This window comes from Anolis sagrei, chromosome 12 (genome assembly GCF_037176765.1).
Source record: "Anolis sagrei isolate rAnoSag1 chromosome 12, rAnoSag1.mat, whole genome shotgun sequence".
NCBI classification, from domain to species: Eukaryota; Metazoa; Chordata; class Lepidosauria; order Squamata; family Dactyloidae; genus Anolis; species Anolis sagrei.
In genome coordinates, this window is record NC_090032.1 from 4,513,211 (window position 1) to 4,579,011 (window position 65,801).

Genomic DNA, 65,801 nt, shown 5'->3' on the forward strand with positions numbered 1-65,801 from the left:
AGACCATCAGAAAACATAGTATTTTCTGTTGGTCCTGGGGGTCCTGTGTGAAAAATCTGGTCCAATTCTATCGTTGGTGGGGTTCAGAATGCTCTTGGATTTTAAGTGAACTATAAATCCCAACAACTACAACTCCCAAATAGCAAGGTCTATTTTCTCCAAACTCTACCAGTGTTCACATTTGGGCATATTGAGTATTTGTGCCAAGTTTGATCCAGATCCATCATTGCTTGAGTCCACAGTGTTCTCTGGATGTAGGTGAACTACAACTCCAAAAACTCAAGGTCAATGTCCACCAGACCTTCCCAGTATTTTCTCTTGGTCATGGGAATTCTGTGTGCCATGTTTGATTCAATTTCATCATTGATGGAGTTCAGAAGGCTCTTTGATTTAAGGTGAACTATAAATCCCAGCAACTCCAGCAAATGACAAAATCAATCACCCCCAATGAAGTCAATACGGACTTTAGGAGGGTCTCCCCAGTAAGAGAGGCCCCTAGGTCCGCACCAAAGAGGGTCCATGACCTTGGCGAGCCGTCAGAGAAGCCTGATTCCAGCAATTTTATTAATATTAATAATTGAAATTAGACTCTTGCCAAGGCGAAGAAGTGGCACTGAGGTTTATTGAGCGATTCAGCTGAAGCGGATGCAATTGCAGTGATCATTCACATGTAAGCATGCCAATACAAAGTTTGGAAGCATTTTTATAGCAAAACAAGTGCAGAGATTTCAAATTTCCCCTTCCCCGCGCAGCTTGAAAGTGATTGGCTGGTGGCTTGAACAGCTGGGAGGAGGCTTGGCGGCCCGCCCCTAGCCTGGGCCAATCACAAGGCTTCCCCGCTTCTGGGGAGCCTATCAGGACGCTTTCCCCACTTCTGGGGATTGACGAATCAGGGAAGAGGAGGCGGGACGATCAGGGACAATGGAAGGTAATGGGATTATGACATATTGAAACCTACATGTCCCTGCATCCGGGGGGAATCAGCCAGCTGAGGCACTGAGTTATTGTTTTGTTAATGAAGAGTTGATTGATTTAAGAAGAGTTTTCCTGTCCCTGGTCTGATAAGAGAAGTTTGCTTTGTGTACTGGGTAAAGGAAGACGGAGCTGGGCAGAAGACTCCCTGCTGAGAAGTCTGGCCCGCATTGTTTGTAAAAATCGAAACTAGTCCGTGGGAAGCGTCTATTGATCAGACCAACTCAGAAAACCAATGGAAAACTTCCTTTGCTATTGTCCATGCAAACGTCTGTGGAATGTTAGTTTTGTGGGGACAACAGCCCCCCTCGGGCACTGATTTGTTTTCCTGGTCACCTTTCTAAGGTTGGGCAAGGGGTCAAGGGTAAAGCAAAAGGACAAAAGATATTTCATAGGAAGATACATACATTCAAATCATAAGTTTTTCATAGCAACAAAAACCCCATCCTGGTCTCACATCCCAAGTATATTTAATAAAAGAATTAATTTCATTTGGAGACTTTGAGTCCAATGTTTCTGAGAAAAGTTCATGAGAAATAGTGTTTCCTGAAGTTCCGAACAGGCAACAGAAAGTCCTTGATCTTTGCAAAGACTGGAAGATGGGACTCCGGCCGTACTGCAATGGATCCACATTTTGGTCCTTGGAAAACTAGAATCTCTTCCCAAGGTCCAGGGCCCCCTGGCCAGGCTCCTCTCTGAAGTCCCACGAGGGAACCACATCAAGTCCCCGTGTCCAGAGCTTGGCAGGGGCGAGCAGCAGTGGGGAGCAATGGAATGGCTGCTATGGAACCAGCATCTTTATTAGAAACAATCAGCTGTTTCTAATAAAATATATTCTCAAAAATCGAGAGGTTATTTCCCGGGCGTAGGGATCCAAAATAAGAAAAGTGAGATAGCAGATAGGTCTAGAATTTAGTACAGAAAAATATGACACTAAAATGGAGCCGATTCGCCATTTTATGATTTTGTGGATACCGAGATCCGAAAGGAGAAACTCCATATCCGCGGTTTCAAATAACGCAGATACGGCATCCCTGGAACGCCACGGAAGCATTCCGGGCAGGCTCGCGGTTCCCCGGACCCTGGAAAAGGTTATTTTCATGCAAGTTGATAGTTCAGGCAGGGAGAGACACAAACTATCAAGCGGAAAAGTTAAAAAGTTGCAATCTCAAGTATCTTTATTTGGGGAATAGTTACAATGTTAGGGCTTGGGGAAAAGTGATAGAAAGCTATAGAGGCTGAGTGCAGTCCCTGTTTTGAGCTGTCTGTTGGGGCACATTTCATCAGTTTGTTCCAATTGTGGCTTCTAGGAACTGCGGAACTCTCCGCTGCACGTCAGACCAACTTGGAGGCGGGGGCCTCTGCTGCCCTCGATGACACCAACCCCACCGATATTCAAATTTTGGGCGTATCGGGTATTTGTGCCAAATTTGGTCCAGTGACTGAAAATGCATCCTGCATATTAGATATTTACATTACAATTCATAAAAGTAGCAAAATTACAGTTATGAAGTAGCAACGAAAATAACGTTATGGTTGGGGGTCATCACAACATGAGGACCTGTACTAAGGGGTCGCGGCATTAGGAAGGTTGAGAACCACTGCTCTAATGCTACCCAAATCCAAGGCTTCCAAAACCTTGAGCTCTAGAGATTAAAGTGGGGTCAAACTAGAGTGTGGATGCACACATAGAAGGGCACTGTAATAGTTTGCTTTTGCCTGAGCTAACTGGGAAGGGAAAGGTCTCAAATGGGGTGGAAGGGAAGGAAAGAGGAAGGAAAAAGACAAGGCAGGACCAAAGGGTGGAAGGGAAGGAAAGAGAAGGAAGGAAGGGTAGGATGGTGAGAGAGAGGAGGGCCTGGGACAAGAGCCCAAGGGGCCACATCGGGCCCCCGGGCTTGGGTTTACTCATACCTGCATTAAAGGCACACATCTATTTAAAGTGCATGGAACATGATAGTGACGCCAACATGTTCATTCTTTGCACGTATTTTGGGTACGTATTTTTGTCCAAAAAGAGTCGCTTCCGATAACATCTTAATGGTAAAAGTATTATCTCAGATTCAGCACAATTACATCCATTTAATAATGATGCAAAACTGCAGACTTAACCATGGGAGTAAACAAGCTAATGGTTAGAGATAGTCAAGCGTGCCCATAAAATATAATTGCTTTATTATTTAATAAACAAAAAAGTAGACACAGCATTTATCAGTTTTAATTACCAGCAGGCCTAAATATGACCATTCATTTTCCCAACTGAATATTGTGTCGTGTTGAATCAAGTTGTAATACTGTATTACTTGGGAAGGAATCCCACTGGAGAATTGCAGCACACTCAAATACCTGGGACTCACTCTGGACCGTGCTCCGACTTATAAGAAGCACTGTTTGAATATCAAGAAAAATGTGGGCACTAGAAATAATATCATATGAAAGCTGACTGGCACAACCTGGGGATCACAACCAGACACAGTGAAGACATCTGCCCTTGTGCTTTGCTACTCTGCTGCTGAGTACATATGCAGAGCGTAGAATACATCTCACCACCTTAAAACAGTGGATGTGGCTCTTAATGAGACATGCCACATTATCACAGGATGTCTATGCCCAACACCACTGGGGAAATTATACTGTTTAGCTGGTATTGCACCACCATTCATCTGCCGGGAAGTGGCAGCCAGCAATGAAAGGACCAAAGGAGGGACATCTCCGGGACATCCTCTGTTCGGATATCAGCCAACATGCCAACCCCTTAAATCAAGAAAGAGCTTTCTAAGATCTACAGCAGTGTTTCTCAACCTTGGGGTGGCTAGGGCGCTTAGGAGGGATCACCAAAGACCATCGAAAACATATATTTCTTACAGTCTTAGGAACCCCTTTGGCAGAGAAAACTGAAGATCTCTCCACCTGACCTTCTCTTCCTTTTTGGAAACAGACGTGAATCCTCTCTCCAAAAGCCTTCATCCATTGTGATTGGCTGGCCTTTCAGTGAGCCTCTCAGCCAAGGGGAGGGTCCAAGTGGGGAGGGGAGAGAAGGCATGCTTGGCACATAGCAGCGTGGAGTGCATTTATGGGCAAGGGAGACCGTGTGAGGCTAGAGGGTCATGCCAGCATGTGTCTTCAAGGCATGGTGTGTGTGGGAAATTTGGCCCAATTCTATTGTTGGTGGGGTTCAGAATGCTCTTGGATTTTAAGTGAGCTATAAATCCCAGGAACTACAATGCCCAAATGTCAAGGTCTATTTTCCCCAAACTCCACCAGTGTTCACATTTGGGCATATTGAGGATTCGTGTTATAGGGACCAAGAAACCAGAAGTAGAGTTACCCCTCCCTCATCCTAGGGAGGCGAAGCACAGAAGAGATTATTGCTAGGCTACCGCATTCATGCTAGATGAGCGAATATACTCATAGACAGTAAGCATAGGTGAATTGTAACCAATCAGAAGTTGCTTGAGTGTTGTTTTTTTAATTGTTGGAGTATAAAGGCTTTGTTTGAAACGAGATCTGGGCGGGCAGTCTTTGTTCTTCGGCCTAAAATGGCCAAGGGCTGTTCCGTCTCATGCTGATCAGCTTGAAATAAAAGACTTGTTGAAAACCTCATCGGATCTTATCTCCTCTTTGCCTTCTGGGTCTGTCACCCTAAACTCCCAGTCTCTAACAGTGTCAAGTTTGATCCAGATCAACCATTGTTTGAGTCCACAGTAAACATCTTCCCTGAATCTATAATTTGCTGATGGATCTGTGCATTGTATGTTTTTACCCTGTTTCCCCTTCTGCTCCCTCACCCATATTGTGCTTCAGTAGTTATATTTATATTTCAAAGGTACTAAACGTACCAAGTTTGTATGAAAATGTGACTTCTATTTCTTGTGCTGGTCTATGACCGAAATAAATAATTTGATTTTGTCAGCCCAACTAACAAAAGTCCTTTGTCTCACCCTGGTCATTCCACAGATATATAAACCCTTTTTCCCAGTTCCAACAGACCTCACCTCTGAGGATGCTTGCCATAGATGCAGGCGAAACGTCAGGAGAAATGCCTCTAGAACATGGCCATATAGCCCGAAAAACCCCACAAGAACTTAGAGATTCTAGCCATTAAAGCCTTCGACAACATAAGGGACAGTACTGAACCCTGCGGGACTCCGCAGTACAATGGCCGAGGAGTCGAGCAGGAGTCCCCTAGTGACACCTTCTGGGAGCGGCCCTCGAGGAAGGTCCGGAGCCACTGCAGAGCAGTACCCCCAAGGCCCATACCTGCGAGGCGTCCCAGAAGGATACCGTGGTCAACGGTATCGAAGGCCGATGAGAGGTCCAGCAGAACCAACAGGGACACACTCCCCCTGTCTAGTTCCCGGCGAAGATCATCCACTAAGGCGACCAAGGCTGTCTAAGTACCATGTCCCGGCCTAAAACCAGACTGTGCCGGATCTAGATAATCCGTGTCAACCAGGAATTCCTGGAGTTGTGAGGCCACCACACGTTCCAGGACTTTGCCCTAATAGGGGAGATTGGAAACTGGCCGAAAGTTGACGAATTGAGTGGGGTCCAGTGATGGTTTTTCAACAGCGGTTTTATAACAGCTTGCTTTAAGCTGGCTGGAATATTGCCTTCCCGAAGGGAGGCATTAACCACCACCTTCACCCACTCTGCCAAACCCCCTCTGGCTTCCTTTACCAGCCAGGATGGGCAGGGGTCTAGGATGCATGTGGTAGGCCTCGCCTCTCCAAGAACCCTGATGACCTCATTGAGTTGAACAGATTGAAACGAATCCATCAAAACTGGACAAGCAGGTGCTCTTTGATTATAGGTGAACTATAAATCCCAGCAACTACAACTTCCGAATGCTAAGGTCTATTTTCCGCAACCTCCACCAGTGTTCACATTTGGGCATATTGAGTATTCGTACCAAGGGCAACATGGGACCATTTCTCCACCTCAGATTGATAACACGCAAGATTTGTTTAAAACATCCCTAATAATCATTCTTGGAAGAAGCAATGGAAGGAAAACTCAAGGAGCCTGTCGGAAGTGGAAGTTGACATTTCTGCTCCCCAAAATTAACTCAATGAAGCAGACTGGGCCATGATGAAAAACGCCCCATCCGAAATTAATTTTCATTGTTTTCTCGAGTCAGCTCTTTCCTTAATTTGTTTATTTATGAGCACGCCTTCCTCATAAAACACTCCAAATTAGTTATATAGGGAGATGGAGAGAATCCTCTTGCTGTCACATACATCGAGGTTCCAAAGGAGATGTCTACGCTCCAGAGCAAAGTGTTGGGTGAAGAAAACCTTGACCAGAAAACCCCACACAAAGGTAAGATTTCCCATCGTCTTCATTTGGAACATTTATTCTGATTTGGTGATTCAATCCTGACTTTACTTCAGTGATTCTCAACCTGGGGGTCGGGACTCCTGTGGGGGTCATGAGAGGGTTTCAGAGTGGTCATCAAAGACCATCAGAAAACATATTTCTAATGGTCTTTGGGACCCCTTTGGCAGAGAAGGCTGAAGATCTCTCCACCTGTCCTTCTCTTCCTTTTTAGAAACAGACGGAAAATCCTCCCACCAAAAGCCCTCCTCCGCTGTGATTGGCCGGTCCCTCAACCAAGGGGAGGGCTGTTTCTGAGACTTCAAGTGGGGAGGGGAGAGCAGGTGTGCTCAGCGTACATTTGTGGGAGAGGGAGAGCATATGAGGTGGGAGGGAGGCTCATGCCAGCGGTCCCTTCAAGGAACGGGGGTTCTGTGTGGGAAGTTTGGCCCAGTTCTACACTAGTGGTGTTCAGAATGCTCTTTGATTGTAGGTGAACTATAAATCCCAGCACCTACAACTCCCAAATGTCAAGATCTTTTTTCCCCAAACTCCACCATTGTTTCCATTTGGGCATATTGAGTATTCGTATCAAGTTTGGTCCAGATCCATCATTGTTTGAGTCCATAGTGCTCTCTGGATGTAGGTGAACTACAACTCCCAAAATCAAGTTCAATGCCCACCAAAGCCTTCCAGTATTTTCTGTTGGTCATGGGAGTTCTGTGTGCCAAGCTTGGTTCAATTCCGTCGTTGGTGGAGTTCAGAAAGCTCTTTGATTGTAGGTCAACTATAAACCCCTGCACCTACAACTCCCAAATGTCAAGGTCTATTTTCCCCAAACTCTACCAGTGTTCACATTTGGGACATATTTGGTACTGGTGACAAGTTTGATCCAGATCCATCATTGTTTGAGTCCACAATGCTCTCTGGATGTAGGTGAACTACAACTCCCAAACTCAAGATCAATGCCCACCAAAGCCTTCCAGTATTTTCTGTTGGTCATGGAAATTCCGTGTGCCATGTTTTGCTCAATTCTATTGTTGGTGGAATTCGGAATGCTCTTTGATTGTGGGTGAACTATAAATCCCAGCAACTACAACTCCCAAATGACAAAATCAATCCGCCACAATTCCACCAGTATTCATTATTGGGCGGATCAGATATTTGTGCCAAATTTAGTCCAGTGAATGAAAATCCATTCTGTATATCAGATGTTTACATTACGATTCACACTTACAGTTATGAAGTCGCAATGAAAATAATGTTATGGTTGGGGGTCACCACAACAGGAGGTTTAGGGGGTCGCGACATTCAGAAGGTTGAGAAACACTGTCCTAGATCCTCCATCATTACTCTTGTAATCCAAGTCCTCCTTTGATCCAAGCCTTTCCTTTTGAATAAGCCAGATCTTGCTCTTTTGTTTCCCCCCAAATGTATAGGGAGGTATGGCTCACACCATGGACCTGGATACGCTTCACCACTGGATGCCATGAGAGGTACGTTGGGCTGATATTTTCTACCCAGAATCAGGTTCCAACTCCATATATCCAACAAAATCCATCCTCTGCTTTAAGATCCTGATACTAGACTTTGTTTCCGCAGGCCCCAAAGAAAAGCTGATGTACGTACTGTGTGTTTTAACCGGGACTCGTCAACCTGACTATTTGGCCACGGTGGACGTGGATCCGGAATCACCAAGTTATTCCCAGGTAAATCCTATTTTATAGTTTTCCTTTCTCTCCCCTCGGCCACATAATTTTCCAATGCCACGTCCTCTTCGTCCCCCCAACAGGTCATCCACCGCCTGCGCCTGCCTTACCTGGATGATGAACTCTATCACTCAGGGTGGAACACCAGCAGCAGCTCTTTTGGGGATGCCAGCAAGGAGCGCAACCAACTCATCCTGCCATGTGGGAGTGGACGTGTTTATGTGGTGGACACAGGCTCTGACCAGCGAGCTCCCAGCTTGTACAAAGTAGGTCAAGATATCACATGGGGAAACAATCAGGGGGCATCTACACTGTTCCATGAAGACAGTTCAACACCAGTTTAGCACAGAGCTTAGCACAGCAGGCTAAACCGTGGTGCTGCAAAAAAATCCTGCCGACTGGAAGGTCGGTAGTTTGCATCGGGGTTGAGCACGTTATCCCCAGCTCACCTGCCCACCTAGCAGGTCAAAAGCAGAAATGCGAGTAGATAAAATGGGTACCGCTTTTAGCGGGAATGTAATAAAGGCACCCTTAAGGATATCAATCAGAAGCAAAGTTCCTCAGCATGGAAGCTGAAGCGACATGGCCGGAGTTGAGCACAGCCTGCAAGATGCCGGAAATAAGATGGGGAAAACTGCCTTTACCTCTGATTATGTTGCCTGTCCTTGTTAATTGTATAATCGGCACTGAATATTTGGCGTACTTGTGTTCTGTAGGCCGCTCTAAGTTCCCTTTGGGGCGAGAAAAGTGGGATATAATACTGTAAATCTATCTAAATAAAAATGTAATGTTCGTTTGTGGGATGAACATAACTCAAAAACCACTGGACAAATTGACACGAAATTTGGACACTATACCCCTAACAGTCTAACAAGTGACCATCACTCATAAAACCCCCCACAAAACAGTGGAAAGGACTTAAAAACCCAAAAAATCTGAATGACGATACAGAAAAAAAGGGAAGGAAGTAGAAGGAAAGGAAGGGGAGAAAGAAAGAAAGAAAGAGCAAGAGGGAGAGAGGGAAAGAAAGAAGGAAAGAGAGAAAGAAGCATGGAAGCAAAGAGCAAAGAAAGGAAGGAAAGAGGTAGAGAAGGAAGAAAGGAGAGAAAGGGAAGGAAAAGAAAAAGGGAGGAAGAAAGGAAAGAGATAGAGAAAGAAGGAAAAAGGAAAGGAAAGAGGGAGTGAAGGAAGGAAGGAAGGAAGGAAGGAAGGAGAGAAAGAGGGACCGAAGGAAAGAGCGAAGGAAGGATGGAAGCAAAAAGCAAAGGAAGGAAAGAGGTAGAGAAGGAAGAAAGAGAGAAGGAAAGAAAAAAGGAAGGAAAGAGGTAGAGAAGGAAGGAGGGAAATGAGAGAAAGAGGGAGGGAAGGTTGGCCACAGCAACGTGTGGCGGGTATAGCTAGTCATAAATGAATAAATAAAATTTCTATGCCAGGATTGCTATGCCTAATTGATGGAGTTGTAGTTTGCTGAGGCACAAGCCATAGTTTTGCATTGTAATAAACAATGCAAAACTATGGCAATCAAAATGGTATCAAACTGCATAATGCTATAATATCGAAGATGCATCTTAGATCTTAAGGAAAAGGGCCTTACATAGGATGGAATGCAGAAATGATCTGTTTTCTGTCGTCCATCGGCAGGTCATCGAACCCCGAGAAATCGTCAAGAAAACCAACCTGAGTTTCTTGACCACCTCCCGTAACATGGGCAACGGAGATGTTCTAATCAGTGGATTTGGAGATCCATTCGGCAACGCAAAAGGTACTGCAGGCATAGATCCCATTTGGGAATACAAGTAGCCCTCCACAATAGGGGAAAATCCCACAACGCTGCCAGTAGGTAGCCTGCCTTGAATCCTAATCACTGGAGTGAAAGCAGGATAGAAATAATAAATATTGCTCTTTGCCAACGCATTGCCTTTTGACCCCAGTGGTTCCTATTTTTTTTTGGTCCCAGGTGGCCTTCTTGTTCTGGACTCAGAAACCTTTGAAGTGAAAGGGAACTGGGAGTGTCCAGAAGATGGACCCATCGGGATGTTTGACTTCTGGTTCCAGCCACGGCACAATGTCCTGATCAGCACCGATTTCGGGGAGCCCAAGTTCTTAATTCAGGGGTTCAACCCAGACAATCTGAGAAAAGGTAGGAGCGCTCACACAAAAGAGAGAAGAGTCTTAGCAGACCAAAAGCTGAAGATGAGCCAGAGGAAAAAGCCATTGTGATTCTAGACTCCGTTAGCAGGAGTGTCAAAATCGAGGAAGGCCATCGTCCTTCTTGATCCTGTTTTTGTCAGGCCTCCCTTGGAATAACCCTGGTTCCTGTTCGTCCACAGAACGCTACGGCCGATACCTCAACATCTGGGATTGGACCACCCACCGCCTCCTCCACTCGATTGACATGGGCGAAGATTCGGCTCCGATGCAGATCCGCTTCTTGCACAATCCCAACTCGGTCCACGGTTACGTGGCCTGCCCCCTAGAGGGCTCCATCCACCATATCTTCAAGACAGAGGTGAAAAAAGAAAGGGTGGCTGTGAAGGAAGCCGATTGACTGTGGGGATCCAGGGTGATTTCATGGTTTGGTGCCCTACTCCGCTATGGAAACCCACTCTCTCTCAGCCTCGGGGGAAGGCAACAGCAAACTCCCTCCAAGGAAAACCATAGGCAGGAAGTCCATTTTTCTATCGCACCAGTCACTTTTGGTTTCTCTGTAGGATGGATGCTGGAGGGCTGAGAAAGTGATCCAAATCCCGAACAAGAAAGTATCGGGATGGATCTATCCCGAAATGCCAGGTTAGTTGCCTTCTCCAGAGGTTTTGAAGCAGAGGCTGGATGGCCATCTGTTGGGAGATCTTGGACCGTGTCTTCAGAAGGGGTCTGAACTGGCTTGCCCTCAGGGTCTCCTGTGACTTGATGATCCTGCTCCTCCTCCAGGGTTCATTTTTGATATGCTCATCTCCCTGAATGACCAGTTCCTCTACTGCAGCAACTGGGTGCATGGCGACATCCGGCAATACGATATCACAGACCCATACTGTCCCAAACTGGTCGGGCAGGTAAGTTTGCAACCTTCCATAACCATAAGTTTCCAGAAGTTGGATTCCATCACTCCAGGCTACTGGCTGGGGACGATGGGACCAGGGACTCCCATTTCTTTGCCGCTGTTGTTTTTACTGTCCAACTGACCTTGTCTCTTTGGGATCTTTAGGTGTTTGTGGGGGGCAGCCTTGAAAAAGGGGGTCCTGTAACTGTCCTTGAGGATCTGGAGCTGGACTGCCAACCCGATCCCTTTGTGATCCAGGTAAGGTCAATGATGGACCAGACAGATTTGGATATAGATCTAAACAGCCCGCATAGAACTCTGGCCTTCCAAATAGGAGACCTTGGATTTGACCATGTTGGAGTTCAGGCTGTGATTGTGTTTCAAGATCAAGGTGCTTTGGGATGTGGGGAATGATGTCAATGAGGATCAAGATGGCAATGGTTTGGTCAATGACATTAATGCAGAGAATGACATAGAGACACCGGTTCAAAGTGGAGTTTCCCATGAGAATGTTCCTACGGGTTATAGGGATGAGAGTTTACTCCCTGAATTGCTCCCAGAGAGTTCACAGGATTTGGGGCTTGAAAACAACTTGGCACCTGCAGGAACTAATGAGCATATAGACAGGTGGGTAAAAATTAGCCAAAAAAGACAGCTCGACCAAGGCCTTTGGCGTTCTGCCAGACTTCGACAGATAAGGATGAGAGGCATTCAGGGAAAGCGAAACCAATTTCTGAGTGCTTGGAATGGCTTAATGTGAGGATATAAAGTTCCACGCATGGGAAATATAGTCAGATGAAGCATTGTTTCAGATTCCTACTAAATTCTTGCTCTTGTCTCATGGAAGTCTTGCTTGGAAGATTCATGTTTACGGATTTCTTGCTGTATGGTTTGGCTCTTTGTCTCTTGTGACTCATGCCTTAGATGAACGTTTCCCTGCTTCATTGGATTTTATTAGAGAAGTCTGGACTTTGTTAGTGAACTTTGCTAAGCCATACCTTGGACTAATTTGTTTCTGCTTATCTTCTTTCTAATTGGATTTGCCTATTCCCTTAAAGTGCTTTTTCTACTTTGCTGCTTTTACTTATCTTCCATGAAAAGGATTGTTTCCCTACTCAACGTGTGGTGTTTTAAAATCAGAGGGTTATTCCTGTTCTGGAGTGCAACAGCGCCATTACATTCCTGACTTGATTTTGAGAAGGCCAGCAGAGAAATCTGGCCTTTCCGTGTTTCATAGTTCTTTTTAGATGTTCCCTAATCCTGGGGCTTTTTCTTCTCTGCTGTCTTTAGGGCAAGAAAGTCCAAGGAGGGCCTCAAATGTTGCAGCTGAGCTTAGACGGCACCCGTCTCTTCGTCACCTACTCCATTTTTACGGCCTGGGACAAGCAGTTTTACCCCAAGCAGTTCAAGTAAGAGTGGCCTTAGATGAGTCACACTCTGGCTATCTCAAAGAAAGGCCTCTTCTGTCCACATCCAGCTCGGAAATCCTCATGATAAGGTGTCCATGGGTTGGAAACAACTTGACGGCACACAACTTTGACTTTTGTCTTGCATTATGTCTTTTCCAGGGAAGGTTCGATCATGATCCAGCTGGACGTGAACACTGTGCATGGTGGCCTAAAAGTGAGACCGGAATTCCTGGTGGATTTTGGACACGAGCCGTTCGGTCCGGCTAGGGCAAGAGAGATGCGCTACCCTGGCGGAGATTCCACTTCCGACATCTGGGAATAGCGTGCATCCTTTCCTATTCAACTTCATATCGGGAAGATAAATGTTCCATAAATTGGGGTCTATCCACTATTTCTTTGTTCAATGCTTGCTGTCATGTCTTCTTGGAAACCATAAAGATCAACATGGGACTTTTATTGTACTTATGCTACTAGCAAATATACTCTTTGGCTGTCTTTGGGGCTGCTGTCTGCCTGCTTTCTCCCTTCTTCAGCTCTCAGGGGGCCTACCTCACAATGCCGCCATGGCAATGCCCTGGCATTGATGGGTAGGCTCTCCTTGTGGCCCTTTCTTTCATTTCTCCTTTTCCCTCATACGTCTTCTCCCTCTCTCTTTTCATTCCTTTCTTCCCTTGCTATTCCTCATAACCTTTCTCCCTCTTCTTTCTTTCCTTTCTCTTCCCTTGTTTTTTTCTTTCTTACTTGACTTCCTTCTCGAGTCTAAATCAGTCCTGGACAAGGTCTGGCCAGACTGACTCCATAAGCAGAATCCTTGGGTCAATCGTCTTCATTGACATGGAAGTACTAATGCTCCTTGATATCAAAAATTGATGCAAATAATAATAATGATAGAGATAAGCATGTCCACTGTCAACAGTTAATGTAACCACTTTTATACATATCGATTTATATCTATGGCTGGATGGCTCTTTGTCAGGAGGGCTTTCATTAAGTTTTCTTGCCCTGGTGAAGGGAGTTGGACTGGATGGCCTTAAGTATTTTCTGTTGGTCATGGGGGTTCTGTGTGGGAAGTTTGCCCCAATTCCGTCGTTGGTGGGGTTCAGAATGCTCTTTCATTGTAGGTGAACTATAAATCCCAGCAACTACAACTCCAATGTCAAGGTCTATTTCCCCCAAACTCCATTTGTTTGCCTATTTGGGCATATAGAATATTCGTGCCAAGTTTATTATTATTATTATTATTATTATTATTATTAAACTTTATTTGTACCCCGCTAGCATCTCCCGAAGGACTCGATGCGGCTTACAAAGGTCAAGGCCTCGACACAACAACAGCATGACAATACAACTCAAAGCAAAATCAAAACATAAAGCAATAACAATAAAACATTACATCATAACACAGTAAAAACTAGGTCCAGATCCATCATTGTTTGAGTCCAAAGTGCTCTCTGGATGTTGGTGAACGACAACTTCCAAACTCAAGGTAAATGCCCACGAAACTGTTCTAGTGTTTTCTGTTGATCATGGGAGTTCTGTGTCCCAAGATTGGTTCAATTCCATCATTGGTGGAGTTCAGAATGCTCTTTGATTGTGGGTGTACTATAAATCCCAGCAAATACAACTCCCAAATTACAAAATCAATTTTTTGAGTGAAGGACGTACATTGGGTTGTTAGGTGTCTTGTGTCCAAATTTGGTGTCAATTTGTCCAGTGGCTTTTGAGTTATGTTAATCCCACAAACGAACATTACATTTTTATTTATATAGATGTTAGTTTGTGGGACGCACATAACTCAAAAACCAATGGACGAATTAACATGAAAGTTGGACACAATGCAACTATTAAACCAATGAGTGACCACCACTCATAAAAACACACACAGAGAGAAAAAACAAAGTGGAAAGGACTTAAAAATCCAAAAAAGCTAAAAGACAACAGCATATGTGCAAGAACAACTCCCGTGGCCAGGCCCGTAGCCAGGATTTCGTTTCGGGGGGGGCTAAAAAATTTTCAGGGGGGGTTTCGGGGGGGGCTGAGTTTCGGGGGGGGGCTGAGTCTGAGTGAAAGAGGGTCTAGCCTAGCAAAACTTTTGTATCATTACCCCAATACCCCCATGCATATGGGATATATTGAGAATGGTGACCAAATCATGATATTAATAAACATAACAGTTTAAATAATGCACCAGTAAGGCCTTTTCGCGAACCACCATGAGAATTTCGGGGGGGGCTGAAGCCCCCCGAGCCCCCCCCCTGGCTACATGCCTGCCCGTGGCCCTACCTCTCTCGTGTGCGAGGGGGAAAAAACAGCTGCAGGGAGTGTGGAAGGCTCCAGTGGACTGGGCAAGCAGATCCTCAGCTTCCCCAGGCCTCTGATTTGGGGGTCTCCCTGCTATCTCCCACCCAGCACCCCCAAGAGGCTCCTTCCTTCCTTCTCTTTGGACCTACCCTCCTCCCTTTCTTTCCTTCCCTCCTTCCTCCCTTTCTTGCCTGTAGACACCCACACACACACACACACTCACAAACACAGCTATACATACCAGCATACATTGTACAAAGATGTACTGTCCATTTGTGGAGACCTCATATCTTCCAAACCTTGAAAAACTACAAGTCGCTTTCGGAGTGAGAGAATAGGTCATCTCCAAGAATGTTCCACAAAGGAACGCCCAGATGATTTACCATTCTGTGAGAGGCTTCTCTTTAAAGATATGTGAAAGGTTCAGGGTGGGAAAAAAGAACTCCTTTCTATACCTTGTTTTACTGAACAGAATTGGACTGTTTGGATTGCTTTCCCCCCATCACCAGTTTGATTTGGACTATTACTTTTTGAATGCTTTCTTCCTCTACCTGATGGATATTGCATTTCTTATTTCCTGTGGTGATTTGCCTCTCTTAATATTTGCTTTTCTCAATAAACTCTTTTGCTACTACTCTTGGATTCCTGGTTGGTGTTGAGTGCAAAGTGAATTCTGGCTGAGGTGCAACTCTCACCCAGTGGCATCACAAAGGGCCACTTCACCTAGCAAGAGACTTCTGTGGTACAAAAAGATAGACAAACAAACATAGACAGTGTTCCCTTGCTGCCTCTCGGTTCGCTTTTAGCAGACTCGCTGTTTCGTGGTTTTTCAATAAATATTAATTTAAAATATATTTATTTATGTATTTATTTACGACATTTATATGCCACCCTTCTCACTCCGAAGGGGACTCAGAGTGGCTTACAAGATATATATATATATATATATATATACACACACACACACACACACATTATATATTATATATTATTAGCATAGTACAATATCAGTATTAATTATTACTATATTATATTACACCATTATATTGTAATATTATTAGTAATATTACATGTAATATAAATATATAATAATATCATATTATTAGTAGTATATTGCATTACATTATAACATTATAAATATTATATGTATATACAATATATTATATTACATTATTAGATTATTAACATAGCACAGGAAACAAGATGGAACTGTCCCCTGCCCCCCCCTCTTCACTCTGTTTTAAATAAATAAAAAAATAAATAAAATAATGTATAAATATTAAAATAATATTAAAATAAATATAGCGTCCCTATTTTATGAATTTTCACTTATTGTGGGTGGTCCTGGATCGTAACACCTATGATAAGTGAGGAAACACTGTATACTTTTGACACACACACACACATATATATAGAGATAGATATAGATACAAGATAAATAAGCGCAAAACATCACAAATACCAGAAAAGGACAGCTGCATGGACCAAAGCTGCTTTAGTGCTCTTTTCTTCCCTGTTGAATCAGTCGAGCGTAAACTATTTTTATAGTTTTGAAATTTTGTTTGCACCAACTGATATAAACTGAGTACAAAGACGGGAGAAAGTGAGAAAGACTGGGACATTTTAAACACAGGTGGAAAAGTGGGTCTGCAAAGGATTAACTTGCCAGATTTGGGGCACCGAAAGATATGAAAATAAGCTGGATTTTACAAAAATATGGCTTTTTCTGTTCTGTGTCTGTTAACATTCCATCTCGCTATTTTCCACTTTCCTCTCTTAAACAAGCACTGCACAGCAGTAAAAACATGACTGCATTTTAAAAGCTACAGAGTATAAACAGGAACACAGAATTAAACATAGGATTGTTAAAATGGGACTTAGAGGCTTTATTAACTGATTTACGAGGCCATAAAAGTCTCCAAGAAGTATGCAAAGAATGAGGAAGTACTTCATCAGTGACACAAACAGACGGTGAAGCGACAGCTCATCTGGTGGCCGGAAGCTGGAATGTTAAATAGCCTCTGAGTGTCTGTCTATATATGTTGTGTGTCTATGGCATTGAATGTTTGCCATGTATATGTACATTGTAATCCACCCTGAGTCCCCAGCGGGGTGAGAAGGGCGGAATATAAATACTGTAAATAAATAATAATAAATTTATGGCAACTCTGGGAGCTCACTGGCCATGGGCTGATAGAATGCAGATGAGAAATCCCTAATAATCCTTTTTAAAACCTATTTTATCTTTTGGTAGAAGTAATGAGAGAAAAGCACAAGGCGTATGTCAGCAGGGGAAGGTGATGTTTATGCTCCCTGAAATTAATTGAAGTACGTTGACGCCATGATGAAACAGACCACATATAATATAAAGATGGAGAGATATCTTCTGCACGTATATAGGTTCCTTTGAGGAGTGGAGAGACACTTCTTGTTGTCAGATACATTGAGGTTGCAAAGGAGATGTCTAAGATCAAGAAGAAAACGTTGGATGTAAAAACTCCAGACCAGAGGAACCTGAATAAAGGTAAGACAGTCAACCGTCTCCATTTGGGATGTTAACTCTGGGATGTCTATGTTTGGACCCAAAGATTCTCCAATCCTGGGTCCTGCTTCACCTTTTATCTTCATTGTGAGATGAATGCTTTTCATACACGGTTCGTTTACTTATTGCTTAATACAGGGTTTGCTTCCAGGATCTTCAGAACATTATTATCTAATTATTACTTAATTCAGCAGATCGCTGGCATTGGTTGGAGTTTGGACTCCCTCCAAGAGCATTGGGATAGATTCCCAGATTATGAAGCATAAGAGAAATTCAGCCAAGATTTCATATGGTTTCATTTATCCAAGTTTGACAAAACATGTCCTCTCTAGGCACGTTCTATGTCCTCCACGACGACTCTTACAATCCAGGTTCCTCTTTCATCCATGTGACTAAACCAGATCTCAATCTTTCATTTTTCTTTCCCCCAAAATGTATAGGGAGACGTGGTTCATACCATGGACCCGCCTACGCTTCTCCATTGGATGCCATGAGAGGTAAGTCAAGCTGATATTTTCTACCCAGGATCAGGTTCCACCTCCTCATATCCAACAAAATACATCCTTACTTTTAAGATTCTGATACTAGACTTTGTTTCCACAGCCCCCAAAGAAAAGCTCATGTACGTACAGTGTGTTTTAACCGGAACTGAGTCCCGGCAACCTGACTATTTGGCCACGGTGGACGTGGATCCAGAATCGCCATGTTATTGTAAGGTAAATTCTATTTTATAGCCAACTAGCCTATAGACCTGACATGGCCTTCTCCCTTCTCCAGCTCTGGGAAGGGCTATCTCACAATATTTCCATGGTCAAAATCTTGCAACTTTCTTTGGGCAGGTTGTTTTTGTGATTCTTTCCTCTCTTTTCGTTCTTTCTTTCCTTGCTTTTCCTGATATGCCTTTCCTCTCTCTTTTTCCCCTTTCTTTCTTTCTTTCTTTCTTTCTTTCTTTTTCTCTTCCTTTCTTTTTTCCTTCCTTCCCTCCCTTCATCCCATTTTTCCTCACTTCCTTTCTCTTCCCCTTCCTTCCTTCCTTCCTTCCTTCGTTCGTTCTTTCCTTCCTTTCTTTCCCTCCCCTCAAAACCTTCCCCCTTTCCTTTCACTTCTCTGCTTTTTCTTCCTTCTCTCTTTTTCCTCCTTCTTTTTCTTTTCCTTTCTTCCTTATTTCTTTCTCTCCCCTTCCTTCCTTCCTTCCTTCCTTCTCTGTTTTTTCCTTTTCTTTATGTTTCTCTTTCTTTCCTTCCTTCTCTCTTGTTTCCCCCCTTTCTTTTCTCTTCCTTTCATCCTTCATTTTTCTTTCTCTCCCCTTCCTTCCTTTTCCTTCTTCCTTCCTTCTCTGTTCTTTCCTTTCCCTTATGTTTCTCTTTCTTTCCTTCCTTCTCTCTTCTTTTCCTTCTTTTTTCTCTACCCTTCCTTCCTTTCTTCCTTTTCCTTCTTCCTTCCATCTCTGTTCTTTCCTTTATGTTTCCCTTTCTTTTCTTTCTCTCTTCGCCTCAGACACATGTCATCTAGCAGCAGCCAATCTGCTTCTCTCCCTGGCTTTCCCAGAGACCCCACAGAGGGCCACTTCACCTTGCAATAAACAATCTGTTTTGTTCGTCTTCTTTCTATTTGCTCTGGGCCCACAAAGGGTGCTTTTAAAGTTCAAACCCTCCATTTCAATTGGATCCAGATAGGTTTGTTTGACAGGTTTAGCCCAGATCCATGAGTCTTTGTTGTACAGTCTCACAAATTCAAAAAGTAGTCAGTCGATTAACTTGACATTTTGACACAACGCTGCATTCCATTAATAAAGATAAAGGTTTTCCCTTGACACTAAGTCCAGTCGTGTCTGACTCTGGGGTGTGGTGCTCATCTCCATTTCTAAGCCGAAGAGCTGGCGTTGTCCGTAGACACCTCTAAGGTCATGTGGCCGGCATGACTGCATGGAGCGCCCTTACCTTCCCGCCAGAGTGGTACCTATTGATCTACTCACATTTTCATGTTTTCGAACTGCTAGGTTGGCAGAAGCTGGGGCTGTCAACTGAAGCTCACCCTACTCCCTGGATTCCAACCTGCGATCTTTCGGTCAACAAGCTAAGCAGCTCCGCGCTTTAACCCACTGCGCCACCAGGGGCTCCAATTCCAATACACGGGCATTTTTATAGTAAAATGAAACTTAAACACAGCGTTGCATTCGAATACACTGACTTTCCAACACCATGTTCTCCACATCTTCCCAACAGGTCATCCACCGCTTGTGCATGCCTTATCTGGATGACGAACTTCATCACTCGGGCTGGAATGCCTCCAGCAAATCCTTTGGGGACACTAGCACTGAGCGCAACTGTCTCATCCTACCGTGCCTACGTTCTGGACGCATTTATGTGGTGGACACAGGCTCCGACCTATGCGCTCCCAGCTTGTGCAAAGTAGGTCAAGGAATCACATGGCGATAAAGTCAGGGGGTGTTTGTGATGTGGAATGTATGCAGATTGACACCACTGGAAGTGTCATGGCTCAATGCTATGGGGTTCTGGGAGTTGCAGTTTGCTGAGGCACCAGCACACTTGGGCAAAGAAGGCTATAATATTTGCAAAACTGGATTCCATATTATTGACCCAAGGCAATCAAAACTGTATCAAATTGCATTAATGTAATATAGAAAATGAACACAAGACCTTAACGAAAAGCACGGAATGATTATTTCTTTTAGTGTCAGGAGCGACTTGAGAAACTGCAAGTCGCTTCTGGTGTGAGAGAATTGGCCGTCTGCAAGGACGTCTGCAAGGATGTTGCTCGGGGACGCCCAGAGATTTTTTACCATTCTGTGGGAGGCTTCTCTCATTTCCCCGCATGGGAAGTTAGAGCTGACAGATGGGAGATCACCCCACTCACCGGATTCAAACTGACCTTTTGGTCCACAATTCTCCCAGCACAAAGATTTATCCCATTGCGCCACCAGGAGCTCCGATCCAATGATGTAATGACCTTTCCCTATCTTTCCAACACCTCATCAGATCATCGAACCCCGAGAAATCATCAAGAAATGCAACTTGGGTTTCTTGCACTCCTCACATTGCTTGAGCAGCGGGGAAATTATGATCTGCGGCATTGGAGATGCATTTGGCAACGGAAGAGGTACTGGAGGCGTAGATGCCAATTTGGGAATATAATTAGTCCTCCAAAATAGGGGGAAATTACACACACACATCTATGAGTATTCTAATAAGTCACCTGCCTTGAATCCTAAACATTGGGATGAAATCAGGATATCAATAGTAATATTGCTCTTGGCAAGCACATTGCCTTCTGATCCCAGCAATTCCTGTTTTTTGGTCCCAGGAGGATTTCTCCTTCTGGATCCGGAAACCTGGGAAGTGAAAGGGACCTGGAATTGTCCAGAGGATGGACCCGTCCAGATGTGTGACTTCTGGTTCCAGCCGCGACACAACGTCCTGATCAGCAGTGATACTGGGATGCCCAAGTTCTTTATCAATGGGTTCAACCTGGACATTCTGGGAAAAGGTGAGAACGTCCATGTGAAAGGGATCTAGGAATTCTAGTAAACCACAAGGTGAACACAAACCAACAGTGTGATGTGGCACCTACAAAAGCCAATGTGATTCTAGGCTGCATCAAAACGAGTATAGCGCCCAGATTGAGGGAAGCCATAGTCCCACTGTGCTTTGGTCAGACATCACTTGGAATAATCCTGGATTTTGTTTGTCCACAGGGTGCTATGGCCACCACCTCAATGTTTGGGACTGGACCACCCACCGCCTCCTTCAGTCGATCGATTTGGGTGAAGATTCAGACCCGTCGGAGGTCCGCTTCTTGCACAACCCCACCTCACCCCACGGTTATGTAGCCTGTTTTCTGCAGAGTTCCATCCACCATTTCTTTAAGACAGAGGTGAAAAAGGGAAAAGGGTGGCTATGAAGGAAGTTGATTGGTTGTGGGGAGCCAGAGTAGTTTAACGGTTTGGTGTCTGAAGAACCTAGGTTTGGATTCCTTCTCTGCTTTGGAAGCCCACCATCTCTCTCAGCCTCAGGGGAAGGCAAAGGCAAACTCCCTCCAAGAAAAACCATGGGGAGAACGCCCATTTTCCTGATCAATTTGGATTTTTCCTGTAGGATGGATACTGGATGGCTGAGAAAGTGATCCAAGTCCCGAACAAGAAAGTATCGGGATGGATCTACCCCGAAATGCCAGGTTAGTAACACAAGAAAGCAGCCATTTGGCACTGTAGTTTTATAAAGGTGAGTAATAGGCATGGGCAATCCATGGTTTAAATGGTTCTAAAGTACTTACGAAACTAGAGGGCGCTGGTGTTTTGCTTCTAAAGTGTTGCTAAAGTTCTGGTGGTGAAAATTTCAGAACTATAACAAAACTTTCAAAATGTCAATACTATTTCATTATTGGTGATTTTTATGACAGAACCAATTAGGAGCTGCCATTTATAACAACATTTTGAAAGTTTTGTTAGAGTTATGAAATTTTCATTACCAGAACTTTAGGAACACTTTAGAAAAGTGGTTCTCAACCTTTCTAATGCCACGACCCCTTAGTATAGTTCCTCATGTTGTGATGACCCCCAACCATAACATTATTTTGATTGCTATTTCATAACTGTAATTTTACTACTGTTGTGAATTGCAATGTAAATATCTGATATTCAGGATGTTATTTTCATTCACTGGACAAAATTTGGCACAAATAACCATTATGCCCATCCCCATCAGTATCCAAATTTGGGCATATTGGGTATTTGTGCCAAATTTGGATACCGATGGGGATGCGGGATTGATTTTGTCCTTCGGGAGTTGTAGTTGCTGGGGTTTATAGTTAACCTACAATCAAAGAGCATTTTAGACTCCACCAACAATGGAATTGAACCAAACTTGGCACACAGCATTCCCATGACCAACAGAAAATACTCAAAGGGTTGGTGGGCATTGACCTTGAGTTTGGGAGTTGTAGTTCACCTACATCCAGAGAGCACTGTGGACTCAAACCATAATGGATTGTTTGCGTCCACAAACTTGGCGCAAATCCTCAACATGCCCAAATGTGAACACTGGTGGAGTTTGGGGGAAATAGACCTTGATATTTATGAGTTGTAGTTGCTGGGATTTATAGTTCACCTACATTCAAAGAGCATTCTGAACCTCACCAACAATAGAATGGGGCCAAACTTCCCACACAGAACCCACCATGACTAATGGAAAACACTTTCTGATGGTTTTTGGTGACCCCTCTGACAACCCCTCACGACCCCCCCAGGGGTCCCAACCCCCAGGTTGAGAAACACTGCTTTAGAAGCAAAACACCAGCGCCCCCTATTTATTTATTTATTTAGAGTTTTTGTATACCGGTCTTCTCCACCTCCTAAGAGGGACTCAGGCCGGTTTGTAAGTACTTTACTAGTACTAGTTTTGTAAGTACTTTAGAACCATTCAGAATCATGGATTGCCCATGCCTAGTGAGTGAATATGGAACAATGAATTGGAACTGCAAGAAGAGATTCCACCTAAACATTAGGAAGGACATCCTAACTGCAACAGCTCTTCTACACGGGAATTTGCTTCCTGGAAATCTGGTGGAGTCTCGCTTTCTGGAGGTTTTGAAGGAGAGATTGGATGGCCATCTGTTGGGAGGGCTTGGACTATGTCTTCTAGCCTGTCAGAAGAGGTTTGAACCCTTGGGTTCTCCTATGACTCAATGATCCTGCTCCTTTTCCAGGGTTCACTTTCGATATTGTCATCTCTCTGGATGACCGGTTCCCCTACTGTAGCAACTAGGTTCATGGCGATGTCCGGCAATATGATATCACCGACCCACATTGTCCCAAACTAGTCGGGCAGGTAAGCTTGCAACCTTCCCTAATTACACGTTTCCGGATGATGGATCCCATCACTACTGGCTGCTGGTGTTGGGAATCAGCCTGTGTTTGTGTTTCAGGATCCTGATGTGAGAAATGATGAGGGAAAAGATGGTGCTGAAGCTGAGGTACAATATGAAGATGGTTTGGTCAATGATTTTCAGGCAGACAATGACAGAGAGGCCCCAGTGCAAAGGGCAGTTTCTCATGAGAATATTCCTGCTGGGCCTAGCAATGATAGTTCACTCCCTCTCTCTGTGAGCTCTCAAGATTTGGGTTTGAAAAACAATCCGACACCGGGGAATTTTAATGAGTAGCCAGATAGGGAGCTGAAGAATAGGCGGCTGGAGATTAGCCAGGATCAACAGCAAACTCAGTGTTTACATCGCTCTGAAAGGCTTCGTCTGACAAGGGGTAAATGTGGGGGAAAGCGAAACCAATTTCTGAGTTTTGGGATATAAGGTTTGCCTCAAGGGGAAACCTGTTAGATCAGGCATCGTTTGGAAATCAAGTTCATGTGCCATGGAAATCCTGTTCAAGGGGTCTTTTTCCTGTGGAGTTTTTTAGCCTTTTGGATTTGCATCCTGTTGATTCCTGGCTGGATAAATGTTGTCTTGGATTGCTTTTATATCTGTGTGGACATTGCTTTGTGTTACTACCTTTTATGGACTTATTACTTTTTGGAACTTTCTTATTTTCTTACAAGGATTTATTTCTTCTGGATATTCACCAAGCTTCAATAAAATAAATTTGTTTCTTCACTGTTCGTGTGGTGTGTTTTAAAGTCAGAGGGCTTTTTCCTGACCTGGAGTGCAACAACTAGCTGGCGATAATGAGGACATGGGACTCCCAATTCCTTCACTCCTGTTGTTTTTAGTTCTCAGCTGACCTTGTCTCTTTGGGATTTTTAGGTGTTTGTGGGGGGCAGCCTTCAGAAAGGGGGTCCTGTAACTGTCCTTGAAGATCCAGAGCTGGATTGTCAACCCGATCCCTTTGTGATCCAGGTAAGGTCTATGTTGGGTCAGACAGTTTTGGGATTTGGAAACAGATCAAAATGGGAAGAGGCTGTACAGAAATCCAGCCTTCCGAATCCAAACTTGCCTTGGATTTGCTCCGTTACTTGAATTTTCAGAGGGTTTGCAGAGAAAACTGGGAATTCTGTGTTTAATATTACTTTTTACATTTTTCCATCCTGGGGCTATTTATTCTTTTCTGTCTTTAGGGCAAGAAGGTCCAAGGGGGGCCTCAAATGCTGCAGCTGAGCTTGGATGGCACCCGTCTTTTTGTCACCACCTCTCTTTTGACTGCGTGGGACAAGCAATTTTACCCGAAGTTGGTCAGGTAAGAGTGGCCTTGGGCGAGTCGCACTCCTTCCGCCTCAAAGGAAGGTATTTTCTGTGTACATCCAGCCTGGGGAGTCTCATTATAAGGTGTCCATAGCTCGGTCACAACTTTGACTTCTGCCCCACATTATGTCTTTTCCAGGGAAGGTTCAGTCATGCTCCAGCTGAACGTGGACACCGAGCGTGGCGGCCTTTGCGTGAACCCAAACTTTCTGGTAGATTTCGGGCATGAGCCGTTTGGTCCAGCTCGGGCACACGACATGCGCTATCCTGGTGGGGATTGCACCTCCGACATCTGGGAGTAATGTGTATCCTTTTCAAGTCAACTCCATATCATCGGGGGAACACTCAATAAATTGGAGTCTATTCCCATCATTTTCCAGATGTCCTTGGGGCTGCCTTCTTTCCATTCCCTCAAACTTCTCCTTCTCTTCATATTGGCAAGAGGATCACTCAAGAATTGGGATATCTCCAATTTTTGTTGTTGTTGTTCAATGCTCGTTGTCATGTCTCCTTGCTGTAAAGGTCAACATGAGACATACAATTGTTCTACTAGCATATATTCCTACCATTCCCTCAGAGTCCAACACGAAAAGCACTGCAGACTACTTCAACCAGAGAAGTCAGCCATAGCAGAGCACCTCATGAACCAACCTGGACACAGCATATTATTTGAGAACACAGAAATGCTGGACTAATCTGACCAACAGGAAGGGTGAAACCATGAAAGTGAACAAAATCTGGATACTGGGATTTAAAAAAAACACTAAAGTCAGGACAGTAAATAAAGAACAACACTGAGAAAACAGGGGAATTCCAGACAGAAAACAATCAGGGCCAGCGAACACCTTCCAACAAAGAATTTGCCAGGCAGGAAGCAGCCTTTGAAGCTGCAAGACCATTCAATGCTAATCAAGGTGGCCAATTGCATCTTTCACACTTGCTTCAAACAGACAAGAGTTCTTTCTCCTATCCTGGACATTATTCTAGATATATAAAGCTCACTTGCCTAGTTTCCAACAGACCTCACAACCTTTAAGGATGCCTGCCATAGATGTGGGTGAAACGTCAGGAGAGAATGCTTCTGGAACATGGCTATTTCTGAACTTGGGATCTGCATAAGCTTTGGATTACTGTTTGGATTATCATAGAGTGCTAAACAATTTTGGAGTATACATTTGCTTTCTTTATTCCTGATTTTTGCCTATATTTGTAATGTGTTTCTACAATAAACGGTTTGCTTACATTCTGGACTCTTGTGTGGTGTCTACTCGAGCCTTGAGCCAGGGTGGTGGAGCAGCAGGAGGCTCCTGTCTCCATTGTCACACTGCTGGTGCCTGCCTCACCCAGGCACAGTCACTGTGATAGCGCCAGCAGAGAGACCTCCTCCTGCTCCTCCTATAGGAACATGATTAAGAAAAATAAATTTCCAATTATTACAAGTCCCAGAATCCCTGTCTATAGAGAAAACCTTGCTTGCCAAGGGCTGCTGCTGATAGGGAAAGAATAATTATTATCTGTGTTCCTTGTTCAGTCAGACACAAGCAGATACACTCCCACACTCCCACAAATTCTTTTGCCATGGATAATCAACTTGCAGATAGGCAAGCCACAGCTCAGGGTCAGACATTCAACAGGATCATTAATAGGCTTTGATGTTAGAATCTCATCGGAATCTCATCTCCTCGCTGCCTTCTGGGCCTGTCACCCTAAATTCCCAGTCTCTAACACTCCGCCCTGGCTCAAGGCTCGGAGGTGTCATGAGGAGGCCTTGGGGCTGCTCCAGTGGGCCTTGAGCTAGGGAGTTCCACCACCATATTGAGGGCATGTTGACAATTCATTTCCATTTTAGTCCATCTGTCAGGAGAGCTTTTGTCATGAATGACTTTTAAACATAGGTTCTTTTTATTGCAATTTCCAGTATGAGAAGGTATATTAGATTACAGAAAACATTTAGTCAAAGAATGACATTAGACATACAGCAACTACATTGGATTTACAATTACACTGGTTAACAAACAAAGGGGAGTTACGTTTTCACTCAACATTCACACACATGTACACGCATTCATCCACATGCATCCAAATGTTACCATATCATTTCTCCCTCCTTGAAGAAACACCTGTTAGGCCAGGCCCTGATTTCCTGCAGCCTGCCAACGCATAGTTCCATAACTTCCATAACGCCAAAACTTCAAAACGCTGAGATGCCAAAACTTCTTTCCCTAAGCACAATGCCAAGGACCAGATCTCTGTTTTCCATACAGCAGAACCTGACTCCCTGCACAAAATCCAAGACTCCAAAAGCGCACTTCTTCCTCTTCCCTTGAGAAAGAAGCCCCAAAGTGTCCAGAATCATGCTTTCCCATAGCATATCTGACACTCTCCGAATGCACCACCTCTGTCCTTCCCATGGAGCAGGGCATGGCGGGTGGAACAGACTCCTCAGGTCTGCCACAATCTGAGCATTATTAGGCTAAGTCTTTTATAGGAATATGCTGTTGATATAGTCCCAAAGTTGTAAATTAATGATAGACGTCTTCTATCCTGGATCCATCTCAGTGTTGATCTTCTTGATTGGTGTTAACAAACACAAGGCTTGTGTTGACTTCCTTCTTAACGTAAGGAAGGTTGCAAACATTTCCTATATCACTGTCCCAGTTCTTATCAGAGTTTACTCTTCAGACCTCCTTAACAGGTTTTAATCACAAAGCAGCAAGCAAGTAGTTTAGTCATTGCAGGCCTTAATATTATACTGGTGTTTCCAAAATTATTAACTCCATACATCCACCTTCTATTCTTCCATTCATTCCCACATATATTATTAAATTCATATTTATCAAATCTGGGAGCATTGGTGGGGTTCTGGAACGTGCGATTATATGTTGCATGTTCCAGAGTAGGCAAACTAAACAATCTCCACATCAACACTGAGAAAGAAACAGCAAGAAATACTGTTTACCTTCAAGCATAAAGAAATTACATATATTAGAAATCAACACTTCCGCATTACTTTATTTTCCAGATCACCAAACTGGGCCACAGCAATGAGTGGCAGGGGACGGTTACTGTGTGTATGTATGTATGTATGTATGTATGTATGTATATGTATGTGTGTGTGTGTGTGTGTGTGTGTGTGTATATATATATATATATATATATATATATGGCATCTAATTGTTGCCCGTCTGTACGCCGCCCCGAGTCACCTCCGGGCTGAAATGGGCGGGATCAAAATGACGTAAATAAATAATAATAAATAAATAAATAGTCTATTCGAGATGTAACGAGAGTGTGGACCACTGTGGCCAACTCTGGCTTCCCAAGGTATGGGTGCAGCTGGTGCACAAGTTTGAATGGTGCAAAAACCGCCGAGGCCTGGGGTTCCAGCCACAACAATGAATCTAGGATCACTCCCATGCTGCGAACCTGTGTCTTCAGGGGTTGTCTTTTCTTTGTTGTCTTATTTTGTCTTTTCGGAAGAAGCAATGGGAGAAAAACATCAAAGGTTGTTGGAAGGTGAAGGTGATAGTTATGCTCCCCGAAATTAATTAAATGAAGCAGGTTAGGGCCACAATGGAGAAAAAACACATTGAAATTGCTACTGTTTTTTCCCCGAGTCAGACGTTTCCTTAATGAGTTTTTCCAGCAAAGACAACTTCCTCCTCACTGTTTAGTTGCATTATTATATATAAAGATGGAGAGATATCCTCTGCATGTATATAGGTTCCTTTAGGGAGCAGAGAGGCACTTCTCGCTGTCAGACAAATTGAGGTTGCAGAGGAGATGTCTAAGATCCAGACCAAAGTGTTGGATGAAAAAACTCCAGACAAGAGAAACCCAAATAAAGGTAAGACATTCAACCGTCTCCATTTGGGAAATTTATTCTGATTTAGGGCTTCGTCCCTGACTATTTCATCCTTGAACTTGAGGCACTGTCTATGTTTGGACCCAAAGAGTCACCATTGTGAGATGTCTGCTTTTTATATATGGTTGATTGACCTATTGCTTAATACAGGATCTTCAAAACATAATCATCTACTTATTACTTAATACAATGGATTGTTGGTGTCAGCTCTCTCTCTCTCTTGGCTGCCCCGCAGAGAAGGGTGTGGACCTTGGAAAAATATACCTCCCAGGACTGCGTAGTATGGAGCTATGGTATTCAAAGTGGGGTCCAAGAGCATTCGTTTCATAGTGTAAATGCATCAAGAGAAGGGTATGGACCTTGGGGAACTATAACTCCCAGGAGGACTCCGTCACATGGAGCCATGGCATTTAAAGTGGAGTGCAAGGGCAGTCATTCAATTCTCCTGGTGGTGCAATGGGTTAAACCCCTGTTCTGGCAGAACTGAAGACCAACAGGTTGCAGGTTTGAATCTGGGGAGAGGCGGATGAGCTCCCTCTATCAGCTCCAGCTCCTCATATGGGGACATGAGAGAAGCCTCCCACAAGGATGATAAAAACATCAAATTATCCGGGCGTCACCTGGGCAATGTCCTTGCAGACGGCCAATTCTCTCACACCAGAAGCAACTTGCAGTTTCTCAAGTTGCTCCTGACACGACAAAAAAAAGTCATTCCATACTGTAAATGCACCAAGAGAAGGGTATGGGCCTTTGGAAACAATGACTCCCAGGACTGCACAGCATGGAGACATGGCATCAGAACAACAACAACAACAACAACAACAACAACATTTGTTCTGCAATGCAGATCCAACCAGAGAAGGGTATGGACCTTGGGAAACTATAACTCCCAGGACCACATAGTATGGAGCCATGGTATTTAAAGTAGGTTCCAAGAGTATTCATTCTGTAGTGTAAAAGCAACAAGAGAAGGATATGGACCTTGGGGAACTATAACTCCCAGGAGGACGCCATCACATGGAGCCATGGCATTTAAAGTGGGGTGCAAGGGCATTCATTCCATACTGTCAATGCACCAAGAGTATGGGCCTTGGAAAACTATGACTCCCAGGACTGCACAGCATGGAGACATCACAATAATAATAATAATAATAATAATGGGTCCTGACTGCATTTATTCTGCAGTACAGATGTAACCAGAGAAGGGTATGAACCTTGGGAAACTAACTCCTAGGACTGCACAACATGGAGACATGGCATATAATAATAATAATAATAATAATAATAATAATAATAATAATAATAATCTTTCTCTCCTGGCTTTCCCATGCAACACAAGGCACAGGCATATCATGGAAGGAAGGGAAGGGAAGAAAAGGAAAGGAAAGGTCCCGGAAAGGCTATTATTTAAAAAAAAAATTGTTCTGGCAAAGTAAAAACTTGGCGAGCAAAAGGTAATGATTTCCCTAACAAGGGTACTTTTGGTTCCTCCAACATGTTCCCCCTCCACGTTTCATTGTAAACCTGGGAGCAACTAATGTTATCACATTACAGAAATGGCCAAACACCCAGATGATTTCGAAAAATCCAGTTCCCCACATTTTAAAAGAATGCTGGCCCTCTTACATGAGGGTTGAATGAAAAGTAATGCCTCCACCTTCGTAACTTCTCAACAGATGGCAATACTGGTATGTGGCGGCAGGTACTGACTTGTTCAGTAGACTCTCCTCTACAGTTGTATTTTGGCAGGAAGCCTTAGCATTGAACGGTTGTGTTGGTAAAGTGTGAAGTATGGAACCATGCGCAGACGGTTAGTCAATGCGACTTAAGCAACGTGCAGTCATTGAATTCTTGACAGCAGAAGGTGTCACCCCAAAGGAGATTAGTCAGAGAATGCAAGCTATTTATGGTGATTGTGTTGATGTGAGTACTGTGCGTTGTTTGGCGAGGAAGTTTAAAGATGTTGAGGTGGGAACATCTGACTTGCAAGACAAACAAAGAGTTGGACGTCCTGTGACAGCAGCCACCAAGTTTCACAAGCAAAAGGTTGACGGATTGATTCAGGATAATTGTTGTGTCACTCAGAGATAAATTTCAAACATAATCGGCATTTCAAAGAACATGTGGGCCACATTATTGAGGTGGGAACATCTGACTTGCATGACAAACAAAGAGTTGGACGTCCTGTGACAGCAACCACCAAGTTTCACAAGCAAAAGGTTGACAGATTGATTCAGGACAATCATCATATCACTCAGAAATAAATTTCAAGCATAATCGACATTTCTGTTCCTGATAATGAAAGAAGATTTGTGGAAACATCATTATGCTTCTGATGAAGACGTTGAGAGAACCGTGAGATGCTGATTGCGGAAACAGAGTGTCGACTTCTTCTGTGACAGCTTCAGAAAACTTGTTCATCGTTGGCAGAAATGTATCCAATTGTCTGGTAATTATGTGGAAAAGTGAATAGTGGGAGTTAAAGAGCACATTCTAAGAATTATTTTGGGGTTTGATTTATTAAAATATTCCCATCCAAACGCAAGTAACGAAGGTGGAGGCATTACTTTTCATTCAACCCTCGTAATCCAGGTTCCCCTTTCATCTATGTGAATAAACCAGATCTTGATCTTTCATTTTTTTTCCCCCCAAATGTATAGGGAGACGTCATTCATACGATGGACCTGGCTATGATTCACCATTGGATGCCATGAGAGGTAAGTCGGGCCGATATTTTCTACCCAGGATCAGTTTCCAACTCCTCATATCCAACAAAATACATCCTTGCCTTTAAGTGCCTGATGCTAGACTTTGTTTCCGCAGGCCCCAGAGAAAAGCTGATGTACGTACTGTGTGTTTTAACCGAATCTGAGACCCGGCAACCGGATTATTTGGCCACAGTGGACGTGGATCCAGAATCGCCATATTATAGCCAGGTAAATCCTATTTTATAGCAAACTAGCCAGTCTGGTGATTTGGAAAATAAAGTAACAAGAAAGTGTTGGTTTCTAATATATGTAATTTCTTTATGCTTGTGGGTAAACAGTATTTGATAACCTTTTCTTGCCCTAGTGAAAGGACTTGGACTGGGTGGCCTTAAGGATTTTCTATTGGTCATAGGGGTTGTGTGAGATGTTTGCCCCATTTCTATCATTCGGGGGGTTCAGAATGCTCTTTGATTGTAGGTGAACTATAAATCCCAGCAACTACAACTCCCGAATGCCAAGGTCTATTTCCTCCCCAAGCTCCATCTGTGTTCCTAGTTCGGCATGTGGAATATTTGTGCCAAGTTTGGTCCAGATCCATTATTGTTTGAGTCCACAGTGCTCTCTGGATGTGGGTGAACTACAACTCCCAAACTCAACGTCAATGCCCACCAAACCCTTCTAGTATTTTCTGTTGGTCATGGGAGTCCTGTGTACCACGTTTGGTTGAATTCCATCATTGCTGGAGTTCGGAATGCTCTTTGACTGTAGGTTAACTATAACTCCCAGCGACTACAACTCTCAAATGACAAACTCATTAGTGATGGGCACTCCTTGGGTTAGCAGGTTTCATGTGGCCAAATTTGGCGGCAATTCGTCCAGTGGTTTTTGAGTTATGCTAATCCCACAAACGAACATTACATTTTTATTTATATAGACTAGCCTACAGACCTGACACGGCATTCTCCCTTCTCCAGCTCTGGGAAGGGATATCTCACAAGATTGCCAGAATCTCACAACTCTCTTTGGGCAGGCTGTTTCTGTGATTCTTTCCTCTCTTTCTTTCCTTGCTTTTCCTAATATACCTTTTCCCCTCTCTTTTCCTTCTTTCTCCCTCTTCCTTTCTTCTTTTTCTTCCCTCCCTTCATCCCATCTTTTCTTCCTTCCTTCCTTCCTTCCTTCCTTCCATCCATCCATCCATCCATCCTTTCTTCCCCATGCCCCTTCAAAATTGTATTTATTTATTTACAGTATTTATATTCCACCCTTCTCACCCCGCAGAGGACTCAGGGCAGATTACAATGTACATATACATGGCAAACATTCAATGCCATAGACACACAACATATATAGGCAGATACACAGAGGCTATTTAACATTCCAGCTTTTTCATGAGGGTATTCTAGCCACTAGGGGAGCTGTCGCTTCACCGTCCATTTGTGACACTGATGAAGTGCTTCCTCATTCTTTGCATGCTTACTGGAAATTTTTATGGCATCATAAATTAACCTCCCTGCATAAGCAGTACCTAAATTTCCTACTTGACAGATGCAACTGTCTTTCGGGCTGCAATGGTCAACAGCAAGCTACACAAATTGGGTGGAAGCTCACTCCGACCCAGGCTGGCTTCGAACTCATGACCTTTTGGTCAGTAGTGATCTTAATGCAGCTGACTCCCAGCCAGCTGCACCAGAGTCCCACATTTGCTTTTAAACTGCTAGTTAGGCAGAAGCTGGACTAAAGGCCAGGAGCTTACCCTTGTCAACCTTTCGACTGGCAAGATTTACTGCAGCTGATGGTTAACATACTGTGCTAAAGCCTGGTCCTCACTTTTATCTCTTGATTAAGAAACAAAGGTAGACTGCACGTGAACATGAAGGCTCTGTTTAGCTATCCCAACCCACAGCCGACTAAAGCAAAATACTCCATTTATTTGTATTTACTGAGTATGAGATCTTTTTTAAACACAAGGAAGAGAAGTGCGGTCACGTTATCACACCAGGACTTTAAAGCATTTCAGTAGAATTCTCGGAAATGTAATTTAGGAAGGCGATGGTCTCTTTATCTGAGAATTCAAAAGGTTCTGCCCTAAACTACATTTCCCAGAATTCTGCAGGCAACATAAATGCAGGGCTGCTCATTTTAAAGCCTTAGAGTGATAATGTCACAAGAGAAGGCAAGAATGTCAAGATGCAGATCTCAGAAAAAGATTAAGCACAAATTAACTCATGAGACAATGAGCAAAGTTCAAAGAGTTATAACACTGGTTTGGGTGGGAAAGGGTTTCTTTCATAGGACTGGCATTGCCACGGGCCACCTGGGCATCCTCCCAAAAAACGAAGCCTAAATAATCCCTGTCTGTATATTTAGCGGGCTAGATTTCCCAGTCTGTCTTCAGTATTCTGATCCTTCCCCACCTGATTTTCCAACATCATGTGTTCCCCGTCTTCCCGACAGGTCATCCACCGCTTGCGCATGCCTTATCTGGATGATGAACTTCATCACTCGGGATGGAATGCCTCCAGCAGATTCTTTGGGGACACTAGCATTGAGCGCAACCGCCTCATCCTACCATGTCTAGGCTCTGGACGCATTTACGTGGTGGACACGGGCTCTGACCTGTATGCTCCCAGCTTGTGCAAAGTAGGTCAAGGAATCACATGGGGAAAAGGTCAGGATGCAACTGGGATGTGGAATGTATGCAGTTTGACACCACTGGAATGGTCATGGATCAATGCTATGGAGTTCTGGGAGTTGCAGCGTGTGGAGGCACCAACACACATGAGCAAAGAAGGCTTTGCGAAACAGGATTCCATAGCAACCAAAATTGTATCAAAATGCATTAATGTAATATAGAAGATGAACACAAGATCTTAACGAAAAGGGCGGAATGATTCTTTCTTTTCATGTCAGGAGCAACTTGAGAACTGCAAGTCGCTTCTGTTGTGAGAGAATTGGCCATCTGCAAGGACATTGCCCAGGGGATGCCCGGATGTTTGTTTGTTTGTTTACAGTATTTATATTCCGCCCTTCTCACTTCTGAAACTTTGCTCTATATGTGTGAATGTGTTTGTACATTGGCATATCTTTGGTCCTGATAGTTCAAAGAGTTACCTAGGTATATCAGTTTAACAGCTGAGAAACCTAATTGCCTTGCATGAATACTTGATTGACAAGCAATATACCTGTATGCTGAATACATGAAGGTTGTTGAGTAAACCTATTATTTATTTATTTATTTATTTATTTACAGTATTTATATTCCGCCGTTCTCACCCCGCAGGGGACTCAGGGTGGATTACAATGTACATATACATGGCAAACATTCAATGCCATAGACGCACAACATATATAGACAGACACAGAGGCAGTTTAACATTCCAGCTTTTGTCTTGAGGGTATTTTGGTCACCAGGGGAGCTGTCTCTTCAGCGACCATTTGTGTCACTGATTAAGTACTTCCTCATTCTTTGCATGCTTGCTGGAGATTTTTATGGCCTCATAAATTAGTTAAATTTGCCTCCCTGCATAAGTGGTACCAAATTTCCTACTTGACAGATGCAACTGTCTTTCGGACTGCAAAGGCGGCCAGCAAGCTACACAAAATTGGTCAGACGCTCACTCCGACCTGGGCTGGCTTTGAATTCATGACCTTTTGGTCAGTAGTGATCTTAATGCAACTGACTTTCAGCCAACTGCACCACAGTCCCGGTGGCACATCCTTTGGGAGGCTTCTCTCATGTCCTGCACAAGAATCTAGAGCTGACAGACAGGAGCTCACCCTGCTCCACGGATTCAAACTACTAACCTTTCAGTCCAAAGTCCTGCCAGCACAAGGATTTATCCCATTGTGCCACCAGGAGCTCTGACGCAATGATGAAATGACCTTTTCCCTCTCTTTCTAACTCCTCATTAGATCATCGAACCCCGAGAAATCATCAAGAAATGCAACTTGAGTTTCTTGCACTCCTCACATTGCTTGAGCAGCGGGGAAATTATGATCTGCGGCATTGGAGATGCATTTGGCAATGGAAGAGGTACTGTAGGCGTAGATGCCAATTTGGGAATACAATCAGTCCTCCAAAATAGGGGGAAATCAGACACACACATCTACAAGTATTCTAATAGGTCACCTGCCTTGAATCCCAAACATTGGGATGAAATCAGGATATCAATAGTAATATTGCTCTTTGCAAGCACATTGCCTTCTGATCCCAGCAGTTCCTGTTTTTTGGTCCCAGGTGGATTTCTCCTTCTGGATCCGGAAACCTTGGAAGTGAAAGGGACCTGGAATTGTCCAGAGGATGGACCTGTCCAGATGTGTGACTTCTGGTTCCAGCCGCGACACAACGTTCTGATCAGCACTGAAGTGGGGGAGCCCAAGTTCTTTATCAATGGGTTCAACCTGGACAATCTGGGAGAAGGTGAGAAGGAATCTAGGAGTTCAAGTACACTACAAGGTGAACACAACCCAAAAGTGTGATGTGGCACCTACAAAAGCCAATGCGATTCTAGACTGCATCAAAAGGAGTATGGTGTCCAGATTGAGGGAGGCCATAGTTCCATTTTGCTTTGGTCAGACCTCACTTGGAATAATCCTTGATCCTGTTTGTCCGCAGGGCGCAATGGCCGCTACCTCAATGTCTGGGACTTGACAACCCACCGCCTCCTCCAGTCAATTGATGTGGGTGAAGATTCAGACCCGGTGGAGATCCGCTTCTTGCACAACCCCAACGCAGCCCATGGTTATGTGGCCTGCTTTCTGCAGAGTTCCATCCACCATTTCTTTAAGACAGAGGTGAAAAGGGGAAAGGGTGGCTATGAGGGAAATTGATTGGTTGTGGGGGGTCAGCTTGGTTTAATGGTTTGGCGTCTGAAGAACCTAGGTTTGGATTCCTTCTCTGCTATGGAAACTCTCTCACTCTCTCAGCCTCGGGGGAAGGCAAAGGCAAACTCTCCTAGAAAAACCATAGGGAGGAAGTCAATTTTTCTGATCAATTTGGTTTTCCCTGTAGGATGGATGCTGGACGGCTGAGAAAGTGATCCAAGTCCCGAACAAGAAAGTATCGGGTTGGATCTACCCCGAAATGCCAGGTTAGTAACAAGAAAGCAGCCATTTGGCAGTGTAGTTTTATAAAAGTGAGTTAATACAGAACAATGAATTGGAATTGCAACAAAGAGATTCCACCTAAACATTAGGAAGAACATCATGGCTGCAAGAGCTATTCTACAAGGGAAATTGCTTCCTAGAAGTCCGGTGTAGTCTCCTTTTCTGGAGGTTTTGAAGGAGAGGTTGAAGGACATCTGTTTGGAGGGCTTGGACTGTGTCTTCTAATGTGGCCGAAAGGGTTTGAACCAGCAGGCCCTTGTGGTCTCCTGTGACTCAATGATCCTGCTCCTCCTCCAGGATTCCCTTTTGATATCGTCATCTCTATGGACGACCAGTTCCTCTACTTCAGCAACTGGGTGCATGGTGATGTCCGGCAATATGATATCACCGACCCACATTGCCCCAAGCTAGTCGGGCAGGTAAGCTTGCAACCTTCCCTAATTACACATTTCCAGATGATGGATCCCATCACTTCTGGCTGATGGGTGGCAATGATGAGGACATGGGACTCTCTTATTTTCTTACAAGCATTTATTTCTTCTGGATATTTACTAAGCTTCAATAAAAGAAGATTTATTTCTTCACTCTGCGTGTGGTGTGCTTTTAAGCCAGAGGGCTTTTTCCTGACTTGGAGTGCAACAGCTGGCTGGCGATGATGAGGACAAGGGACTCCCAATTCCTTCACCTCTGTTGTTTTTAATTCTCGACTGACCGTGTCTCTTTGGGATCTTTAGGTGTTTGTGGGGGGCAGCCTTCAGAAAGGGGGTCCTGTAACTGTCCTTGAAGATCCAGAGCTGGACTGTCAACCCGATCCCTTTGTGATCCAGGTAAGGTCTATGTTGGGTCAGACAGTTTTGGGATTTGGAAACAGACCAAAATGGGAAGAGGCTGCATAGAAATCCAGCCTTCCGAATCCAAACTTGCCTTGGATTTACTCAGTTACTTAAATTTTCAGAGGGCCTGCAGAGAAAACGGGGAATTCTGTGTTTAATACTCCTTTTTACATGTTGAATTATCCTATTTACATGTTTCCTAATCCTGGGGCTATTTATTCCTCACTGTGTTTAGGGCAAGAAGGTCCAAGGAGGACCTCATATGCTGCAGCTGAGCTTGGACGGCCGCCGTCTCTATGTCACCACCTCTCTTTTGACTTCTTGGGACAAGCAATTTTACCCCAAGATGATCAGGTAAGAGTTGCCTTGGGCAAGTCGCACTCCTTCCGCCTCAAAGGAAGGTCTTTTCTTTGCACATCCAGCCTGGAAAACTTCGTGATAAGGTCCATGGCTTGGACACAACTTTGACTTCTACCCCGCATTATGTCTTTTCCAGGGAAGGTTCAGTCATGCTCCAGCTGAATGTGGACACTGTGAAGGGCGGCCTTTGCGTGAACCCGAACTTTCTGGTGGATTTCGGGCATGAGCCATTCGGTCCAGCTCGGGCACACGACATGCGCTACCCTGGTGGGGATTGCACCTCCGACATCTGGGAGTAATGTGTATCCTTTCCAAGTCAACTCCATATCGTCAAGGGAATGCTCAACAAATTGGGGTCTATCCCCATCATTTTCTGGATGTCCTTGGGGATGCTTTCTGCCGCTTCCTCTGTTCTTCACCTCACAATGTCTCCATGGCAATTCTGACCTTTTCTTTCCTTTCTTCCTGTTCCTCAAATGTCTTCTCTTCATATCGGCGAGAGGATCACTCAAGAATTGGGATCTACCCATTTTTTTTTGTTCAATGCTCGTTGTCAAGTCAATCAGAGAAGTCAGCCATAGCACAGCACTTTGTGAACCAACCTGCACACAGCATATTATTTGAGAAGAGGGAAATGCTGGACCACTCTAACAACCACCATGTCAGACGACACAGAGAAGCCATTAAAATCCACAAGCATGGGGACAATTTCAACAGAAAGGAGGAAACCATGAAAATGAACAAAATCTGGCAACCGGTATTAAAAACTTCTAAAATTATAACAGTAAATAAAGAATAAAACTTAATCACAGGGGAGAATTCCAGACAGAAAACAATCAGGGCCAGCTAACACCTTCCAACAAAGAATTCCCCTGAGCAGGAAGCAGCCAAGCTTTGAAGCTCTAAGACCATTAAATGCTAATCAAGCTGGCCAATTGAAACTTTCACATTTGCCTCAAACAAACAAGAGTTCTTTCTCCCAGCCTGGACATCATTCCACAGATATATAAACCTCAGTTGCCTAGTTTCCAACATCAGAGCATGCCTACCATAGATATGGGCGAAACATCAGGAGAAAATGCTTCTGGAACATGGCCATACAGTTCAGAAAACTCACAGAAACCCATTCGATAAGGAGTTGGGTGAAGAGATAAGTGATACAGAAGGCTCTCAGGAGGAAACACCTGGAGTTATGAAGATCAACAAAGGTCTTTGTTTACAGATCAGAGCAGAACATAGACATCGTAGGTCTGAGTCCTTATGCGGGAAAGTTGAGAAGAGATTTCGTGGGGCAAAAATGACTTAATGGGTGCTTATTAATTAGCAAGTTGTTTACCTAAGAGTTAGTTCAGGCAACGTAGCATTCAAGCCAGAAGCTAGGCTTGAGTTCTCGGGCTCTTTTTTCAATTCAAGCCTTTGGTTTTGGATTTTAGTTTCCTGGAAGTATTCTATGTTCTTGTTTTGATATTCCTGCTGAAGTTTATTAAGTATGCCTTTTGCTTTTGGACTTACGCTGTACTTGTGACTTTTTGGCTATTCCTGGATTGTGTCACCTTGGGATCTGCATGAGACATTTGGATTACTGTTTGGATTATCATCAATTGCTCTACCTTTTTGGATTATACATTTACTTCGTTTATTCCTGCTTTTTGCCTACACTTGTAATGTGCTTCTACAATAAACGGTTTGCTTACATTCTGGACTCTTGTGTGGTGCTGTGGTCATTGGGGTTCCCAGGTCTGGAGTGCAACACTTTCTTTCCTTGCTATTCATCATAACCTTCCTCCCGCTTCTTTCTTTCCTTTCTCTTCTTTCTTGCCTTCCTCTTCCCTTGATTTTCTTTCTTACTTCTCTTACTTCTTGAGTCTAAATCAGTTTTGGACAAGATCTGACCAGAATGACTCTATAAGTTGTTCCCAACCTGTGGTCCGTGGACCACAAGTGGTCCGCAAGAACTAAAATAAGGTCCTCACCATTACTACATCATTGCAATTAAAGCAACTGGTCTCGCAAATCCCTCTTATAGTGCCAAGGCTTATTAAACATGGTTTTCTGTGGCCGAGCAGATGGCTACTACTGGGTGGCGTATGTCCTGTATCAGAAACTAGAGTTGATGTGGTCTATCCAATACAATTTTCTGAATCAGCACCCCAGATTACCAAACCAAATCTAAAGTTGACCAAAAACTGATTCATATGCCTTTTGGTACTAATGTTGGAGAGTGGTCCCTGGTCAAAGCAGTCCGTGGGCAAAGTGGTCCCTGGTCAAAGTGGTCTATGGTCAAGGTGGTCAAGTGGTCTGTGGTCAAAGTAGTCCCTGGTTGAAGTGGTCTGGTCAAAGTAGTCCATGGTCGAAGTGGTCCATGGTCAAAGTGGTCAAGTGGTCCGAGGTCAAAGTGGTCCCTGGTCAAGTGGTCAAGTGGTCTGTGGTCAAAGTGGTCCCTGGTCAAAGTGGTCAAGTGGTCCGAGGTCAAAGTGGTCCCTGGTCAAAGTGGTCCCTGGTCAAGTGGTCAAGTGGTCTGTGGTCAAAGTGGTCCCTGGTCAAAGTGGTCCCTGGTCAAGTACTGCCTGCTCAAAATGGTGCCTGCTCAAAGTGGTCCAAGTCAAAGTTGCCCCTGGTCAAAGTGGTGGCTGGTCAAAGTGGCCCCTGGTCAAAGTGGTGGCTGGTCAAAGTGGCCCCTGGTCAAAGTGGTCTCTGGTCAAAGTGGTGCTTGGTCAAATGGGTCCCTGGTCAAGTGGTGCCTGGTCAAAAAAAGGTTGGGAACCACTGTTCTATAAGCAGAAACCTTGGGTCAATAGTCTTTACTAACATGGAAGTATTAATGCTCATTATTATATTGACTCTCCTTGGTATCTAAAATTGATGCAAGAAATATTGGCTGAGATAAGGATGTCCATTGTCAACAGTTAATGTAAACACTTTGATACTAAGCAGGGAAACAAAAGTCTTTCATGTATAATCGAGAGCTTTGTTTGGTGATGAAGGGAATACCTGATGTTATAAATAAACATGCAATTTTCAACTGAAAAACTTCTTTCTGAATAATGTTGAATAAATGCCAACCTACTATAATGCAATGGATCTGCCTGTTTCTTGCAGCAACAAAAGTTCACACTAAAACACAAAACGGTAACTGTTCTTAATTAGACAGAAAATTCAGAATTGATGAGAAAGAAGGCTTCAGCTTATGTATTTCCCATTATTATTTCACATTTCATTCAATTCTTCTCACATCTTCTTTCCATAAGTCCCTTTTGGGAAGGATTGCAGAAGACAAGAGGGGTCATAAAGGGACTCTCCGATGCTCGTGGGGTGTTTTCTCATGTGTTCAAGTATGGGGCAGCTATGCCATTGTTTTGGGAAGGAACTGCCTGAAAATCATGCAATTTCTTTGTTTGGGGAGAGGCATCGAGGGCCACAAACCAAGAGTTCAGGGCCCCCATTTTACGACCCAACAAGATACTGGATCCAGGGATTTCTTGAAGGCAGAATTGCTCGTTTGAGGCCTTTTGTTTCAGGCACTGCAACTTCCCTGTTAGTGAATTTCACTCGTCAATGGCTTGGAGTAATAATTAGCGGTTGAGGTTTCCGCTTATGAAATAGGTTGAGGATTAAAATTTTGATCTCATGCCCTTTAAGCGTATAGTCTTCCCTCAAATGTATTCCTCCAAGCAAGGAAAGAACCGATGACTTAACATTTTTTAAAATAACAAAAACCACACACACATTCATCTCCATGTGTCTGAACAAATAGGGAAACCTGAGTCTCCAAAAAACCATTTCTCAGCAATAATATAAAATATAATACTAGCCGTCCCCTGTCACGCATTGCTGTGGCCCTCAGAAAATAGGAATTCCAGGCATGAAACAATAGACAGAAGAGACAGATGGAAGGGACGTTGATAGGTGGATCGGAAAGTAGATGGACAATACATAGATAGATAGATGGATGGATGGTCAGACAGATAGACAGATAGACATCTTTAAGGCCAAAGGGCTGGATGGCCTTTGGGGCTCCCTTCCAACTGGTTGGCCATCTGTCAGGTAAGCTTTGATAGTGTCAAATGAGGTTGGACTGGATGACCTTTGGGGCTCCTTTTCAGTTGGGTGGCCATCTGTCGGGAGGGCTTTGATGGTGTCTTCCTTAACTGCAAAAAGTGGTTGGACTAGATGGCCTATGGGGTCCCTTTAACTACCATGGCTCAATGCTGTGGAATAATTCCACGGTGTAGACCAGGTAGGAACAAACTTGGGCCTCCAAGTTTTGGACTCCAACTCCCACAATTCCTAAGAGTCTTTTGGGGTTGGAGTTGTTTTGTCGTTGTGATTTGTGGTGTTTTTATCAGTGATGGTCACTTGTTGTCCTGATAGGTGTATTGTGTCCAAATTTGGTGTCGATTCACCCAGTGGTTTTTTAGTTATGTGAATCCCACAAACGAACATGACATTTTTATTTATATAGATAATAAAACTTTATTTATTTCCTGCCCTACCGCCCCATAGGAACTCAGCAACGCATTTGGCCTCTTTAGAAAAGTGCAGCGTCGGGTGTTTTGTTATCAAAAATAAAAGAGGTTGAGCTATCGCTGAAGAGGCAGGAACCGAGCCCGTGGATGGTCTAGGTCTGCCAAGTCAGGCTGATTCCTCTTTTTGTTGAGGTTTTGTGGCCACTGATGGTGGCGCCTGGCCACCTAGAGAAGCTGGGTGATGCTTTACTTCCATCTATGGTTGATCTTTGGTTTGTTTTTGATTGTTTGTTTTTAACATTTGCAAGCTCACCTGTTTTTTGGAAAAAAGTTGAGATTTGATCTATTTACTGAGTCAGAAGTGAATTGAGAATATAGTTATAATGTATTTTTAAAAATCCACAAAGTTAAAATCTTGTTATTATACTAAATTTCCTTTGACCAGAAACTGGCCACTTGGAGTGCCTCTGTTGTCGCTGTGAGAAAGTCTTCCATTATGCATGGGGTGGGGCACAGACTAAATTGTAACAGGTGGTCTGTGGTTTGCTTTTCTCCGCATTCGCATTTCCTGGATTCCACTTAATAGTCCCATTTCTTAAGGTTGGCTCTGCATCTCATGGTGCCACAATGCAGTCTGTTCAGAGCCTTCCAACTTGCCCAGTCTTCTGTGTGCCCAGGAGAACATTTCTCATCCAGTCTCAGCCACTGGTTGAGGTTGCGGGTTTTAGCCTGCCAGTTTTGGACTCTCTCTTGCTGATCTCTGTAGATCTTAGGAAGCTATTTCTTGATTTAAGATGTTGGTGTGCTGGCTGAAATCCGAACAGAGGATGGGCTGGAGATGTCAATGCCTTGGTCCTTTCATTGCTGGCTGCTACTTCCCGATGGATATCAGGTGGTGCAATACCAGCTAAACAGTATAATTTCTCCAGCGGTGTTGGACTTAGACATCCTGTAATAATGCGGCATGTCTCATTAAGAGTCACATCCACTGTTTTAAACGTGGTGAGATGTATTGCACACTGGGCATGCGTATTCTGTAGTAGAGAAGCAAAGAGCAAGGGCAGATATCTTCATCGTGCCTGGTTGTGATCCCCAGCTTGTGCCAGTCAGCTTTCATATGATATTGTTTCTAGAGCCCACTTTTTGCTTGATAGTCAAGCAGTGCTTCTTGTAAGTCAGAGCATGGTTCAGTGACTCCCAGATATTGATGAAGGCATGATGAAAATAAATGATACATATATTGGAATATATATATTGGACGCAACCATATTAGAAATAGGAATTAGAAAATATAAATGAAATCACAAAGGGATGTGTATGTATGCATGAACATTCACTTGGGAAGAGATTCCCTTCTTAAAAGCTGCAAATTAGATGCCACAAAGAGGCTAGAAAGAGGTCTATGGAAAGGAATGTCTAAGGCTTCTGGCAAATATCAAGACACATTTCATACCAAGCAGGGCTTATTGTAAAATTAATGAGCCTGGCTATCAAGAGGCTTCTTCAGGAGGGAATTATCTCAAGATGGCTGGAAGCTCTTGCTATCAGTAGCCAGTAGCAGACACCCTGGTGCTATGATCCACTAATAGCAGCCCTTTAAATAAAGGTGCTTAATGGAAGATTGAAGGTGTTGAAGTTAAAATATGCTACTGAAGTCAATGTAAAAGTGGAATTTTGTGACACACATTGTGATGCTTGTATGATGCATGCATATTATTTTAAAGGGTAGATAAACGAAGGCAATTCTTTTGTTCAGTACCCTGTTTTCTGGAACACCAGCAAGGTCCATATCCGGTTGGCGCCAACCAAGAATAAACCGTGCTTTTACAGACCTCAGGAACTCTCCTTTGTCTCTTTTCCTCAAACCTTCTCGCTTCCGTTTCAGTATGTTGGTGTGCTGCAATGCTCCAATGGGATTGCTTCTCAGGTGATCCTCAGAGCGCAAGATGTTTGTCTGTTCTTAAGATGAAAAGCACATGTCTGAGTTTTAGATGGATTAAGAATCAGCGGGCTTTCCCTGTAATAGATAGTAAAAGCACTTAAAGCTCTGGACAGCTTCTGTTCAACCATTACAAAGCTCCCTGCTTGAGTGGTGATGGCACGATCATCAGCATAGATGAAACTCTCTGTCCCTTCTGGCCGTGGCTGGTCATTTGTGTATATGTTAAACAATGATGGAACAAGCACGCACAATCAGACAGACCATTCTTCTGTTCTTGTCATCTGCTTCTCTGGCCCCGGAACTCAACAAAAAAGCTCCTGTTTTGTAGCAGATTTCCTATGAAGCATGCGAGGTGGTAGTCCTTTGTAATATTATACATTTTTTTCTCAGGAGGAGGCAGTGATTTACAGTATCCTAAGCTGCTGACAGATCTATGAAGACAGCACCTGTAATCCGCTGACTTTCAAAACCATCATCTATGTGCTGAGTCAGATTCAGCATTTGTGATGTGCAGCTTTTCCCTTTCATGCAAAACCTGAGATGTGAGGTACCCATAAAGTTGGCTATGCTCCCTGAAATTAATTTAGTGAAGCGGATTACAGCCACAATGAAAAAAACCACATTGAAATGGCTTTGTTTTCCCCCCTCTAGAGTCAGACATTGCCTTAATGAGTTTCTGCAGCGAAGACATTTTCCTCCTCACTGTTTAGATGTGTTGCATATAAAGATGGAGAGATATCCTCTGTGTTTATATAGGTTTCTTTACGGAGTGGAGAAACACTTCTCGCTGTCAGATACATTGAGGTTGCAAAGGAGATGTCTAAGATTCAGACCAAAGCCCTGGACGTGAAAAATCCAGACCAGAGGTACCCAAATAAAGGTAAGATGTCCTGCTGTCTCTATTTGTGACAGTTATTATCCCCGAGAAGAGCACTGTGATAGATTTCTGGACTATGTTAAAGAAGAGGAATTCAGTCAAGATTTTACGTGGTTTCATTTATCCACGTCTGACAAAAGGTGTCCTCTCTAGACATGTTCCAGGTCCACCATCGTGACTCTTATGATTCAGTTGCTCCTTTGATCCAAGTATTTCCTTTCAATGTGAATACACAAGATCTTGATCTTTTGTTTTGATCTTTTGTACAGGGAGACGTGGTTCCTACCATGGACCTGGCTATGCTTCACCATTGGATGCCATGAGAGGTAAGTCAGGCTGATATTTTTCTACCCAGGATCGGGTATCCAATTCCATGTATTTGTTGCACTCCAGAACAGGAAATAGCCCCTCTGACTATAAACACACCACACGTTGAGTAAAGGAACAATCCTTATTATTAAAGCTTAGCAAAAAAAGCCAGTAGAAATAAATGCTTGTAAAGATAAATAAGATTCCAAAAAGCAATAAAGCATTTAAAGGCAGCAAGATAAAACAGTGTCAAAACGTAGCAATCAAAAGCAATGTTCAAAAAGCATAAAATATAATCCAAGGCACTAATTATCCAGACAGGAATCAACAAAGAAGCAAGAACAGACCAAACGCTGCTAGTCAACTTGAAAGGCTAGAAAAAACCATGAAGATGAGACCACTTGAACAGGAATTCCATGAGGCTTGTGCTTGGTTTCCAAACAATGCCTGATCTGACAAGATTTTCTAAAGACAAACCTTAAATCCCAAATACTGGTTTCGTTTTCCTCCAGTCTTTGACCTTAACTGACAAATTCTTTTGGATCTACGTAAACATTGGGCCTCTTGTTGATTCTGGCTAATCTCCAGCCGCTGACTCTTCTTATCTGATTCTTCATTAACTTTACCTGTTTTCCAAACTAGAATCTGGAGAGCTCACAGGTGGATTTTTTTCCCCAAGGCCTGACAGAAACATTCTCATGAGAATCTGCCCTTTGCACCGAAGCCTCTCTGTCAGTGTCTGCATGAAACTTATTGACCAAAGTGTCTTCATCTTGCACCTCAGAGTCAGCCCCAGCATCCCCCACATCAGAAGCAACAGGAGACTGATTTCCCACCTCATTACCCATATCAGACACAGAAACATCAGGAGACTGAAACACAATCACAGGTTCAATCACAGGCTCAGGTTCTATCACAGGCTGAGTCCCAACAATATTGACCAGGTTGTGACGCAGCTGCTTGGGAGTCAGCTTCATTAAAATCCCTACTGGCCGAGAGGTGATGAGTTCGAAACCAGCCTGGGTCGGCGTGAGCTTCCGGCCATTTGTCTAGCTTGCTGTCGACCTTTGCAGCCCGAAAGACAGTTGCATCTGTCAAGTAGGAAATTTAATTTAACTAATTTACAACGCCAAAAGAACTTTCCAACAGCGTGCAAAGAATGAGGAAGTATTCTGTCAGTGTCACAAGTGGATGGTGAAGTGACAGCTCTCCCGGTGGCCAGAATTCAAAAAGCATACCCTCATGAAGCTGGAATCTTAAATAGCCTCTGTGTCTCTGTCTATATATGTTGTGTGTCTATGGCATTGAATGTTTGCCATGTATATGTGCATTGTGATCCGCGCTGAGTCCCCTGCGGGGTGAGAAGGGCGGAATATAAGTACTGTAAATAAATAAATAAAATATATCCAACAAAATACATTCTCTACTGTAAGATCCTAATACTAGACTTTGTGGCTGCAGGCCCCAAAGAAAAGCTGATGTACGTACTGTGCGTTTTAACCGGGACTCGTCAACCTGACTATTTGGCCACAGTGGATGTGGATCCAGAATCCCCATGTTATTGCCAGGTAAATCCTATTTTATACAAACTAGTCTAGATACCTGACATTGCCTTCTTCCTTCTCCAGCTTTGATAAGGCCAACCTCACAATGTCTCCAGGGCCAGAATCTGGCAACTACCTTTTGGACAAGCCGTCTTTGTGGCTCTTTCCTCTCTCTTTTTTCTTTTCTCATTTTTTCTCTTTTCTTTCTCTTTCCTTCTTTTTCTCTCTTGCCTCCCACTGTTCATCACTTCTTTCTTCCCTTTTCTTCCCCCCTTTTCGATTTTCTCCCCTTCCTTCTTTCCTTCCTTCCTTATCTTCTTCATTCCTTCCTTCTCCCTTCCTTCCCTTTTCTCTCTCCTTTTTCTCTCTTCTTTTTTTCTTGCCTCCCATCATTCTTCACTTCTTTCTTCCCTTCATTTCCTTTCCCTCCCTTTATTTTCTTCCCTTTCTTCTTTCCTTCTTTTTGATGGTAAAACATCAAAACATCCAGGCATCCTCTGGGCAACATCCTTGCAGACAGACAATTCTCTCATGCCAGAAGCGATTTGCAGTTTCTCAAGTCGCTCCTGACACGGAAAAAAGAATCTAAGATATCATCATCTTCTTTTTCTTCTTCATCATCATTGATGCTGCTGTTGTTATCATTTATAAATAAATAAATAACAATAATAAATACAGTAAAATAACAAATATAAACCACCCTGAATCCCCACAACCAATTGACTTCTCTCACGGCTATTTGTCTGAATTCTTCTTTGGTAATTTCTCCCTTTTTCCACTTCTTGTTCATGTCTCTTTTGAGTCGTAGCACAGTTAGAAGTTCATTGGGCATCCATTTTGGCTTCCTTCTTTGGAAGCTTTTAAACAGAGGCTGGATGGCTATCTGTCAGGGGTGCTTTGAATGCAATATTCCTGCTTCTTGGCAGGGGGTTGGACTGGATGGCCCATGAGATCTCTTCCAACTCTATGATTCTATCTCTTGATTGAGACACAAAGGGCTCTTCCACACAGTCATATAACATAGAATATCAAGGCCGATAGCCCACAATATCTGCTTTGAACTAGATTATCTGGGTCCACACTGCCATATAGTCCAGTTCAATGTGGTCTCTGGTCTGGTGATGATCTCAAACTCATCTGGGCATGGCAATCCCTAAAGACAAGGGCAAAGGCAGTTGGGATGGAGCAATGGCATTCACTGGTAGGCCTTGGCATGATGACCCAACTAGCTGCTCTTCTCTCCGAAAGGCTGTGCAATCACAGTTAGGGTGGGTGCTTCATCCTGGCTGCTATTCTATCCCTCCAAAGCCAGGGCAGTGGCAACTGGAATGAAGGAGATAATCAGTCATCCATTGCCGAACATATATATGATGGAGCTGTTCCCACCTCCTCTACTCTCCTTCTGAAATCAGGGTAGTGGCAATTGGGAGGGAGGGGCACAAATAATGTTTCACCCCTGTCCATATATTTAGTGAGCTGGATTTCTTGGTTCCTGTTCAGTCCTTCTCTGATCCTTCTCCACCTGATTTTCCACTGCCACATCCTCTTTGTCTCTCAACAGGTCATCCACCGCCTGCGCATGCCTTACCTAGATGACGAACTCTATCACTCCGGCTGGAACACCGACAGCAGCTCTTTCGGAGATGCCAGCAAGGAGCGCAACCGGCTCATCCTGCCATGTGCGGGCTCTGGACGTATTTATGTGGTGGACACTGGCTCTGACCAGTGCGCTCCCAGCTTCTGCAAAGTAGGTCAAGGAATCACACGGGGAAACAATTGGGGGAATCTACACTGTGCAATGTATGGAGTTCCTATGCTATATTACGGAGCCGAGCAATGAGTTAGTAACACTTTAATACTAATAACTATTTTCTTTGGACTTCATTGTGATCTTGATGTAATACAATTACATGTTTTCTCTCTCTCTCCGACACCTCGGCAGATAATCGAACCCAAAGAGATCATCAGGAAAACCAACCTGAATTTGTTAAACAGCTCGCATGCCTTGAGCAGCGGGGACGTTATGGTCAGCGCATTTTCAGATCCATTGGGCAACAACAGAGGTACTAGAGGCACAGATGCCCATTTGGGAATAGAATCAGTTCTCTACAATAGGAGGAAACCACTAAAAAAAACTCCTTAAATCTGCACCTTACTTTACCACAAAAACGTATTGACTCGAGTATAAGCCGAGGGTGGGAAATGCAGCAGCTACTGGTCAACTTCACAATAAAAATAGATACTAATAGAATTACATTAATTGGGGCATGAATAGGTTACATGTTTATATATATACATAAAATTGTAATCTATATAAATAAAAATGTAATGTTCGTTTGTGGGATTAACAAAACTCAAAAACGACTGGACAAATTGAGACCAAATTTGGACACAAGACACCTACTAACCCAAGTAGTGACCATCACTCAAAAATGAATTTTGTCATTTGGGAGTTGTAGTTGCTGGGATTTATAGTTCACCTACAAACAAGGAGCATTCTGAACCCTATCAACGATGGAATTGAACCAAACATGGCACATAGGACTCCCGCTACCAACAGAAAATTCTGGAAGGGTTTGGTGGGCACTGACCTTGAGTTTTGGAGTTATAGTTTACCTACACCCAGAGAACACTGTAGACTCGAACAATGAAGGATCTAGACAAAAATTGGCACGAATACTCCATGTGCCCAAATATGAACACAGATGGAGTTTGGGGAAAATAGACCTTGACATTTGGGAGTTGTAATTGCCGGGATTTATAGTTCACCTACAATCAAAGAGCATTCTGAACCCCACCAACAGTGGAATTGGGCCAGACTTGGTACATAGAACCCTCTTGACCAACAGAAAATACTGTGTTTTCTGGCGGTCTTTGGCAATCCTTCTGACACCCCCTCACGACCCCCCCCCCCCCCAGGTTCTGACCGCCAGATTGAGAAATGATGCCTTAAGGCCATCCAGTCCAACTCCCTTCACCAAGGCAAGAAAACATAACCAAAGCCTTCCTGACGAAGAGCTATCCAGCTATAGAGATAGGTAGATATATATGATTCACACACACACATACACACACACACACATATGTTTATGACAGATATAGTATCATAGATTTGAAAGGGACCCCTAAAGAAGAACAATTCTATGTTGCAAGTAAGCAAACCAGACAGGCATTATTCGCTGATACATCACACAGTCCTAGACACTTTGGAAGTGTCTGACGTGTGATCCAATACAACAGCCAGCAGAGTGATCTTTGTTGTGGACTCATCTTGTGTTCCAAATAAATAGAATAAAATAATAAATGATATAATAATAAAATTGCACCGGGATTGTGGTGCAGCTGGCTGAGTGTCAGCTGCATTAAGATCACTCTGACCAAAAGGTCATGAGTTCGAAGCCAGCCCGGGTTGGAGTGGGTTTCCAACCAATTGTGTGTAGCCTGTTGTCGACCTTTGCAACCCGAAAGACAGTTGCATCTGTCAAGTAGGAAAATTAGGTACCACCTTAAAGTGTGGGGAGGCTAAATTAACTGATTTATGAGGCCATAAAGAAGACTCCAGCAAAGCATTCCAGCAGGGAAGCATGCGAGGAATGCAGAAATGCTTCATCAGCGTCGCAGATGGACGATGAAAGCGACAGCTCCCCTGGCGGCCAGAAAAAGTTAAATAGCCTCTGTGTATGTCTGTATACGTTTGTATGTCAAAAATTGGCATTGAATGTTTGCCATATATGTGTACACTGTAATCCGCCCTGAGTCCCCTGCGGGGTGAGAAGGGCGGAATATAAAAGCTGCAAATAAAATAAATAAATAAATAAATAATAGAGTAGAATAATAAATATAATATTCAATTTTGTCATTAATATGTTGTAAACTGTCTTGAGTCCTCCCAGGGGTGAGAAAGGCAGTATATAAATATAGTAAATAAATAAATAACAACAACAATAATAGAGTAAAATAACAAATATAATAATAATAACGTTAAATAATTAATGAACTAATAATAATAGAGTAAAATTATAAATCTAATAGTAATAATAATAGAAAAAATAATGAATGTAATAATAATAAATAACTCTGACTCGAGTATCAACCTAGGTGGGCTTTTTCAGCCTTAAAGAAAGGCTGAAAAATACGGCTTATATTCGAGTATATATGGTAAATAATATGAATGCTCTTTATAAACACACTGCCTTCTGACACCAGTATTTGGTGTTTTTTACTCCCAGGTGGACTTCTCCTTCTGGACCCGGAAACCTGGGAAGTGAAAGGGACCTGGAACTGTCCAGAAGATGAACCCGTCAAGATGTTTGACTTCTGGTACCAGCCGCGACATAATGTTCTGATCAGCACCGAAGCGGGGAAGGCCAAGTTTTTTTTAACTGTGGGTTTCAACCCAGACAATCTGGGAAAAGGTAGGAACATCAATGTGAGAGGCAGGCCACAACCAAACTGTGTGGTGTAGAATTTTAATAGGCCAATGTGATTCTCTGCTGCATTAGCAGAAGGATCATGTCCAGATCGGGAGAAGCCATAGTCTCCCTCTATTCTGCTTTGGTCAGACCTCACTTGGAATAACCCTGGGTCCTGTTTGTCTGCAGAGCGCTACAGCCGACGCCTCAACGTTTGGGACTGGACCACCCACCGCTTCCTCCAGTCGATCGACCTGGGTGAAGATGCAGAAGCGCTGGAGATCCGCTTCTTACACAACCCCAACTCAGTCCACGGTTACGTGGCCTGCTTGCTTGAGGGTTCCATCTATCATTTCTTCAAAACAGAGGTGAAAAAGGCAAAGGGTGGCCATGATGGAAGTCAATTGGGTGTGGGGAGACAGGGTGGTTTAATAGTTTGGCGCCCTACTCCCTACTCCAATGTGGGAACCCACTCTCGTTCTCAGCTTTCGGAAAAGGCAAAGAACGCATCTCCCCTTATGAACCATCTAGGACTTTAAGATTGCCGGGGAGGCCCTGCTCTCAAGGGCGTTCCATATCCGAGGGGCCACCACTGAGAAGGCCTAGTCTCTCATCCCCACCTCCCGCCTTCATCACAAGTACGTTTGGCGGGGACGAGAGACAGGCCTTCTCAGTGGTGGCTCCTCAGCTATGGAACGCCCTCCCTAAGGAGATTAGATCGGCTCCCTCACTGTTAACGTTTTGGAAACAAGTTACGGCATCGTTGTTTGAGCAAGCGTTTACAAATGCAGAGTAACTGATATAGGAAATGGAATCACTTGACAATGGAATGGGACAATGTTTTTAACGAGGAGACGCAAATGATGTTGGTTTTGTTGTTTCTGTTGTGGTTTTATACTGTTTTTAATGTTTAATTTGTATTTTGATATTACGTGTACTGACTTGTTGTAAACCGCCTTGAGTCGCCGATAGGATGAGAAAGGTGGTATACAAGTATCTATATAAATAAAAATGTAATGTTCATTTGTGGGATTAACAGAACTGAAAAACCACTGGATGAATTGACACCAAATTTGGACACAAGACACCTAACAACCCAATGTATGTCTTTCACTCAAAAAAATTGATTTTGTCCATTGGGAGTTGTAGTTCCTGGGATTTATAGTTCACCTACAATCAAAGAGTATTTTGAACCCCATCAATGATGGAATTGAACCAAACTTGGCACACAGTTCTCCCATGACCAACAGAAAATACTAGAAGAGTTTGGTGGGCAGTGTCCTTTGGTTTTGGAGTTGTAGTTCACCTACATCCAGAGATCACTGTGGACTCAAACAATGATGGATATGGAGCAAACCTGGCACGAATACGCAATATGCCCAAATTTGAACACTGGTGGAGTTTGGGGAAAATAGAATCTTGACATTTGGGAGTTGTAGTTGCTGGGATTTATAGTTCACCTACAATCACAGAGCATTCTGAATCCCACCAACGATAGAATTGGGCCAAACCTCCCACACAGAACCCCCATGTGGGCCACAGCAATGTGTGGCAGGGGACGGCTAGTAGTAAATAATTTAATAAAATAAATCAAAGGCAAACTTCCTCTCAGGAAAACCATGGGGAGAACGTCCATTTTTCTGACCTCCTCACTCGTCAATTTGGTTTCCTCTGCAGGACGGATGCTGGACGGCTGAGAAAGTGATTCAAATCCCGAACAAGAAAGTATCGGGATGGATCTACCCTGAAATGTCAGGTTAGTAACAAGAAAGCAGCCATTTGGAACTGTGGTTTTACCAACATAAGTCCATACAGAGCAATGAATGGAAACTGAAGGAATAGTGATTCCTACAAAACATTAGAAAGAACATCCTGACTTCTTTTTTTTCATGTCAGAAGCAACTTGAGAAACTGTTTCTGATGTGAGAGAAATGGCTGTCTACAAGGATGTTGCCGAGGGGATACCCACATTTTTTTTTTACCATCCTGTGGGAGGCTTCTTTCATGTCCCCACATGGGAAGCTGGAGCTCACCCCGCTCCTCGGAATCAAACCACCAACCTTTCGGACAGCAGTCCTGCCAACACATGGGTCTAACCGAGGCATCCTCAAACTGCGGCCCTCCAGCCTCCAACTCCCAGAAGCCCCAATGAGCTTGTTCAATTGTCAGGGATTCTGGGAGTTGAAGGCCCAAACAGCTGGAGGGCCACAGTTTGAAGATGCCTGGTCTAACCCATTGTGCCACCCTTAACATCCCAACTGGAAGACTTGTTCAATAGGGAAACATGCTTCCTAGGAATCCTATAGTGTCTTGGGATCTCTTGTGATTCAATGATCCTGCTCCTCCTTCAGCGTTCACTAGCCAGATCGTCATTTCCCTGGATGACCGGTTCCTCTACTGCAGCAACTGGGTGCACGGCGATGTCCGGCAATATGATATCACCAACCCGCACTGTCCCAAATTGGTTGGGCAAGTAAGTTTGCAATCTTTTCCTATTTACCCGGCTCCAGACATTGTATCCCATTGCCCCCTGCTGCTGGCCAGGGATGATGGGGACTGGTGCTGAACCCCGGGACTCCGATTTCTCCATTCCTGTTGTGTTTAGTTCTCGACTGACCATGCCTCTTTGGGATCTTTAGGTGTTTCTGGGGGGCAGCCTTCAGAAAGGGGGTCCCGTAACTGTCCTTGAGGATCCGGAGCTGGACTGCCAACCTGATCCCTTTGTGATCCAGGTAAGATTGCTTACTTAGGTGATCCCTCGTTGCCCGAGTAGGATAATCCTCCAAGGTGGGTCTGTAGGTGACTATGGAGCCCTATTCTTGATCTGCATCGTCTCCCGCAGTGAGGGCATTGGTTTCCAGGTGGAAGGCAGTCCTGGTCGGGGTTAGCTTGACGCGCCTTCCTCTTGGCACGTTTTCCAGAGTTTTTGAAGTTGGCTTTGAGCCCATCTTTCAATCTCTTTTTCCTGCTCACCAACATTCTGTTTTCCGTTCTTGAGTTCAGAGTATAGCAACTGCTTTGGGAGACGGTGGTTGGGCATCCGGACAATGTGGCTGGTCCAGTTGATGGCGGAGGACCATCGCTTCAATGCTGGTGGTCTTTGCTTCTTCCAGCATGCTGACATTTGTCTGCTTGTCTTCCCAAGAGATTTGCAGGATTTTCCAGAGGCAGCGCTGGTGGAATCGTTTTAAGAGTTGCATGTGACGTCTGTAGACAGTCCACGTTTCGCAGGCATACAGAAGGGTTGGGAGGACAATAGCTTTATAAACAAGCACCTTGATATCCCTATGGATTGATGCCAGAGCAGACAGATTTGGGATTTGGAGATAGAACAAAATGGGAAGAGGCTGCCCAGAAATCCTGCCTGACCTTGGATTGGCTCCATTCCATTCACAACTTGATTTTGGGAGGTCCTGCAGGGAAAAATGGCCTTTCTGTGTTTAATACTCCTTTTTACATGTTTCTTTATCCTATTGACATGTTTCCCAATCCTGGGGCTATTTCTTCCCCTTGTCTTTAGGGCAAGAAGGTCCAAGGAGGACCTCAAATGCTGCAGCTAAGCTTGGATGGCGCTCGTCTCTTTGTCACCAACTCTCTTTATACACCTTGGGACGAGCAGTTTTATCCCAAGCTGTCCAGGTAACCATGGTTTGGGGTGGGTCACACTCCCTCGGCCTCAAAGGAAGGCCTCTTATGTACAAATCCGGCCCAAAAAACCTTGTGATAAGGTGGTCATGGGTCGGAAATAATTTGACGATACACAACCTTGACTTCCCCCCGCGGTCGGACTCTGGAAGATCTTGAAAATCAAGCTCACAGCAATAAAACGCTGGAGACAAGTGGTTTCCACAATCCTAAAAAGACAGTTCTAAAGTTTTCCTGTTCAAACTTCCCAAACTCCCAACTGCCCCCTAGTGGTCAAACACTGGGCCCACAGTCTGTTAACTGAAGTTTCAATTTCCCACACAAAACAGACGTCTTATCTACACTACCTTTCCCAACTGTACCCAGCCTCCCCCAACTTCTTTATGGCAGAGAACCGAACCAGCCAATCCCAAGCTGATATGGTAATCCTGATACCCGCAGTATATCTTTTCCAGGGAAGGTTCAGTCATGTTCCAGCTGGACGTGGACACCGTGCGGGGCGGCCTTTGCGTGAACCCAGAATTCATGGTGGATTTCGGACATGAGCCGTTTGGTCCAGCTCGGGCGCAAGAGATGCGCTACCCCGGTGGGGATTGCACCTCCGACATCTGGGAGTAGCGTGCATGCCTTCCAAGTCGTCTTCATATCTACTCGCCAGCGCCTTCAAGATCAAACCAATCACTTAAAGGATACCATCCATCTTGCCCTTGGTTGGCCCCTCTTCCATTTTCCTTCCCTTTTCCCAGCATCATTCTCTTCTCCAAGCTTTCCTGTCTTCTCCTTATGTGGCCAAGTGCTTCATCTTTGCCTCTAATATCCTTCCCTCCATGACCAGTTGGGCTTTATTTCCTGGAGGATGGACTCGTTGGATCTTCTTGCAGTCCAAGGCACTCTCAGAATTTTTCTCCAGTACCACAGTTCAAAAGCATCTCTCTTCCTTTGCTCAGCCTTCCTTATGGTCCATCTCTCAAATCCATAGGTTACTACGGGAAATACCATTGCTTTAACTACGTGGACCTTTGTTGCCAGTATGATGTCTCCGCTATTTTATTGTGATTGGTCATTGCATTCCTCCCAAGAAGTAAACACCTTCTGATTTCCTGGCTGCACTTTGCATCGGTGGTCATCTTCGTGCCTAGAACTACAGAGCCTGTCACTGCCTCCACGTTTTCTCCCTCCGTTATCAATCAGCCTGGTTGCCATAATCATTTTTGGATGTTTAGCTGCAACCCAGCTTTTGCACTTTCTTCTCCTCAGCTCCTCCTTGCTTTAAATAAATAAATACAGTAGTTGGAACGATAATAAGACTTTTCTTTGAAACGAATAGTTTGATGGCTGGGAGACCTAACACTTGTTGTTCTGAATCATGGGAAGCTTTGCTCTTTTGAACTTTTTTTCGTGCCAGGAGTGACTTGAGAAACTGCAAGTAGCTTCTGGTGTGAGAGAATTGGCCGTCTGCAAGGACGTTGCTCACATGTTTTGATGTTTTACCATCCTTGTGGGAGGCTTCCCTCATGTCCCCACATGAAAAAGTTACAACTACCACATCAGCTTTAAATTTTATTCATTTATTTATTTATTTACGGCATTTATATGCTGCCCTTCTCATCCCGAAAGGGGACTCAGAGCGGCTTACAAGATATATTTTCATACAATATATTATATTATTAGTATAGTACAATATAGTACTATAGATTACTATATTGCACTGTACCATTATATTGTAATATTATTAGTAATATTACATGTAATGTAAATATATAATTATAATTATAATATTGGATTATCATTACTAGTATTATATTGTAATACATTATAATATTATAAATATTATATGTATACACAATATACTAGGCTTGGGCAATCCATGGTTCTAAATGGTTCTAAAGTACTTACAAAACTAAAGTTCTGGTGGTGAAAATTTCAGAACTCTAACAAAACTCTCAAAATTTCATAATAAATGGCAGTTCCTAATTGGTTTTGTCATTAAAATCACCAATAATGAAATAATAATTAAATTTTGCAAGTTTTGTTAGAGTTCTGAAATTTTCACCACCAGAACTTTAGTTTTGTAAGTACTTTAGAACCATTTAGAACCATGGATTGCCCAAGCCTACAATATACTATATTATATTATTAGTAAAGACAAGATGGAAATATCTTCTGCTTCCCTTCTGTCTTCACTGGCCAGGGCAGCAGTTGGTGCGAGAGATTTTTACATATGGTTTTCTGTGGGCGAGCAGATAGCGACTATTGGGTGGCATATGTTCTATATCAGAAACTAGAGTTGATGTGGTCTATCCAATGCAATTTTCTGAATCAGTACCCTAAATAACCAAACCAAATCTAAATTTGTTCAAAAACTGATTCGTAACCCTTTCGGTAAGAATGTTGGAGAGTGTTCCCTGATCAAAGTGGTCCCTGGTCAGGAAAAGGTTGGGAATCACCAGTGTTGATGCACCCAGACCTTGGGAAACTGCAATTTCCTCATGAAGACATGGCATTTATAGTGAGATGCAAGGACATTAATTTGATACTGTAAATGTACCATGAGAAGGGTTTGGATCATAGAAAATTATGGCATGGAGACATGGCATAATAATAATAATAATAATAATAATAATAATAATAATAATAATCAACATCATCATCTAAATAAATAAAAATGTAATGTTCGTTTGTGGGATTAACATAACTCAAAAACCACTGGATGAATTGACACCAAATTTGGACACAATACACATATCAGGCCAACAAGTGACCATTACTAATAAAAACACTGAAAAACACAGCGGAAGATACTTAAAATTCAAAAAATAAAAATACATTACAATGCATGTGCAAAACAACATATATACGCAAACACAAACACACACATATATACACATATACACAAATATATTCACACAGAAAACACATACACAATGACTGAGCCACAGCAACGCGTGGCAGGGGATGGCTAGTAATAATAATAATGGCATTTAAAGTGGGTCCCAACTGCATTTATTCTCCAGTATAGATGCGGACCTTGCGGACCTATAACTCCCAGGCCTGCATAGTATGGAGCTATGTTATTCAAAGTGGATCCCAGCTGCATTTAATGTATTTTAACTGTTTAAATGTATTTTATAACTCTATTTATATATTTGTAATTCTACACATCCTATGGCTTCGTAAGGTTGCCTACTTGTAAGCCACTTTGGGTCACCTCCAGGGTAGAGAAAGGTGGGGTAGAATTGCCGTAAATAAATAAATACAATATCCCATAATACTCATATAGGTTTCCAAAGTTTGCAGTACCCTCCCCCAACTCCAAAATATAACAACAGTGCAACAACAGTGACAACAAGACAGAAAAGGAATAAAATACCTGGCCAAGTGGAAGGAAGCAGGGGAGCGGAGGGATGATTTATTGTTGCCACCAATTTGAAATGAACCAGTATTCAGGAGATTTTACCCCAGTTCCCAATTTTAAAAAGAACTAGCCGATTTGAAATGGAGGTTGTCGATTAGGAACCAAATTTACCACCAAGTTAGAAAGGAGACTGTTCAATTGCACCTCCTCCTTTATTAAGAAAGTAATAACTTAGGAGTAATTACACTGTATATACTGTAGCATGACTGGAGAGAAGAATGTAGATTTATTTGGTTACTTTTCTCTGTGTTTCTGCCACCATGTGAGGTAAGTTGTAATATTGTGAGAAATGGCACTTTGGACACAGAATAGATGGAGCTGAGGCCATCTTCAAATAAAAGTTAACAATTTTATTAAGTACACAGCGTGTGGTTGCAAGACGTAACTTTTCCTTGTAGCACCTGGAATAATACTTGCAACTTTAACAGTTCATTCTTTCAAGTAACACAGTATCTTTCTGACGTAGAACACTTGTTTCAGACAAAGTTTCAATACAGGGATGTTTCCCTTATTTGATCCTCCCTAGATCAAATTCTAAGTAAACTATTCTTTAGCCTCTCCTTAGACTAAAAGAATACCAGCTATGTTTCACCTGATATGGCAGGTTAAGCCCTAATGGCCATTTCCTTTGCCGCCCTCTTGTGCACACACGAATATTTATCCTGGCCTTAAGGGCGCATCTGTGCTGCCATCATGTGGACATTGTGGAAAACAGCAACACTATATTATATTTCCCAGCACAAGGCACAAGGTAAAAAGGAAGAATACAGAAGAGAAAGGAGAGAATGGCCGAAAAGGGCCCTGAGCAATATGAAACAGACTGAACAACTTTTAGAAGGCAGCAGAAGGGCAAGATGGGCCCTCAGCAACTCTAAACAAGACATGAACAACCTTTAAAAGACTCCAAAAGTGCAAAACAGCCCCTGAACAACGCTAAACGGGCACTCAAAAAATATTAGAAGGCACCAAATGGGCAAAACGGGCCCTGAACATCACTAATTTTGACTAATTTAGGCATCTAAATGGGAACAGAGGATTAATTAGGGTTGTCTCTGACAAATTGGGACATTTGTAGAATATATAAATGCAGAAAGAACCAACATTATTATTCCCATTACCATTGACAATGGTCATTCACATCAACAAGAGCTAATATATATATACTATCCCATAATACACATATCTGGTTTCAAAGATTGCAGTACCGCACCGCCCCCCGCCCCGAAAAATGCAATAGCAGTGTTTGCAATGTGGGAAAGGAATATAAAACCTGCCCAAGCATGAGTTGGAACAGGTGGGTGCCTACCTTTGTCGTCTTCTTCACCCCCCTGAGACAGAGTGGTCCTGGCGCTGGGTCATGCAGGAAGGTTGCATGACTCTTCCAGTCAGAGAGGATGCAGGAATGCTGCACCCCTCCAGGCAAGAGAGGGTCCCCTGCACTGACTCTCTGCCTTTCCTCCCAACAGACAGGAAGATGGGTGCTTAATTGCAAGGAGGTGCTGTGGAAGTACTTAGGACCCCTTGAAAAGGCCTGGAAATGCCAGCAGGGACCCCATAAAGAGGCCTGGGATTGCAAGCAGGGACTGCATAAAGAGGCTTAGGAATTCCAGCAAGGCCCCATAAAGAGGGCTGGGATTGCAAGCAAGGACCCCATGAAAAGGCCTAGGATTGCAAGCCTGGACCCCATAAAGAGGCCTGGAAATGCTAGCAGGGACCCCATAAGGAAGCCTAGAATTGCCAGAAGGGACCCCATAAAGAGGTCTGGAAATGCCAGCAGGGAGCCCATAAAGAGGCCTAGGAATGCCAGCAGAGACCCCATAAAGAGGCCTGTAAATGCCAGCAGGGACCCCATAAGGAAGCCTAGAAATGCCAGAAGGAACCCCATAAAGAGGCCTGGAAATGCCAGCAGGGACCCCATAAAGAGGCCTGGGATTGCAAGCAGGAACCCGATGAAAAGGCATAGGATTGCAAGCAGTAACCCGATGAAAAGGTAAAGGATTGCAAACCTGGACTCCATAAAGAGGCCTGGAAATGCCAGCAGGGACCCCATAAAGAGGCCTAGGAATGCCAGCAGGGACCCCATAAGGAAGCCTAGAAATACCAGCAGGGACCCCATAAAGAGGCCTGGAAATGCCAGTAGGGACTGCTTGAAGAGGACTGGAAATGCCAGCAGGGACCCCATAAAGAGGCCTGGGATTGCAAGCAGGGACTGCATAAAGAGGCTTAGGAATTCCAGCAAGGCCCCATAAAGAGGGCTGGGATTGCAAGCAAGGACCCCATGAAAAGGCATAGGATTGCAAGCCTGGACCCCATAAAGAGGCCTGGAAATGTTAGCAGGGACCCCATAAGGAAGCCTAGAATTGCCAGTAGGGATCCCATAAAAAGGCCTAGGAATGCCAGCAGGAACCCCATAAAGAGGCCTGGAAATGCCAGCAGGGAGCCCATAAAGAGGCCTAGGAATGCCAGCAGGGACCCCATAAAGAAGCTTGGAAATGCCAGCAGGGACCCCTTAAAGAATGTCTGGGATTGCAAGCAGGGACCCCATAAAGAATGTCTGGGAGTGCAAGCAGGAACCCCATAAAGAGGCCTGGAAATGCCAGAAAGGACCCCATAAAGAGGCCTGGAAATGCCAGCAGGGACCCCATAAAGAGGCCTGGCAATGCCAGCAGGGACCCCTTACAGAATGTCTGGGTTAGCAAGCAGGGACCCCATAAAGAGGCCTGGAAATGCAAGAGACCCCATAAAGAGGCCTAGGAATGCCAGTGGGGACCCCATAAAGAGGCCTGGAAATGCCAGCAGGGACCCCATAAAGAGGCCTAGGAATGCCAACAGGGACCCCATAAAGAGACCTAAAATGCCAGCAGAGACCCCTTAAAGAATGTCTGGGATTGCAAGCAGGGCCCCATAAAGGCTGCACCAATGAGGCTGGAGAAATAAATTTAAGGAAAAGGGGTGTTATAGTAACTTTTAAGCAACCATCCTGTTACATTGGGGATGCAGTATGCATCTCGTGTAATTTTGTTTCGCAATAAAGCACAATGTTTCAAAATGTATACCTTACTTTTGCCTCTCGAAAATGAGATAAATCACAAATTGGGCAGAGTATTACCATTACCGCTGGGGAAAGCAAAAATGCTCCTGTAGAACAAAATATTGCAAGCTATTTTGTGTTTAGTCCCTGCTTGCAAATAAAGTTCCCCACAAGTGATAGGCAGGGAAAGCAAAAGCCCAGCCCCACAATGTACAAGAGGAACAAAAGACCTGCCCAAGCATGATATGGAACAGGTGAGTGCCTACCTTTGATGGCTTCTTTGATCCACCTGGAACGATCCTGGCAGTGGGTCATGAAGGAAGGTCGCGTGGCTTTCCTGGTGAGAGAAGATGCAAAAAACACTGTTTCAAGAATTGAAACGAAACAAAACATCGACACACACACAGGTCCAGAATGAGGAATATATAGCTTGGAAGTGTGTATGAAAAGCATTGTGGGACTGTACTCAAATACATACAGAATACAGTCAACCAGGTACTGTGGTGGCAAAAAGGAGAGAAATGCAATCATACACTGCATTAAGAGAAATAGCTTCCAATTTAATAATTAGTAAGACGTTGGTTCTGCCATTCCTTCCCATCATCATCATCATCACCATCATCATCATGGCCAATCATCATCATTACTATGGCAAATGGATTTACTTTCTTTTCCTTTTCCTTCCTGATAAACATTTTCTTTAAGACACACACACATATATATACACACTATCCATCCCTTTCCATATGTTGCTATGGCCCAGTCTGTGTATATGTGTTTTGTGTGTGTATGTATGTATATATGTGTATATATGTGGTTTTGCGCATGTGTTGTAATGTTGTTGTTTTTTGGCTTTTTAAGTCTCTTCCGCTGTGTTTTTCAGTGTTTTTATGAGTGATGGTCACTCGTTGGCTTGATAGGTGTCTTGTGTCCAAATTTGGCGGGGACGAGAGACAGGGCCTTCTCAGTGGTGGCCCCTCGGCTGTGGCACGCCCTTCCTACAGATATCAGATCGGCCCCCTCCGTTGGCATTTCGGAGGAAAGTGAAGACCTGGCTGTTCAAACAAGCATTCGATTAAGCAGCGTAATTGACTATAGGAATACGGAATAATGGATGATGAGATTAGATTCTGATTTTACTGATGAGACGCTAATGATTGTTATATTGATGTTTAATCATTGATGATGCTACTGTTTTTAACTGTTCCAGATTCGTTTTTGTTTTTAGTTTTTTTGCTTTGAATTTTGCTGTTGTTAACCGCTTCGAATCGCCTGAGGGCTGAGAAAAGCGGTATAGAAATGAAATAAATAATAAATAATTCATCCAGTGGTTTCTGAGTTATGTCAATCCCACAAACAAACATTACATTTTTATTTATATAGATATATACACATACATATGACATTTATATGCCGCCCTTCTCACCCGAGTGGCTTACAAGACATATATATACATACAATAAATTGTATTATTAGCATAGTACAACATCAATATTATGTATTACTATGTTGTACTATACCATTATATTGTAATATTATTAGTAGTATTATATTGTATTACATAATATTATAAATGTGTGTGTGTGTTTTATATAACTAAATATATATTATGTGTGTGTGTGAATATATATCTCATACATGTATTTATTTATTTACTTATGATATTACAAGATATATATATATACACAATATATAATATTATTAGCATAGGACAATATCAGTATTACATATTACTATATTGTACTATACCATTATATTGTAATATTATTAGTAATATTACATGTAGTATAAAATATATATTTATAGTATTGTATTATTATTAGTAGTAGTAGTATTTTATTGTATTACATTATAATATTATAAGTGTGTGTTTTATATAAATATATATATTGTGTGTGTGTGAATATATATCTCATATATGTATTTATTTACTTACTTAACTATATTTATATGTCGCCCTACTCACCCCGAAGGGGACTCAGAGTGGCTTACTATATATATATATATATATATATATATATATAATTATATTATTAGCATCGTACAATACCAGCATTATATATTACTATATTGTACTATACAATTATATTGTAATATTATTAGTAATATTACATGTAGTATAAAATATAATTATAATATTGTATTATTAGTAGTATTATATTGTATAACGTTATATTATGTATGTTTTATATAACTAAATATATATTGTGTGTGTGTGTGTGTGATTATAAACCTCATATATGTATTTATTTATATACTTACGACATTTATATGCTACCCTTCTCACCCCGAAGGGGACTCAGAGTGGCTTACAAGATATATATACATACAATATATTATATTATTAGCACAGTATAATATCAGTATTAAATATTACTATACTGTACTATACCATTATATTGTTATATTATTAGTAATATTACATGTAGTAATATAATTATACTGTATTATTAGTAGTATTATATTGTATTACATTATATTATAAATGTGTGTGTGTTTTATATAACTAAATATATATTATGTGTGAATATATATCTAATATATGAATTTATTTATTTACTTATGATATTTATATGCCGCCCTACTCACCCCGAAGGGGACTCAGAGCGGCTTACAAGATAGATAGATGTATTATTGCCTATGTATATGTATATATATATATATAGATAGATAGATATTACCTATATATATATATATATATATATATATATATATATACAATATATTATATTATTAGCATAGTACAATATCAGTATTAAATATTACTATATTGTACTATACCATTATATTGTAATATTATTAGTAATATTACATGTAGTATAAAATATAATTATAATATTGCATTATTAGTAGTATTATATTGTATTACATTACATTATAAATGTGTGTGTGTTTTATATAACTAAATATATATTATGTGTGTGTGTGAATATATATCTCATATATGTATTTATTTATATGCTTGCGGCATTTATATGCCACCCTTCCCACCCCGAAGGGGACTCAGAGAGGCTTACAATATATATATACATAAAATATATTATATTATTAGCATAGTACAATATCAGTATTATATATTACTATATTGTACTATACCATTATATTGTAATATTATTAGTAGTATTATATTGTATTACATTATAATATTATAAATGTGGGTGTGTTTTATATAAATATATATATTGTGTGTGTGTGTGAATATATATCTCATATATGTATTTATTTATATACTTACGGCATTTATATGCCACCCTTCCCACCCCGAAGGGAACTCAGAGCGGCTTACAAGATATATATACATACAATATATTACGTTATTAGCATAGTACAATATCAGTATTATATATTACACTATACCATTATATTGTAATATTAGTAGTATTACACGTAAAATACAGGCTGAGCTTCTCGTATGCTTCTGCGAAGGTGTTTAGAGTGGCTTGTGGGTCTTCTTCTGAATGTGCACAGACGACATTGTCATCAGCATACTGGAGTTCTATAACAGTTCATACAATATATTACGTTATTAGCATAGTACAATATCAGTATTATATATTACACCATTATATTGTAATATTAGTAGTATTACATGTAAAATATAGGCTGAGCTTCTCGTATGCTTCTGCGAAGGTGTTTAGAGTGGCTTGTAGGCCTTCTTCTGAATGCGCACAGACGACGTTGTCATCAGCATACTGGAGTTCTATAACAGATGTTGTTGTAACCTTGGTTTTGGCTTTCAGTTTGCTATATTATAGGATGTGTTCGAAAGATATATGTATGTGTATGCACACATAGAGAAATATATATGTCTTTCTCTCACACCTATCCTATTTCCAGTTGCTTTTCTTCCTTGTTCTTCACCTTTTGCTTCCTTCTTTCCACAATATCTCTGCCTTTCCTTCAAGAGGAAGAAGACATTCCCTCAGAATCCATTCAAGGTAGAAATAATTCCATATTTCCCTTCCTAAAATTGGCCTTTTTTTTTTTTACTCTTTTCTATTTCTGTCTCCTATTTCACTCTTATTCATTTCTTTTATGGGATTCAAGTGTATCTTTATCCTAAATTGTATATAGAATGGAAGAGAAAAAGAGTCTTCCTTCTCTCCAAAAAGACTCCCTCACATTTACCTCAGAAAGCGCTTATATATGCGGAGTGGCTTCGTCTTGCCTCCCATTGGCCGCCGGCCCTGCCTATCATAGAAAGGCGCGCGGCCATTGGCTACACTGCAGGCGTGGGAGGTTCAGAAGAAGGTGTCGAGTGGGAAAACGTGCGCATGCTCAGATGCTAAAAATGACAGCCTTTTGCCTTAGAAAGCGCTTCTTAGCTTCGTCCCGCCTAAACAACTCCGAGCCTCCCATTGGTCGCCCGCCCTGCCAATCATAAAATGCTTCGAGAGCAAAAGCAGTCGAGCGGGAAAACGCGCGCATGCGCAGTGCAGCATCCCACACTTTATTGGAATCAGCTGCTGATCAGATCCCTATTTGGTTCGGAATGACGTCACGGGGCGCCCTCTGCTGGCTGGCGCGGCAACTACATTTAAAGGAATGGCACATTGGACATAATACTAATCATAATACTCATATTCATACTGCTAGCAATAATATAATGGCACATAGGCCAGAACAACAACAACAACAATAACAATGACAACAACAATAACAATAATAATAATAATAATATAATGGCACATTGGCCATAACAACAACAACAATAACAATAACAACAACAATAATATAATGGCACATTGGCCATAACAACAACAACAATAATAATAATATAATGGCACATA

General features: G+C 42.9%; 3 protein-coding genes across 4 annotated transcripts; all 3 read left to right on the top strand.

Moving 5' to 3' along the window:
• The first annotated feature begins 6,192 nt into the window (after positions 1-6,192).
• LOC132764195 (methanethiol oxidase-like) lies at positions 6,193-13,179 on the top strand. Its single transcript, XM_060758078.2, has 12 exons — positions 6,193-6,294; positions 7,728-7,784; positions 7,891-7,997; positions 8,081-8,263; positions 9,639-9,759; positions 9,955-10,137; positions 10,328-10,506; positions 10,709-10,787; positions 10,929-11,050; positions 11,203-11,295; positions 12,328-12,446; positions 12,606-13,179. The coding sequence occupies exons 1-12, from the start codon at positions 6,231-6,233 to the stop codon at positions 12,766-12,768; spliced, it is 1,470 nt and encodes a 489-aa protein (XP_060614061.2). The 5' UTR covers positions 6,193-6,230; the 3' UTR covers positions 12,769-13,179.
• A 15,058-nt stretch (positions 13,180-28,237) lies between these two features.
• LOC132764191 (methanethiol oxidase-like) lies at positions 28,238-39,065 on the top strand. 2 transcript variants are annotated; one of them, XM_060758074.2, is made up of 12 exons: positions 28,238-28,345; positions 31,024-31,080; positions 31,187-31,299; positions 33,526-33,711; positions 34,984-35,104; positions 35,309-35,491; positions 35,687-35,865; positions 36,083-36,161; positions 36,475-36,596; positions 36,912-37,004; positions 37,246-37,364; positions 37,507-39,065. In XM_060758074.2, exons 1-12 carry the CDS (start codon positions 28,282-28,284, stop codon positions 37,667-37,669), a joined length of 1,479 nt encoding a protein of 492 aa, XP_060614057.2. In that variant the 5' UTR covers positions 28,238-28,281; the 3' UTR covers positions 37,670-39,065. The 2 variants fall into 2 exon arrangements, with proteins under 2 accessions (XP_060614057.2, XP_067328438.1); XM_067472337.1 differs by lacking the exon at positions 28,238-28,345 and having other exon boundaries at positions 31,025-31,080.
• A 5,489-nt stretch (positions 39,066-44,554) lies between these two features.
• LOC132764190 (methanethiol oxidase-like) lies at positions 44,555-55,856 on the top strand. The gene is made up of 12 exons (XM_067472338.1): positions 44,555-44,658; positions 44,925-44,981; positions 46,426-46,532; positions 48,070-48,255; positions 48,451-48,571; positions 50,738-50,923; positions 51,110-51,288; positions 52,598-52,676; positions 53,272-53,393; positions 53,560-53,652; positions 54,441-54,559; positions 55,021-55,856. The coding sequence occupies exons 1-12, from the start codon at positions 44,595-44,597 to the stop codon at positions 55,181-55,183; spliced, it is 1,476 nt and encodes a 491-aa protein (XP_067328439.1). The 5' UTR covers positions 44,555-44,594; the 3' UTR covers positions 55,184-55,856.
• The last annotated feature ends 9,945 nt before the right edge of the window (positions 55,857-65,801 follow it).

Coding starts and splice junctions, on each gene's coding strand:
- LOC132764195 (XM_060758078.2), top strand. CDS start 6,231: ATGTCTACGCTCCAGAGCAAAGTGTTGGGTGAAGAAAACCTTGACCAG. Junction 11,051..11,202: donor GTCCCAAACTGGTCGGGCAG/GTAAGTTTGCAA, acceptor TGGGATCTTTAG/GTGTTTGTGGGGGGCAGCCT. Junction 11,296..12,327: donor CCGATCCCTTTGTGATCCAG/GTAAGGTCAATG, acceptor TGCTGTCTTTAG/GGCAAGAAAGTCCAAGGAGG.
- LOC132764191 (XM_060758074.2), top strand. CDS start 28,282: ATGTCTAAGATCCAGACCAAAGTGTTGGATGAAAAAACTCCAGACAAG. Junction 36,162..36,474: donor GATCTACCCCGAAATGCCAG/GTTAGTAACAAG, acceptor CTCCTCCTCCAG/GATTCCCTTTTGATATCGTC. Junction 37,365..37,506: donor TTTTACCCCAAGATGATCAG/GTAAGAGTTGCC, acceptor TGTCTTTTCCAG/GGAAGGTTCAGTCATGCTCC.
- LOC132764190 (XM_067472338.1), top strand. CDS start 44,595: ATGTCTAAGATTCAGACCAAAGCCCTGGACGTGAAAAATCCAGACCAG. Junction 51,289..52,597: donor ATCATTTCTTCAAAACAGAG/GTGAAAAAGGCA, acceptor TTTCCTCTGCAG/GACGGATGCTGGACGGCTGA. Junction 52,677..53,271: donor GATCTACCCTGAAATGTCAG/GTTAGTAACAAG, acceptor CTCCTCCTTCAG/CGTTCACTAGCCAGATCGTC.